Source organism: Zingiber officinale, chromosome 2A (assembly GCF_018446385.1).
Source record: "Zingiber officinale cultivar Zhangliang chromosome 2A, Zo_v1.1, whole genome shotgun sequence".
In the NCBI taxonomy this organism is placed as follows: Eukaryota; Viridiplantae; Streptophyta; class Magnoliopsida; order Zingiberales; family Zingiberaceae; genus Zingiber; species Zingiber officinale.
The window spans coordinates 108318310-108390398 of record NC_055988.1 but is presented as its reverse complement, the minus strand read 5'-3'; the positions used below and the strand labels follow the sequence as shown (position 1 = coordinate 108390398).

Below are 72089 nucleotides of genomic sequence, written 5' to 3'. Positions count from 1 at the left end.
ATCGATCCAGAGGGGTTCTGTTCGCAGGGACTCACCGGATCGATCGGTCGATCGATCCAGATCTTCTGGATCGATCCACTTATCGATCCAGATCTGCTGGATCGATCCACTGATCGATCCAGATCTGCTGGATCAATCGGCTGATCAATTCAGATCTGCTGGATCAATCGGCTGATCAATCCAGATCTTAGTTTTTGTCCAAAACCAAGTCCAAAGCCTCCTAAACCAACATCTAGTCAACCATGACTTGTTGGTACATAAGACCTAGCATCCGGTCACCCTTGACCAGGAAGGACTCTCTCACCAAGTGTCTGGTCAATCCCTTTGACCCACTTGGACTTTTCTCTTCTTGCCAAGTATCCGGTCAATCCCTCTGACCTACTTGGACTTTTCTTCCTCGTGCCAAGTATCCGGTCAATCCCTTTGACCTACTTGGACTCTCACCAGATGTCTGGTCAACCTTGACCCATCTGGATTTCTCTTGCCTGGCTTCACTCACCATGACTTTCCCAATTGCCTAGCTTCACTCACTAGGTCTTTCACCTGGCTTCACTCACCAGGATTTTCCTCTTGCCTAGCTTCACTCACTAGGACTTCCCAATTGCCTAGCTTCACTCACTAGGTCTTTCACCTGGCTTCACTCACCAGGATTTTCCTCCTGCCTAGCTTCACTCACTAGGTCTTTCACCTGGCTTCACTCACCAGGATTTTTCTCCTGCCTAGCTTCACTCACTAGGACTTCCCAATTGCCTAGCTTCACTCACTAGGTCTTTCACCTGGCTTCACTCACCAGGATTTTCCTCCTACCTAGCTTCACTCACTAGGTCTTTCCTTCTGCCTAAACATCTCAGTTAGGACTTCCCAGTCAAGTATCCGGTCATCCTTGACCTACTTGACTCTTCTTCAATCAACCTTGCATTGTCAAACATCAAAACCCAAACCAAGACTCAAGCTTGGTCAACCAGGTCAACCTTGACCTGAGGGATGTTGCACCAACAAGGAGAAGCCCAAAGAGACCGGAACCATTTCTTGCAATCAAAAGGAACATTATCGGAGTCAATGTCCCAAGGGGAAGAAAGCAGTCAAGGCTCAAGGGGGAAGCTCAACTCAAGGGGGAGCTTCCAAGGTAAAAAGGAAGGTAACATTTATTGAGCCTACCCCTTTAAATAATGGTAAAAAGCATGCTAGTTCTAATTTATATCATTTTAATGCTATTTACCATAAAAATAGGAAGCATGATAAAGTTAAGGAAAATCATGTAGCTTATCATGCTAAAACCTCTCAACCTAGGTTTAGAAAGGTAGATAGAAATTTAGGCAAGAACCCTAAGGATTCTAAGTATTTGCCTAAGAAGAAGAAAAATCAAGGTTTTAGTGAAAAACCTAAGGTTGAAGGATTATGGAAGAAAAATCAAGTCTTGAGGTCAAGACTTGACAAATTAGAGAGGACTCTTAGAAAAATCACAAATATGACACAAGGGTCCAAGAGTCAAAACCTAGGTCTAGAAGTATCAAAGTCATCCAATGGTCATAAGGGTTTGGGATACAAACCTAAAACCAAGAAGGATGTAATTTTTACCATAGGATTCCATATAGTTATGGAAGCAACCCTAGGTCTAGTGATCAAGTCAAGAATACTAGGAATGTTGTTCCTAAGAGTATTTTTGCCACAAATGTGACTAAGACTTCTAAGAAGTATAAGAAAGTCACTAAGAATGTCACAAGGGAAGAAATCCCTAGGGTTGACCTAGAAAATGTGACCAAGGCTTCTAAGAAGCCAAACAAGGTCACTAGGAAGGTATCTAGGGAAGTTATCCCTAGTAAGTACCTAGAGCATCCAAGGAGCACCAATAGGTTTTGGGTTCCTAGGAGCATCTTCTCTACCCCATAGATGGGTTAGAGAATGTCAACTCTAAGTGAAAGGGTAGTTAATCTACTCATGAAGAAGTTGACACTCATGGAGTATTTTCAAGGTTATTGATCCTGTCTGAATCACTGAACCAACGGACGCTGGGCACGTGGCGTTCTCCTAGTTGCTGACGCAGATCTCCGACTGGTCGTGTGGATCTCCGGCGAACCTGCAAAGAAGTCGGGCCGGGAAAGGGTTCCCGGCGGTGACCCTCCGACGCTCAAGTCAGGTAGACAGAAAACAAGAAGGTGGCTTCCAGGATCAGAGATTTCATACCTCCGGCGAAGTCTAATGGCCTTTATATAGAGCCACAGGAACTTGATGCACACAAACCGAGGTGTACATGTGTCATATCCTATACCGCAGCATGGGCTTGTCAGAAGAGCATGTCTGACTCCATACCGCTACAGTCTGAGCGTCTCCTTGATGGGACAGCAAAACATTCAATCGCACCATACTGAGTATGGTCTGGTCTTCGAACATGCCTGTTGTCAGCAACAGGGGTTACTGAGATGACGTTCACACTGTCCTCTACTCTTTGACTTCCTCTTCTCGGATCGACCATCAAGCCGCTCGGCTAGAGCATTCGTCTCTCGTCCGGAATAGGTGGTCATCCGTCCGGGAAGGTTGAGGGTTGTCCGTCCGCTCGGCTCGTATCGCCTGAAACCCTGGCTGAGCGGACAACCGCTCGGCCTTCACTCTTGATTCGCAATGCGGCCGAGCGGACTATCCGCTCGGCCATATGATCCGAGCGGACAACTGCTCGGCCATATGATATTTTTCCCTTGGAAATTTGGGTTCACGGCCAACTGGTTACTCTCTCGGGTGAAAATCATTGCCTAGTGCTCGGCCTATCCCGCCCGTTCGTCGAACCCATGGGATTGACCCTCCTTTGACTGTTGACCTCCACGCGTCGTTGACCTTTCCCTCATGAGGGTCCTCCGGCCTTACCACCAGATCACTTGTCTCCCCCTCAAGTCTAGTCGAAGGAGGCGGAGTCCGATTGACTGGACTGCCGGTCTGACTGAGTGACCACCACTATGCTGGGCCCGAGAAGGTTCATCCGTTCGGCTTACCTTCTTCTTCATGCCCGTTTGGCGCTATCATGCTAACGCGTTCAATATCCCCTCGGAATTCACGCCGAATCTTCTCCATTAACGCCAAGCACGCGCACTGCGCGCGGTAATGGGCGTTAATTAAATGAGCCCTGTGTCCTGCTGTCACGTGGCACTCCTGCTGTCGTCATCGTACGGCGCTGGCCTCACCTCCGATGGGACAGCCGACGTTTGAAATAAGCGACTGGATGACAGCCTCATTTTTTATGACCTGAATCGGACGACCGGCGCTATTCGAGGCCAACGTTATAAAGCTCCCGATATCTCCTTTCCGCCGTATTTCTGCTCCATCGCACTTAGATGCCCTGCTGCTTCTTTTTGCTTCGACGACTCTGTTTCTCAGCTCTCCGACGACCGCATAACCCCTTTCGATCATCCTTTTACTCGTAAGCCCTTCTTTTCTTCACTTCCTCATTCCTCTACGCTTTCTGTTAGCTGCCCTTGTCGTTCTGCCACCTTTCTTCCCTGCTTGATTTCCCTTTCTTTTAGTCCCGTATTTCTTTAGCCAACCGCCGGCGCTCCTGGTCTTTGGTACACGACCATGGAGAGCCGGTTTGACGAGGAGGACACCCTGCGCCTCACTCGGACGTATGACCTGCCTGCCGACCACCACATAGATTAGCCACACCAACCGACCGGCCTCATGACCCGTCGCCCGGCACCGTTATCTTTTTCCGAGACCAATTTTTGGCCGGGCTGCGATTTCCTCCACATCGATTCTTCATACAAGTGTGCAACTACTTTCGCATCCCACTCGGCCAGCTAGTTCCGAACTCCATTAGGCTACTGAGCGGGGTGGTAATTCTCTTTAAACTGAACGGCATCCCCTTGGACCCCAAAGTTTTCCACTACTTCTACTATCCTAAGCAAGCCGAGTGGGGTACCTTCGTTTTCCAATCTAGCATAGGTTTTGTTCTCTTCGATAATATGCCGACCTCCAACAAACACTGGAAGGAGCATTTTTTCTATATGCGTTTCCCCGAGCCACCGGCTTTCCGTATCAAATGGCAGACGGCGATGTCGGCACAACCGGAGCTCGACAAGTTTAGGGGTGATCCGACCTATCTTCATGCAGCCGACCGGCTGGTCGGCCAGCGCTACCACATCGACAAGCTGCTCCTTCCGGGAGTGCTGTATATATTCGGCTTGTCCCCCGTCCCAGCCGACTTACCTTGCAGCATGAGTAAGTGCTCTTATCGTCCTCTTTCTTTTGTTCTAACTGATTTATTCTTTGCTTCTGCAGCCGAAGTCATGTGGCGCGCCAAGGCCACCGAGCGGCTGAAATTGAGAGCCGCTGAGATTGAGGCGGCGAAGAATAAGGAAGTCGTCGAACGGGGATTGGTCCTGGTTGGCTCAGCAGCTGGAGGGGGTGAGGGGACTCAGATGGTCCCCGAAGCCGTAACCGCTTCTGTCTCTCTAAACGAGGCTGGAGGCGATATCACGTCCTCTGCTCAAGCCGAGGTAGAGGGCCGCTCGACAGATGAGGTTCCTCTAGCGACTCGGAAACGCAGACGGCAAGAGCAAGCCTCTCAGCCGACCCCATCCGATGAGCAGCGTTCCGAGCGAGGTGGTGAGGCTCCCTTGATTTCCGGAGTGGTTTCCACGGAGAGCACCCCGACGCCGCTCGGCTCCCCTCGGGCTGCCTCCGAGGTGCCGCCTACTAGTCCTCCTCGGACCCTGCGTCGCCTAAGACGATTGGGCGACCGTCCTTCCACAATTGGCGAGCCGTCTGGCACAGCAACTGCACCCCAAGATGATCCGAGCGGCCCGCGGTTGATAAAAACTGTTCTGCGATTTCCATCGGAGGAATATTTATTGGCTGTCGATCGGCCAACGGTTCCCGAGCAGCAGATCACTCTTACGGGTCCACTCGCCAAAGCCTGGGAGGATGCTCGGCTTCATATCGCTCTTATGACTCCCAGTCAACTAGGCGATAGCAATTTGCAACAGGCGACTGGGGTATATCCTTTGTCTTGCTACTTACTTTGATTTAACTTCTGACTCGATCATATCCATTTGTAGAACTGGGTGGAGCAGATTGCTATCAGCAATCGCCTAGCCGAGCTGGAGGACGAGCTGAAAAAGCTCAAAGCTTCAGGGGAAAGCAGAGGCCAATCCACGGCCACTCTGGAGAAGGCCAAGAAGCTACTGGAAGCCGAACGGAGTAAGTCCTCCGACTTGTCGAGTGAAGTAGCTCGGCTCGAGGCCTTGGTCAAGCAACGGGACAAGGAAATAAAGACAGCGACCACCCGGAAGCTCAAGGTCATCGACGATATGGACTTGATGAAGGTGGAAAATCGAGGGCTGGAACAGCGCGTGAAGGACTTGGACGCCTCGCTGGCCACTGAACGGGAGAGCCGCTCGGCTGACCAGGCAAAATCTGAAGGGGCTTTGAAAGATCTTCAGGCTGCCCTTGACGCTTCCAAAGCCACTCTTAAAGAATATCAAGATGGGGAGCCCGGTCGGTCGGCGGAAGTGCGCAAAGCTTTCGTTCGCTCGGACGAATTTGGCGAAAAGTTCAATGATAAGCTATCCTTAACTTTTGAAGAGGCTATCAAGGTGGCTGTTGATTATCTAAAGACTAAGGGCCACCTACCAACCGAGCTGTCTGTCCCCCCTGAAGATCTGGCAATCATGATGGGCTCTATCCCGGACGCCCTCTTTAATTTTGATGAGTGAGGAGTATTTGAACTGTTTTTTGTACGCCCGTCGTTCGGCGTTAATACCCTTGTTATTACTATTTTTGTCTGTCTACCGTTCGACGTAAATGAAATCTGCTTTTATTTGCTTGCTAGACCAGTATTCCTCCTTAGCCTTTGTTTCAGTCATAATAATTTTTTCACGCTAAGTATTCTTTATAATGGAGCCGCTCGGCCGTACAATGGCCTTATTCTTGTCTTTATAGTAGGACCGATTATGGGTCGGCGATTACAACCGGGTTGCGTCATGCGAACAACTATCCGTCCAGCGGCTTTATAAATGCTTGTTCATCGCTTGATTTTTAACATCGGCGCTCGACGGTCTTTCGGCCGGCGGGTTTATAGACGCCGGTTCGTCTCTCGATTTTTAACGTCGGAGCTCGATGGTCTTCCGGCCGGCGGGTTTATAGACGTCGGTTCGTCTCTCGATTTTTAACGTCGGAGCTCGACGGTCTTCCGGCCGGCGGGTTTATAGAAGGCGGTTCGTCTCTCGATTTTTAACGTCGGAGCTCGACGGTCTTCCGGCCGGCGGGTTTATAGACGCCGGTTCGTCTCTCAATTTTTAACGTCGGAGCTCGACGGTCTTCCGGCCGGCAGGTTTATAGACGCCGGTTAGTCTCTCGATTTTTAACGCTGGATCTCGACGGTCTTCTGACAGGCGGGTTTATAGACGCCGGTTCGTATCTCGATTTTTAACGTCGGAGCTCGACGGTCTTCCGCTCGGAGGGTTTATAGACGTCGGCTCGTCTCTCGATTTTTAACGTCGGAGCTCGACGGTCTTCCACTCGGAAGGTTTATAGACGCCGGCTCGTCTCTCGATTTTTAACGTCGGAGCTCGACGGTCTTCCGCTCGGAGGGTTTATAGACGTCGGCTCGTCTCTCAATTTTTAACGTCGGAACTTGGCTGTCTCCCTCTCGTTAGGTTTATAGACGCCGGCTCGTCTCTCGATTTTTAACGTCGGAGCTCAACGGTCTTCCGCTCAGAGGGTTTATAGACGCCAGCTCGTCTCTCAATTTTTAACGTCGGAGCTCGACGGTCTTCCGCTCGGAGGGTTTATAGACGCCAGCTCGTCTCTCGATTTTTAACGTCGGAGCTCGACGGTCTTCCGCTCGGAGGGTTTATAGACGCCGGCTCGTCTCTCGATTTTTAACGTCGGAGCTCGACGGTCTTCCGCTCGGAGGGTTTATAGACGCCGGCTCGTCTCTCGATTTTTAACGTCGGAGCTCGACGGCCTTTAAGGCTAATTTTAACACGGATGATATACGCCCTACCGAGCGGTGAGGGGTCTTCGTCTTCGATGACTTGGCTCGGATAATTTTTACGCCCGGCCGAACGGCACGGGGTCTTCGCCATTGAGTCGGTGGCTCGGATCTTATACATCATGGAGATAGGCTGCTCGACGGATAATGCCAATTGCGTTTTTTAACATTTTGCTTCCTATATTTCAAATATACAGCCAAATGGAAAATATACAGCATACATTATATTGGCGCACCTTTCACCCTGTCCCGGAAAGGCTGGAGATATTTTGCACTTCATGGTTGATCCAAGTCTCAATCCATCTTCATCCGCTCAACGGTGCTCCCCCTTGAATGCCGATTGGATCTTTGTCTCAAGGGAGGCGTCCGCTCGGGGAGCCTTGCCTGTTGCGACTTCAGGAGACGCTCAGAATAGAGCCCGATGAAATGCAACCGTGGCAGGCGGTGCTTCCGCTCGGCCACCTGATGCTAATGTTATTTGTTGCTTCAGCCGCTCGGCTTGCGCATTCTCTCTCTGTTGCTCCACGAACTTAGCTGCTCTTGCCTTGATTAGAGCATCGAGCTCCTTCGTGGAGAGCATCACCATGTGTGGTCGTCCAGTTTCGTCCATTGCTTCCGCTCGGATGCAAGTGCGTTCCCACAGACGGCGCCAAATTGATCCTGTCTGAATCGCTGAACCAACGGACGCTGGGCACGTGGCGTTCTCCTAGTTGCTGACGCAGATCTCCGACTGGTCGTGTGGAGCTCCGGCGAACCTGCAAAGAAGTCGGGCCAGGAAAGGGTTCCCGGCGGCGACCCTCCGACGCTCAAGTCAGGTAGACGGAAAACAAGAAGGTGGCTTCCAGGATCAGAGATTTCATACCTCCGGCGAAGTCTAATGGCCTTTATATAGAGCCACGGGAACTTGGTGCACACAAATCGAGGTGTACATGTGTCATATCCCATACCGCAGCATGGGCTTGTCAGAAGAGCATGTCTGACTCCATACTGCTACAGTCTGAGCGTCTCCTTGATGGGACAGCAAAACATTCGATCGCACCATACTGAGTATGGTCTGGTCTTCGAACATGCCTGTTGTCAACAACAGGGGTTGCTGAGATGACGTTCACACTGTCCTCTACTCTTTGACTTTCTCTTCTCGGATCGACCATCAAGCCGCTCGGCCAGAGCATTCGTCTCTCGTCCGACATAGGTGGTCGTCCGTCCGGGAAGGTTGAGGGTCGTCCGTCCGCTCGGCTCGTATCGCCTGAAACCCTGGCTGAGCGGACAACCGCTCGGCCTTCACTCTTGATTCGCAATGCAGCCGAGCGGACTATCCGCTCGGCCATATGATCCGAGCGGACAACCGCTCGGCCATATGATCTTTTTCCCTTGGAAATTTGGGCTCACGACCAACTGGTTACTCTCTCGGGTGAAAATCATTGCCTAGTGCTCGGCCTGTCCCGCCCGTTCACCGAACCCATGGGATCGACCCCCCCCCTTTGACTGTTGACCTCCACGCGTCGTTGACCTTTCCCTCATGAGGGTCCTCCGGCCTTACCACCGGATCAGTTATTATTAACCTTTGAAAATGAAGAGGATCAAGGATTTACTCTTGAAAAGAGTAAGATGTGTCATACTTTAAGAAATTGGATGAAATTTTTAAAATGACACAAATTTGAGAAAAGCATAAGAACTACCAAGTTGGGATTTTGGTATTTTCGTATGATCACTCTTGTGGAAAAATGAAATGTGCCAAAATTTGAGGAATATGCTTAATTTAAATTGGCACAACTTAGGAAAAACAAAAGAAATGTCAAATTTAGTTTTTGACATTTTCTTGGGAAAATTGGGTAATTTAGGGTTTAAGTTTTAGGATTAGCTATGTGCTTAAGGATACTTAGATAGATAATCTAGGTATATTTTATTTATGCTAAACATTGTCATGCTTTGCTTGCCCATCAAATGTCATGACATCATATTTATTTAATTGTGTTTGCACTCATGCATTATTATGAAAAACACAAAAATACCATGTCATGTCATCCATACATCATATAGCTATAGAAAATTTTATGTTGAAAATTATTTCTTTTTGATGTATGCCATAACATGATTTCATGCATTAATTTTTAATTCCTTGTTTATTAAGGACTAATGACATTAATAAACAAGTAACATCCTTGGTGGATGTCTATTATTCAAAAATGCCTAAATAGATATGCATGATCCTTATATTAGGGCAAAACCAAATTTTACATCTCACAAAGACCCATAAGGTGACTTGTATGTGTTTTAGTGCACATTAGATACAAGTGGGATGTTAGAATGATGAACAAAACTCAAGATGTTGATTTAGTGCATTCCTTTGAGTTTTAAGTTCATCAAAACACATAGGTATCTGTTTTCCCATCATTGGGAAAGCTAATGTACAAGTCATGTGCATTAAGCCCAAGGAACATGGTGGGATATGGGTTTTGAAAATGTTTTTAAAATGATTTTGGAAAACCTTGGTGAAGGCTATCTTTTGATAGTAATCACCATTGAATAGTTAGACATAAACTTGAAGAAAACACTAAAGTTTTTACAAGTTTTCAAGTTTGTGTCAATCTTTGAAAATATGATGTATTTTCATAGAAAACTATTTTTTCATGATAAAGTATACCCTAAATAATGTCTACACAAATTTTTCACGATTTTTAGAATTTTGTAGAATTTTTTAGAGGTTTCTGAAGTTGACTGAAATGAAATTTCAGCAACTATCAGACCTCAATCGATCACCTGATCGATTGAAGGGTCTCAATCGATCGGGCGATCGATTGAGAGCAAACTTCTCGCGAACAGAAGCTTCCTGCATCGATCCACCAATCGATCCAGCCCTCCTGAATCGATCAGTGGATCGATTCAGCATGGTCCAATCGATTGGGACCCAACTCCAATCGATCGAAGCTCCTGATTTTGGCTGGGAAAGCCTAATTTCAACTTTTTGAACCATGGTTAGTCTAGGTAACCATTCCAAAACCCTTAAAAATATATTTGCATACATAAAAAGGGTGTTTTCATGTTGAAAACAAGGATGGATTGGTTGAGGAAGACTAAATTGAAGTTTAGGTTGAGGTTTGATTCAAATTTTAAACTTTTGAACCTCAAAACTTCTAAATTTGGGTTTCCTAACGGTTTAAGGATTCCAAGTCATTGTTGGTGCAATGACAGGAGGTACGACCATGTCTTTAGGGGGAGGTACTCTTTAAAGACATGAAAATTATTTTTCATGAACCTTGGAAGGTGGTTAACCTTCTTTTAAGAACATGCTCAAGGTTGAGCATTGGATTACAATGGAGAGTGGATATCTTCATTGTTTAATTTGTAAATGCTCAAGATTGGGCATTTGTCTACATTGGGGGAGAATGTAGGGTTAATGATAATGAAGGGTATGGGACCTTCATTATCGTGTTGATCACAATGAGTGAAGTTGTGAACAACGATGAGCAACTCTTCAGGAGGAGAGCCTCTAAGGGGAGAGTTTTTCAACAAGTGAATTTGTTGATGTGTGCCCAAAGATGGGGGCATGTTTATGATGTGTGCCAATAGGGGGAGAATGCATGGTTAAGTTAGGCCTTCAGTACCTAAAGGGGGAGTTTGCCCTCTAGAAAAGGAGGAGAATGAAGGGAACCATCATTCAGATATTGGCATGAAGGGAGCTGAGGCTATGGGATTAGCCTAATTTCCTAACTTAACATGTGGTATTGTCAAACATCAAAAAGGGGGAGATTGTTGGTGCAATATCCCTCAGGTCAAGGTTGACCTGGTTGACCAAGCTTGAGTCTTGGTTTGAGTTTCAATGTTTGACAATACAAGACTTTGATGATATGGACAAATGCAGGTGCAATTGTTCATTTGGGGAGATTGTTTGATACAATTTCCGCTTGGTCAAGGTTGACCAGTTGAGATGTGAAGGAAAGTCAAGTAGGTCAAGGTTGACCGGATACTTGACTGAAAAGTCCTGGTGAGTGAAGCCAAGCAGTTGGAAAGACCTAGTGAGTAAAGATAGGCAGTGAGAAAATCCTGGTGAGTGAAGCCAGGTGAAAGACCTAGTGAGTGAAGCTAGGCAAAAGGAAAATCCTAGTGAGTGAAACTAGGTGAAAGACCTGGTGAGTGAAGCCAGGCAGAAGAGAAGTCCTAGTGAGTGAAGCTAGGCAAAAGGAAAGTCCTGGTGAGTGAAGCCAGGCATGGGGAAATCCAGATGGGTCAAAGTTGACCAGACATCTGGTGAAAGTCCAAGTAGGTCAAAGGAATTGATCAGATACTTGGCACGAGGAAGAAAAGTCCAAGTAGGTCAAAGGGATTGACCGGATACTTGGCAAGAAGGTAAAAGTCCAAGTAGGTCAAGGGAGTGACCGGATACTTGGCACGATGAGAAAAAGTCAAAGTGGGTTAAAGGAATTGACCGGACACTTGGTGAGAGAGACCTAGTACGTCAAGGGTGACCGGATGCTAGGCATGATGAACCAACAGGTCATGGATTGACCGGATGTTGGTTTGGGGGCTTGAGACTTGGTTTTGGGCAAAAACCAAGTTTGGATCGATCAGCCGATCGATTGGCTGATGCCCAATCAGCCGATCGATTGGGAAGGTCCTCGCGACAAGCCTCGAGCGGGCAAGTCGCAGAGCGCACAGAACGCCTCTGGATCGATCAGTGGATCGATCCAGAGACCCCAATCGATCAGTGGATCGATTGGGGTGGCGCGTTTTTACGTGATAAAGGCTGGATCGATTGGCCGATCGATCCAGGCATTTCCCGCAGAGCACAGAGGCGCTCTGGATCAATCCATTGATCGATCCAAAGCCTCCCCGATCGATTGGGAGCATTCCAATCGATCAGGATCCGACCGTTGGCATCGTATTTAGCTGCAGGCGCTCGATTCCTTCGGCAGATTTTCACCGATTCATTTCCGATCTTCACCAACGACTCCACAGTTCTCTCTCAAGTTTAGATCGCCAGTTCTTGAAGATTCTTGGTGGTTCTTCCAAGTCAAGAGGCGGATCAAAAGCAAGAAGAGAAGTTAGGGTTAGGGGTTTATTGTAAGCTTTTGCTTGTATTTCATATCCTTTCTTTTCTTCTTGTATTGAGAGTTTGTAAAGGCTTCTCCGCCTTCGGTAGTTACCGTAGAGGAGTGTTTCTCATAGTGGAGGGTGCGTGAGTGTGTGGATCCTTGGATTAGTCACCTCTTGTGAGGTGGATACCAAGTAAAATTCATTGGTTAGCGTTGTATTTTGTTTCTTTGTATTTTCCGTTGCACATCTTTGAAGAAACAAGCAACGAAGAACACGGAGCACGCGCCGAGCTATTCCCCCCCCCCCCCCCCCCTCTAGCTACATTTTGGTCTCAACAATATTAACACCATACAATTTACCACCCTGAATGTGCATGAAAGATGAATTTATATTTCTTACTGTGCTTATTCCTGGTCCAACCAATCCCAAAGAGAAGATAGATGTTTTCTTGCAACCTTTAATTGCAGAATTAAATGATTTATGGAATGTAGGGTCAGTGAGTTATGATGTTGCAAGTAAAAGTAATTTTAGATTGCATGTTGTATTATTATAGACAATCAGTGATTTCCCAGCATATTCAATGTTGTCAGGATGGAGCACGGCGAGTAAATTAGCTTGTCCACACTGCATGACAGATTCTGATGCATTTTCATTACCTTGTAGTCGGAAAGTATCCTGGTTTGATAATCACCGGAAGTTTTTACCTATTGATCACCCTTTCAGGCGGAATCAGAAATATTTCCTAAAAAATGTTGTAGTCTGAAAACCTCCTCCAGCATTCCATATATCAGGTGAAGAAATCATTGAACAAATAGACAATTATGGATTTCTACCAGTATCTCAATCTGGTTCTAATGAGATAAATAGATACATTGTTAGGATGTGCCAGTGTGGTTGGAAAAAAAGGAGTATTTTTTGGGAGCTCCCCTATTGGAAGTATCTACTTATTCGACATAATTTAGATGTTATGCATGTGGAGAAAATTTTTTTCGATAATATCTTTAACACTGTGATGAATGTGCCTGGAAAAACTAAGGACACTACAAAATCTCGTGAAGAATTAAAACAATTAGTAAACAGACCAGAGTTGCATCAAAATAAAACAACTAATAGATTTCCAAAGTCTTGTTATACATTCGACAAAGATGGGAAGCAGGCTTTATGTAGTTGGTTGAAGGAAGTAAAATTCCCAGATGAGTATGTCGCAAATATGGCTCGTTGTGTGGATATGAATAGGTTAAAGATGTTTGGGATGAAGAGTCATGATTGTCATGTATTCATGCAAAGACTTATTCCAGTAGCTTTCCATGATTTACTTCCGTATAATGTTTGGCAAGCTCTCACAGAATTAAGTCTATTTTTTAGAGATTTGACAGCGAGGTGTATTACGATGGACGATATGCTTCGGTTAGAAATAGACATTCCTCTCATATTATGTAAGTTAGAGCGCATATTTCCACCCAATTTTTTTGAATCAATGGAACATCTGTCGGTACATTTGCCATATGAGGCACAAATAGCTGGTCCTGTGCAATATAGATGGATGTATCCATTCGAACGGTTTTTGAGAAAATTAAAGAATAATGTTCGTAACAAAGCAAGAGTTGAGGGCTCAATATGTAATACTTATCTGGTTGAAGAAGCATCTTCTTTCTGCCCTTATTATTTTGCTGATAATGTCAAAACCAGACATCGCAAGATTCCTAGAAATTATGATGATGCTCAAGAAATAGACAATTCGATGCTTTCTATTTTTAAGTTTCCTGGCAAACCAATGGGTGCATCTATTTCTAGATTCTTAACTCCAGAAGAATATCATGCTGCAAGAACATACATACTCTTGAATTGTGAAGAGGTCAAACCATACATAGAGTAAGTTGACTTCTCTAATTAAAAAAGAATTCCCCGTTCAATTTGTTGCTTGATATCTCATTTACCTTAAAATTACCTTTTTTTCCAGCTTATATGAACAACAACTATATTTACAAAATCCATCAATGGATGCAGATGGTGTAGCTGAAAAGTTAGAGGTTGAATTTGCATTATGGTTTGAAATATATGTAAGTTGGAGATTTTATTAAGTATTTAAGTTCGTGTGTGTTAAGTAGTGTTCTAATGTCTACTAATTGTGTAGGTTAAAGACCGTAGAATATCAAATGTGACAGATGATAGGATCATGAATCTTGCATCAGGACCTCTTCGTAAAATAAAGGTCTACTCTGGTTTCTATGTTAATGGCCTCAAATTCCACGTGGCACTACGAGATTCACGAAGATTAACCTATAATTCTGGTGTTTGTGTCAAAGGATCTATGGACAATAATAACACTCAGTATGATTATTATGGTAGACTTGAGGAAATCATAGAAGTTGAATATCCTGCATTACTTATTAAGAGGTGTGTGCTATTTAAATGTTCATGGTATGATCCTACCCCAAGAATAGGTATCAGAATACATCCAAAGTATAATTTAGTCGAGGTTAATGCAAACAAAAGGTTCAAACTTTTTGAACCTTTTATTTTTGGGGTACAAGCAGCACAGGTTTTCTATCTTGAATACCCTACAAAGAGAAGAAGCCCAGTGAATGGTTGTCTATTTGTCGAATGAAGCCTCGCTCGATTTTAGAAATGTCGAATACCACTCAGGCTACTGATGCATTTCAGAATGACGAAGTTGAGAGACATTCAATTGATACACAACTTGAATCTACATCTCAATTACTTGTTGATATTGATAATGTCACTTATGAGGAGATAGATGATAGAGAGATGTCCAACAGTGAAGATGAATTGGTACTAACAGAGTCTAGCGATGAAGACTTGGAAACTATTAATGTTGATTAAATAGTTGCTAATGTAATGTCTGAATTGTACTTTTCTATATAATTTTGTATTGTGTTGCTAATGTTAATGTTATGCATGTGTGTATATATATTTTTGTATTGTGATGTTAATGTTAATGTTAATGTTATTACTAGTACATGCATGTTATGTTTTTGTGCAGATATATTATTATGGCTGAGTAGCAGACAGTAGCACCCCGTGGCTACAAGGTTATTATAGTTGTCGGAGATATGTATGTATTTTTGTTATGATTAATACAAGTTATTAGAGTTGTTGAAGACTTGTTATTATTCATATCTATTTTTTTTCCTTGCAGATTTGTTCCTGATGGCCACCGGGTAGCCTCTTATATCACTAGTAAGTTTAAAGAGCAAGTATGTGCTTCTGGTACTACATGGAGGCATGTAGATCAGGAGATGAAGACATTTTATTACAATGAATGCGTAGTAAGTAAAATTAATATATTTGGTATTCAATAATATATTTATCCTTTCGTATACTAAAATCTATACTTATAATTGCAGAAAAGGTATACATGGGAAGATGGTCAAGAAGAACAGTTTAAAGCTACATGGAATAGTTATTGTGTTAAACTGTATAAAGACCTCAAGTATTATATCAGGAAAAAGGGCACTAGGCCAGCGTATATTTCGGAGACGATATGTGTTGGTGCAACCTTAGGTCAAGGTTGACCTGGTTGACCTGACTCGAGTTGACCTGACTCGAGTTGTATTTTGATGTTTGACGAGAATAGAAAAGTTCTATTCTGATGTTTGACGAGAATAGAAGAGTTGTATCTTGATGTTTGACAAGAATATTGGAAAACTTGGGAGGTTGTGGGTGCATCCCTTGGTCAAGGTTGACCTGGTTGACTCGACTTGAGTTGATCTATTTCAAGAAGTCCAAGCAGGGAGCTTGGCACGGGAAAAGTCCAAGTATGGAGACTTGGCATGGAAAAGTCCAAGCAGGGAGCTTGGCATGGGAAAAGTCCAAGTAGGGACTTGGCACGGAGAAGTCCAAGTATGGAAGCTTGGCATGTGGAAGTCGGAGAGGGCTTGGTAGCTCATTCTCCGGACTGTGGTCAGAGAGGGCTCGGTAGCTCGTTCTCTGGACCTGATGGAGTCGGAGAGGGCTCGGTAGCTCGTTCTCCGGACTATGGTCAGAGAGGGCTCGGTAGCTCGTTCTCTGGACCGGATGTGGAAGTCGGAGAGGGCTCGGTAGCTCGTTCTCCGGACTAGGTCAGAGAGGGCTTGGTAGCTCGTTCTCTGGACCGAACGAAGTCGGAGAGGGCTCGGTAGCTCGTTCTCCGGACTAAGTCAGAGAGGGCTCGGTAGCTCGTTCTCTAGACCAGGAAGGCAGATAGAAAATCCTGGTAAGTGAAGTCAGGTAAAAGTCCTAGTGAGTGAAGCTAGGCAGTTTGGAAGTCCTGGTAAGTGAAGCCAGGCAGATTGGAAATCCTGGTGAGTGAAGCCAGGTGAAAACCCTAGTCAGTGAAGCCGGGCAAGGAAAAATCCAGATGGATCAAGGATGATCGGACATCTGGTGTTGAGAAGGTCAAGTAGGTCAAGGGAGTGACCGGATACTTGGCACGAAGAGAAAAGTCCAAGTGGGTCAAAGGGATTGACCGGACACTTGGTGGGGAGTCTTAGCAGGTCAAGGGAGTGACCGGATGCTAAGCATGATGTACCAACAGGTCAAGGTTGACCGGATGTTGGTGTGGGAGACTTGGGACTTGGTATTGGGAAAAACCAAGCTCTGGATCGATCTGGGGACCGATCCAGTGATACGGCTGATCGGTCTGGTGACCGATCAGTAACCAAACAGAATGCTTCTGTGGATTATCTGATCGGTCTGAAGACCGATCAGGAAGCAAACAGAAGAGAAGAAGGAGAAAGGCTGATCGGTCCAGGGACCGATCAGACTCCTCCTGGACCGATCAGGACATAGCCTGATCGGTCCAGGCTTAGCCTGATCGGTCCCAAGACCGATCAGGGACAGTGTGGACCGATCAGGTTGGAGCCTGATCGGTCCAGGCCTAGCCGTTGTGAGTGACAACGGCTAGATCTCGGTCTTCTGTGTCTTCTTCTGTCTTCACAGGTTTGCAGGTTCTGCTATATAAAGAGTCGAGCGACTCTACAGGACCTTCTTCTTGCTTCTGCAAGTTCTTCCAGGTTCCTTCTGCGAGCTTTGTTGAGCTCATACTTCTTGAAGCTTCGCGTGAGCTTCCCTGCTGCTGGCATCCGTGAAGCTGCTGCTTCATCAACGGACTCCAGACGAGAAGGCAAGCTTGTTTGTTTTACATTCATATTGTCTTGTGCTTCTTTGTATTTTTTGTACTTCTATCTTGCTGTTGCAAGAGTTATTGTGGTGAGGTTTCTCCACCCAGAAGGAGTTCATATTAGTCGGTTATCCGGGGTCTCATCCACCGACGGATTGATAGGCTTCGTCCACCTTACGGACACGCCGAGGAGTAGGAGTATCATCTCCGAACCTCGTTACATCATCGTGTTTGAGGTTTGATCTTCTCCACTTTCGTTTCTACATTGTATTTCCGCTACGCTAACCTAAATTGTAGGAAGAAACGATAATTTGAGGTCGGCTATTCACACCCCCCCTCTCTAGCCGCATCCGAAGGTCCTAACAAGTGGTATCAGAGCCAAGTTGCTCTTCTTCGGATTAACACCCGGGGGAGCACAAGCTAGAGAATGGATCTACTTGGAGAAGACATCACGATTCCACCCTTCTACGATCGCGACGACTTCGCGTATTGGAAGGTAAGAATGAAGTATTTTCTTATGACTAACCTATTGAATTGGAATTGTGTACGAGTAGGTTTTACTCCTCCGGTGGATAAAAAGGGAGAACCTCTCGAGAAGAAGAAGTGGACGAAGGAACAAATCCACCAATCCACAATCAACGACGAGGTAACGAAAATCCTTGAATTTTCATTACCTAATGATATCTTGTGTAAGATAGGTGGATACAACGATGCCAAGGAGTTATGGAACAACTTGGCTAAGTTCCATGAGGAGAGCTCCAATTCAAGTCATGAAGAAGAGTCAAGTGAGCCAAGTAGCTCACATCATGGAGATATGGAATTAGAAGTTGAGGGCTACTCAACATCTAAGGAAGAAGAGGAGGAGAGTTCTTCATCAAGATTGGTGCAAGAAGAAGCCTCTACCTCCGGAAGGGATGAAGAAGAGAGCGTATATCCATCCTCAACCCTAGGTAACTCAAACAACTTAATTTCAAATAAATTACATATAATGTGCTTTGAGTGTAGGGAACATGGGCATTACAAGAGTAAATGTCCAAAGAGGATTAGGAAGACTCCACCGGCGCCAAAGGTCAAGAAAGCCGGAGTCCCGATACACAAGGGCAAGGAGCACGTGGTGTGTTTCCAATGCAAGCAAAGGGGACACTATAGGAGCCAATGTCCGAGGGGGAGGCAACCTCACAAGGACAAGAGACCAAGCACATCTATAGGGGGGGCTAAGGCAAACCCTAAGGTACCCTTTAAGGCACATTATTGCAATTCTAATAAGAAACATGCTAGTAGCTTTATTGCAATTGCCAATGATGATAAGCATGATAACCATAGAAATCGATACATGTGCTTAGGTGCCAAACATGTTAGTCTAGGTAAGGATAATACTAGAAATGCCAACCCTAGAATTAACTCATCTAAGGTTAAGGAAAACCTAGATAGGAATCCCAAAACAACTAGACATATGCCTAGGAATACCTCAAAGAAAAATGACAAATTAAAACTTGAGGTATTAGAGAAGGAAAATCAAGTATTGAGGTCAAGACTTGACACCTTAGAAAAGACTCTTAAGAATTTGGAGAAGTCAACTCTAGGGTCTAAGGGTCAAAAATCAAAGCCCAAGGACATGAGAGGTTTGGGTCACAAACCTAATTCTCAAGTGGTCAAGCCCGCTTATCATAATGTTCCATTCGATTATGGAACAAGACCTAGGGCTAAGAAGACCATCACCAAGGTCACAAGGGGAGTCACCCCTAGAGTTGATCTTGATGAGTCCCAAATGACCAAGGCTTTAAAGCCTAGGAGGGTCATTAGGAGGGTTGCTAGGGAAGTCATCCCTAGTGAATATTTAGTGAACCCAATGAGCTCAAATAGGTTTTGGGTCCCTAGGAGCGTGATTCCATCACGCTAGATGGGTTAGGGTGTGCCAACCTTAATTGAATAGGTAGTTAACCTAATCATGGAAAAAGGTGGCACTTTAGGAATGTTCAAGGTGTAATCAAGCCTTGAAAATGAGATTAAAAAATTATTCCTAAGGTGATTAGCATATGCCAACCATATTTGAGGAATTCTCTAGAGTCAATCTAATTGGCACATAGTGATCTAAAAATCTTTGGTATATGATTTTAGGTCTATTACACTTAGGAATATAGAACCTATCGTAAAATGATCAAAACTATCAAAAATGGCAACTAAGGCTAGAATTAGGTATTTTCTATACCTTTATATATTATTTGCCATGTATTGTTTGCCATATGTCATGTCATGACATCATATTTAATTTATTATCATTTGAAATGTCATGATAATGCTTAGGTTAGTTAAATGTCATTCCTTATTTAAGTTTCATACTTTATGACATGACATCATGACATTGGCACATGTTTTTACTTATGATATTATTTTATGCCATGTCATCATCTTTTGCATTTATAATCAATTAATTTGATTTAAGGACAAAAACATAATTTGATATGGAAATCAAATTGTTGTTTAGAAAATGCATGAGAACTTAGCTTAAGATGACCTAAACCCATATCTCACATCAAAATTGACTTGGATGTGTTTGATACACCTTAGATGTGTGTGAGATATTAGGATTATGAGTTAGGATCAAGGTGCATAGTTCTTGTACCTAGATGAGCCTAATTCGAAATTGAGGATCATAGGGAAAGCTTGCGTACAAGTCATGTACACTTAGCCCTAAGATTGTGGTCCTAAATTAAATGGTTTAAAATCATTTCAAAATTGATTTGAAAAACCTTGATGAAGTTTTTCTAGTGATAGCATTCATCATTGAGCAAGTTGATACAAAGTTTTTGAAACTTTGAGCTATTTCAAGACTTTTCGAACTTTGTATCAAGATTTGAAAATGGAAGTTATTTTCATAGAAAACTATTTTTCCATGATAATATATGTTATGAGGAATGTATCCTCAAAATTTTATAATTTTTGGAATTTTCTATAATTTTGTAGGAGTTTCTGAATTTCGGGAGGAAGAAATTCAGAAATCAGATGTGTGACCGATCAGGAGGTTCCCTGATCGGTCCAGGGGATGCTGGATCGGTCACTGGACCGATCCAGGGAGCTCCTGATCGGTCTGGTGACCGATCGGGCGTGCCAAAATGCTGATTTTTCTGAAATTTCAGCTGAAAGTTAAAACACAGTTTGTGTTTTGGATTTCTAAAGGTTTGAAACTCTCCAAGACATTGTTGGTGCAATGGTCAAGGGGGAGTTGACCTTTAGGGGGAGTTTTACCTATTAGTCAAGGGAGAGTTGACTTTTAGGGGGAGTTTTTATTCTAAAGACTTGAGTGATATGGGATTATCACTAAGTTGATTGTTGACTTTAGTATCAAGGGGGAAATTAAGGGTTTCAATGAAAGGTATGGGACTTTCATTAGGAATAAACTCTTGACCTTGATTCACTCTTTTTGATGTGTGTCAAAAAGGGGGAGAATGGGAGAATGTCCAAAGAATGTTCAAGGAAGAACATTAGAGTTTGGGGAGAATGTTCAAGGAAGAATATTGGGAAACCTAAGTTAGGTTATCGGGTTAACCTAACTTGTTTATGATTTTGTCAAACATCAAAAAGGGGGAGATTGTTGGTGCAACCTTAGGTCAAGGTTGACCTGGTTGACCTGACTCGAGTTGACCTGACTCGAGTTGTATTTTGATGTTTGACGAGAATAGAAAAGTTCTATTCTAATGTTTAACGAGAATAGAAGAGTTGTATCTTGATGTTTGACAAGAATATTGGAAAACTTGGGAGGTTGTGGGTGCAACCCTTGGTCAAGGTTGACCTGGTTGACTCGACTTGAGTTGATCTATTTCAAGAAGTCCAAGCAGGGAGCTTGGCACGGGAAGTCCAAGTATGGAGACTTGGCACGGAAAAGTCCAAGCAGGGAGCTTAGCATGGGAAAAGTCCAAGCAGGGACTTGGCACGGAGAAGTCCAAGTATGGAAGCTTGGCATGTGGAAGTCGGAGAGGGCTTGATAGCTCGTTCTCCGGACTGTGGTCAGAGAGAGCTCGGTAGCTCGTTCTCTGGACCTGATGGAGTCGGAGAGGGCTCGGTAGCTCGTTCTCCGGACTATGGTCAGAGAGGGCTCGGTAGCTCGTTCTCTGGGCCGGATGTGGAAGTCGGAGAGGGCTCGGTAGCTCGTTCTCCGGACTAGGTCAGAGAGGGCTTGGTAGCTCGTTCTCTGGACCGAACGAAGTCGGAGAGGGCTCGATAGCTCGTTCTCCGGACTAAGTCAGAGAGGGCTCGGTAGCTCGTTCTCTAGACCAGGAAGGCAGATAGAAAATCCTGGTGAGTGAAGCCAGGTAAAAGTCCTAGTGAGTGAAGCTAGGCAGTTTGGAAGTCCTGGTAAGTGAAGCCAGGCATATTGGAAATCCTGGTGAGTGAAGCCAGGTGAAAACCCTAGTCAGTGAAGCCAGGTGAAAACCCTAGTCAGTGAAGCCGGGCAAGGAAAAATCCAGATGGATCAAGGATGATCGGACATCTGGTGTTGAGAAGGTCAAGTAGGTCAAGGGAGTGACCGGATACTTGGCACGAAGAGAAAAGTCCAAGTGGGTCAAAGGGATTGACCGGACACTTGGTGGGGAGTCTTAGCAGGTCAAGGGAGTGACCGGATGCTAAGCATGATGTACCAACAGGTCAAGGTTGACCGGATGTTGGTGTGGGAGACTTGGGACTTGGTATTGGGAAAAACCAAGCTCTGGATTGATCTGGGGACCGATCCAGTGATACGGCTGATCGGTCTGGTGACCGATCAGTAACCAAACAGAATGCTTCTGTGGATTATCTGATCGGTCTAAAGACCGATCAGGAAGCAAACAGAAGAGAAGAAGGAGAAAGGCTGATCGGTCCAGGGACCGATCAGACTCTTCCTGGACCGATCAGGACATATCCTGATCGGTCCAGGCTTAGCCTGATCGGTCCCAAGACCGATCAGGGACAGTGTGGACCGATCAGGTTGGAACCTGATCGGTCCAGGCCTAGCCGTTGTGAGTGACAACGGCTAGATCTCGGTCTTCTGTGTCTTCTTCTATCTTCACAGGTTTGCAGGTTCAGCTATATAAAGAGTCGAGCGACTCTACAGGACCTTCTTCTTGCTTCTGCAAGTTCTTCCAGGTTCCTTCTGCGAGCTTTGCTGAGCTCATACTTCTTGAAGCTTCGCCTGCTGGCATCCGTGAAGCTGCTGCTTCATCAACGGACTCCAGACGAGAAGGCAAGCTTGTTTGTTTTACATTCATATTGTCTTGTGCTTCTTTGTATTTTTTGTACTTCTATCTTGCTGTTGCAAGAGTTATTGTGGCGAGGTTTCTCCACCCAGAAGGAGTTCATATTAGCCGGTTATCCGGGGTCTCATCCACCGACGGATTGATAGGCTTCGTCCACCTTACGGACACGCCGAGGAGTAGGAGTATCATCTCCGAACCTCGTTACATCATCGTGTTTGAGGTTTGATCTTCTCCACTTTCGTTTCTACATTGTATTTCCGCTGCGCTAACCTAAATTGTAGGAAGAAACGATAATTTGAGGTCGGCTATTCACACCCCCCCTCTCTAGCCGCATCCGAAGGTCCTAACAATGGAGTGCATGGACAACCACCTGGGCTGCAGAAAGATGGCGAGAAAATGCTGAAAAGGCTCGATCTAATAGGAATACAGAGCCAGGTGGCCTGAGCACCGAAATCGCTCGGCATACGTCAGGATCGAAATCTATTGTTGAGCATGCTATGGATTTGGTAATTTAATTTAAAGCTATAATTTTTAACAATTTTTTATTTTATTATCACATTAGTATGTATAATTATGTCTCAAAATATTTGTGTATGTAGGAGCATGATCTTGCTCGGCAGCCCACATGCATGGAGGTATTTCTGAAGACCCATAAGAAGAAAGATGGGTCATTTGTCGATTCTCGATCTCAGGCCCTACACGTAAGATTATTAACTTTATTTCATTTGTTCATGCATTTCTATTTTGATTAATTTTAATAATTATTATCAAATTAAATATTGATATATTATAATTTTGAACACAAGATCAAATGACAGAAAGAGTGGCTCAGACCTCTCAGTAGTCACAGAGGGGGGGAGTCACAGTCTCTATCGCAATGCCAGCATAATCCCTTTGCCATCCTTTCCTTGATCTCTTCTTTTGTCAATCTACGGGGAGTTGAATAACGTGATGGGTTTTCATGAATTACCTTGTTATTTCTTCTTCCTTCCTCATTGATCTTCTCTTCTTGTAGTCATACAAAGGATAAGGCAGCCTTCATGGTGTGGGGTTGATTCATTTTTACTTCTCGTCGCATATCAAGGCGAAGTCCTTCAATAAAAGTGCCCAGTAGTTGCTTTTCTGACCAATCACGAGTTCGATTAGAGAGTCGCTCGAATCGTCCTTGGTACTCTAGTACGGTTGAATCGAATTTTGGCCAATTCTCCATCAACATTCTCATAACCGGAGGGACCAAATCGATTGATGAGTTCTTCTTTGATTTCCTCCCATTTTAGAGGCCTATGGCATGCTTCAAGCCAGTCATACGATTGGATGACATCGCCTTCGAGGTTTATAGATGCTAGTTCTACCTTTGCATTGTCCGATGTGCTGTGGAAACGAAAATATTTTTCAGCCATTGAAATTCATCCAATCGGATCGTTGTTCTCCCAACGAGGAAATTCCACCTTCATACGTGGATAGTTGTGCTCTTGATCTTCATTTGAGTTTGCTCCTTGGTCATATTGTTGTTGTCGAAACTGCTGATTTATTCCCCTTTTGATTAGTATGCTTGAACTGGAATCTGCTACTAAACGATCCTTCAATTCTTGCACTATTGTGACCAACGATACCATAATTTTTTCGAATTTATCCATCCTTGTCTCGTGCTTAGCTTCAAATTCCAGAGCCCATTTGACGTCAGGATGAGATCTTCCGATTGTCATGTCAAAGTGAATTTTCTTCTCTTAAAATCGAGTTAAAATCATGCCCTTGTTGAAGTTGCTGCGAGATGTTATAGGGCAAAGATGAAGTGAACGTGCTTTGATACCAAGTTGATAGGAACCCGGAGGTCTATCACGTGGAATAATCGAAAGAGAAAAATGAAAAAGGGATAGGGTCATCGTTTCGAGGGGATCGGCCTCCAATAATCAAATGAAATTGATTAATTAAAAGGAAAAGTACTTATCTTCCAAAATTATATAACGTCTCTTTAAATAGAGACCTAAACTACATTTTCAAAAAAAAAAAGGTTTAAAAGAAAAATAAATTAAAATATTTTAAAGGAAATAAAATGTGTTATTAAAACTTATCTAAAAAAAAAAAAAGAAAAACGTCTAAAATTTAAAGAAAATAAAATAAAATGATTTATTTTAATACATCCATTAAAGGATCTTCTCATGTATCTTCTGATTTTGGGTGAAAGGTATGATTTTGTTGGATTGGCTGAGGAGGATCGAGAACTGAGATTGGAGGACTGTGGTTTCTTCTTTTGATTCCTCATCCGTTTAATCTACCTCCTGAATCCTCATAGAAAGTGAGGACAAACGGCAGTTTGGAACTGGTAGTATATTAGGGGATTTTGATCTCGACTTGGCTTTTGGAATTCTTAGCATCTGAGGGTTGTGCGAGACCAGAGTTTGGATTTATGGAAGCTGACTAGAAATGAAGAGGAGGATTAATTCCCTTCGTCCCCAAGAAAGGACTGGTCGACCGGACTGATGAAGTTTGTAAGCGTTCTAGTTATTTTGATGGCGACTTCGACTCACGGACTGAACGGTTCTTCCCATCGACGATGAACTTGAAAGAGGAACTGCCTGAAGCTCCATTCCCAGAAAATTTGTCTCCACCGGCGGTGGCGCAGTCGAAGCCGCACCGGCACCGCGGGCACTCCTCGAAGTTGGCGACGGGGAAGGTGGCGGAGAGAGGGCCGACGTAGAAGTTGAGGGCGGCGTCGCTCCGGGCGACGCTGCCGATGCTGAACCAGGCGAAGAGGACCTTGACGCTGGCCCCCTTCAGGTCGGTCAGCGCCCCGGCGTCCACCTTCCCGGTGATCTTGCTGTCGTACTTGAGCAGGTACCCGCCGTCCACCTTGAATTCGCAATTGCTGGCCAGGAACACCGTGAAGCTACCGTCGCCCTTCAGCTCGTAGCTCCGCACGCCCTCCGGCAGGATTCCCTTGGGGAAATCGAACTTCTCCAGCATCTCGCAGGCGGAGGGTCGCTCGCCGGCGGAGGAGAGGATTACGGCGGAGGAGAGTAGGAGGAGGAGGCAAGGTCGGATTTTGAAGGCAGGCATTGCCGAAAGATCGGATTTTGAGATGTTTTCGTGAAGATTGTCTCGCGAGGAGTCGATCGAGTGATGATTTTGATCGGGAGAAAGATTTGGATTTTGATGATGCGTCAGACATCGGATGGAGGAGTTTGGGAAGGCAAGAAATAGGGCCAAGAAAGATGGCTGGCCGACGCAGGTTAAATATTCAGCATCCCATAAAGAAACCAAAAAAAATTATAAATTAAAAACCAAAATTGGACTGAAAACAATATTTAGCATCCTCTAAAATTTTCCCAATTTGAAGGTGTTCATGGACTCATCATGATACTAAGGAGACCATTTGAAGTTTAGACTATGGTGCTATGATAGAATATTCCTATTGATAATGAGTTTTTAGATGGGTCATCATGTGTACTTTTCGAATTATCTTGATAGACAATAGAAAACTTTTGTATGCTCAAACCGATCACTTCTAAGAATATTTAATGAGGTTAATTAGAATTATTATTTTTTATTTTTATTTTAGAAGACAATTTGAAGCCTCTTGAGGCACTCTGCAATGGTAAGTGTGAGGATTTGAATGTCACATTGGACATTTTTTTAATGTCCATGGAGTTAACCCACTCATGATGTTAGGTATCATGCTAGGAGTCACATGCTCTTTTTGTAGTTATCTGGTGGCTGGATTTGAAGGAAAATAATATTAAAAATAAACAGTGAGTTTACAAATTATTAAGTCCATAAGGATTCAGAGAAGGAAATTAATTTTAAATAGTAGAATTTTGTCATATTATTATCATCAATCACACCATTTGTTTTTAAACCAAATGCATACCTTACAAGCAATAATGCCAGCTTGCATTTTCATTTATCTACTCTATGCCAACCACAATTTAGCAAAAATAGTTTACTTCTAAGGGTGGCAAAAGATGATATGACAATTTTATGAGTTCCATTTTTAATAAAACTTATTAAACATGATTAACTTCAACTATAGCATAAATGCTCTATGTTTTAGCTTCATAACGTAATAATATGATAGGTTAAGACTTGTTTAAACATGAATTTAGTGATAAATCGACATCTAGAATTTTAATATTTATTTGATAATATATTTAATGGAGTCTAATTAGGATAAGATTGACCAAATGACTAGCAAAGATGAGAAATATACTGAGTGATTAATAAATATAAGTAGGTCAAGATGACTTGATTCTTGATAAGAGAAAAACTCTAGAGGGGGATAACCCTAGATAAAGAGAAAAATCTTGGGGCGGAGGTAATCCTAGGTCCTGGTAAGTGAAGTCAAGTCGAAAAAATCCTAAAGTGAGGAAACCCTAAGTCTTGTTGAGTAAAGCAAGATGTTGAAAACTCTAATGAGAGGTAACCTTAGGTAATGAGAAATCTTGGAGTGAACTTCAAGTAAGGATGATCAAATAGTTTTTGGTCGATTGTGCGTGGTCGATCGAACCAACGGATCTTGGTAAAACTAAGTTTAGTTTCTATAGTATTTTGCATTACTATTATTGTTGTTGGCTAATTTAGAATTACAGGAAAAGTTTTAGTGGAGCAGGTGATCAGACACTTAGCAGAGAAAGTCCAAACAGGTCTAGATGACTAAATGTTTGGCAAGTAGGTTGAGGTAAGCAACTAGAGTGAATCGACGGGGAGGTCGTGTCCTGAGAAGAGACAAATCCTAGGTCGCTGATCCAATTGAAGACATCGGGAGATTTCCAAGTTGAAATCAAGACAAGTCTTACTACCTTTTCACTCATGCAACATTATACTACAGTGTTAACTTTGTATTGCAAGATATTTTTAATACTATTAAATTAACTATGTTTTGTACGACCGAATAAGAGGTTCAGTCGACCAAACCTAGCTAATGTGGCAAGGTTCAGATCGCGCAGAGCAAACTTAGAAGTCAGGTTGATCAGTCGACTAAACCTAGGTATCGATCGACCAAACCTAATTGATAATCATAGCGACAGATTCGATCTTGGCAAAGTTGGAAAATTCAGGGTTCAATTGACCGAACATTAAATGACGCGAAGATCGGATCTCAACAAACAAAGAAGGATGCGTGATTAGTCAACCGATAGGTAAATCGATTGATCAAAAGGATCAGTCGACAGAAGACTTTTTTGGTCAACCAAACACAGCTTATATAAGTCCACCTGGAGCTCGGAGCCAAGAGAACTTCTGTACAACCTTCTGATCTTCATTCCCTCTGATTTGTGTTGCTATAACTCTACGCCTCAACTCTGTATGCAAGTTACAACGCCGAAGATCTCCGACGATCTTCAACTTAAATTTTATTTATCGACACATTTACTTTTAGCTTGTATAACTCTTGTAAACATCATTTTATGAAGTACCTGTTTTCTGAAGATTTTTTTTTAAAAAAAAATTAGTAGATTACCCAATAGTGCAATGAAGAATCACAAATCTTGGAATAAGAGTCAATACCGATTCTAAACTAAATAACCAATTGTGTCTCCATGTGTATTGTTTTTAATTCCGCTATAATACTTTAATTTTATCTTAATAAGAAAAAAAAATTAATCAAACCATATTCACCCATCACTTTTCCAATCTTTCAGAATTAACTTCCGCTTCTTTTTTTGAATTTGCATGCAATATTAATACGCGTGTAGATTTATGTTTTGAGTTGTAATTAAATAAGTCATGCAATGCAAACATAAATATAATTTTTTAGAACACATGATCTTACAACAATATCAGTCAATCTATGCTTTCTTCCCTAATGATCTGTGGAAACGACCACAAACTTAGCATGGCGCGCCGTATCCTCAGGCCAACAATTTTCTAAGATTAACGGTATGTAAAATGGCTGATGCAGACTGAGAAAGAAGAGGAAGAAATCAACATGGTTGTAGCTCTTATTATAGATTCTCTGCATTAATAAATTCCCATCACCAAAAGAAGGGAAATTTTAGGCATCAAAACCCATTGCACACATGAGAGACCACCAACACACATGATGCAGAGGAACAGCTTAAAACTTACATAATGACTCAGCATTGGAAAAGCTAAAAGCTAATTCCAAAAAGGATTTTTAAAAAACACATGTAATCATCAGCAATAAGCACAGCGCAGCCATAATTACAAGGTCGCTTCTGTTGAGTTTGGTGTTGAGTTTTGTATTTTAATTCAAACTATTTTTTTTTTTATTTAGTTGTTATTTTGATAATGTATGTGTGTATACATTTAGTCCCACATTGTTAAGCAAAGAAGATTAGAAGGTCTTATATATGAAGTCCTTCCATCTTTGCTTAGCAAAGTAAAGGGGGACCTACACGCATGCGCGGGCCGAGCTCAAATTAGATGGCTTCGGGGGGTTTGAGTCGGAAATCCATAAATCGAGCACGACGCACGCGATCATTGCATGCCGATGTTTCAACCAGAGATACACGATTTCCGATTTCTCAACCTCTTTACTCTTTTTATTTATAAATTTATTGCATGTTTGCTATTTTGATATAAATAGATTACTGTAGTAATCAGTTTTACAACAGCTTCAACAGAAAGCATAATTCAGCTATTACTTAACCGTCCCATCCATGTTCAAAATGCAATCGAATGCTTTAATAAAAGTGTAAATTACCATTTCAAGACTTTTACTTCTTAGGATGCAATCTAAAATAAGATTAACCTGGCCAATAATGAGCCCGAAGGATGTAACCAATATCAACATACAGGATGCTGAGTTCCTTGCTGCATCTTGGAAATATAATACCGCTGCAATTCAATATCAAGAAAGGGTGAGAGGTCTGGTGTACAGTTGGATATGATTCAGTAAAAGTGGATTTGCTGATGGCACTGAAATGGTCATAAATAAAGCAGAAGACCCTATTGACAAAGACTGAGTGCATCAGTCAGTAACATGGCCTCTTCTCGTGACTGCATTGCTTGCCAGACCTTGAAATCTTCACCAAAATAGCCTTGTTCCTTCCAATACTTTAAACATACCATGCTAAATGACCCTTGCTCATTGCCAGAAGGGTCAGTGTAATGCCATATTTTATCCTTCATTCCGAATAGGAGACTTACTGGTATCTGGTTAGTTGAGTTAGAGTTCGGAACTTCTCCACCTTTGGTTTCAACTACTTGACCGCTGCTTGTTGAATTAACATGTTGTGTAATATCTTTTGACGTTTGATTTTCTACAACAAATCCAGTAAATTGAGATTGATGAACAAAAGCATTTCAAGTTTCTCTGGAAAAAAAATGTCAAGTTTTAAAGCAAAAGTTCCATCAATTACACAACCAAATCAATTTATTCATTGTACAAGAGAAATTGAAAGTTCAAAAGGAAAAAAAATGCTTAAAGTGTATTTCCTACAAAAAAATGAAGAGTGGCCAACTTAAGAGTGCAAGTAGTACTTATACTTTTCTCCCTTCTTCTCTGACTTTGCCGAGTAGTCCCCTCTTGTGAGAAGATATGGAATTGATGTGCGTAGATTGTATATGTTTTTAGACATTATTTGATGTACATTCGCATGCACTTGTTTACAATTTATGTTCTCACATCCTTTTCTATCATTTATCAGTATGATTACTCTATTTTATTTGGAGATCTGTTCTTTCTTTGTTTTTCACGACAGAAAGTGATTTGGAGACATTTTGGAGCGAAAACACGCTTTGAAAGGCAAATTTAGCAAGGCACACGACCATGTCGTGCCCAGAGGCACAACCGTGTCTCACCAAGGTCTTTCGAAGCTCCCAAGTGATCTCATGCAGGCAGGCACAACCATGTCTCCTCGAACGAACAATACATGGCAGGGTCGTGCCTCCTACTACTGCATCTTACAAGGTAGCTATGCCTTTTAGACACAGCCATGCCTCATATGGCCGATGGGGTAGGCTGTGCCAATGTGGCACGACCTTGCTTTGTGTTTTTGCCAAAGGGGACTTCTCCCCTTTTCTAAGGGGAGGAGGGTTCTTCCCTCACGGAAGACCCAAGAGGGATAGATCTGACACTGTCATTGCCAAGAATTGACAATCCGAAGCCAGAAATATCCACCCCATCTACCTCCAGAGCAAGGATCTCAACGACAACGGACTTCCACATTGGGCTAAGTTTCCTTTTCCATTTTGTAGATCGAGTTGATACTTGCCTATTTTTCATGTCTATGATGTTCTTTCCTTTGTTCATGGAGTAGATCTCCATACTCTAAGATGTAGGGAATAATTGTAGCGCATTTCTTGATGTAAACACTATGTATTTGAATATCTCTTGTTCTATGACATGTCTGTGCCTTGTCTGTGTTTGATTGAATGTGTATGTAGGAATCTATTACTTGTATGTATCGTTTAATTGAACCATTGTATAGATTGATCGCCACGTAGGGGAGATGCCCGAGATAGTATGACCGGGGGTCCTCATGTGACAGTTGGTTCCCTTAACAACCAAACATCTCGAGCATCGCCTTGAAATGGTGGGTAATTCTCTACAAGGGGATTATCTAATCATGTTTAATGGGTTTCTCCCAATCCTGTGTTAGAAAGTGATCAGTGTAATATGGAGAGTATGACTGATGTGAGGGTTGGTTCCCTTAACAATCAGGCTCTTCATGTTACCTCTTCTACTTAATGACACTAGATGCCAATGGGAGAAACACTCTAGCACATCTGCACCGGTATCTAGTTAGGATCCCTACAAAGCACAGACATCGAGGGTAAGAGATAAACAATTCATAGTGCATCAACTAGTGTTACAATGAAACCGAAACCCTAGTTGAGCATTCCCTTCACCCCTAGAACTCTTGGACCTCTCCTCCCCCTTTTCTTTCTCTATCCTTCCTTGGAATAGAAACCAAAACCTACTTAGCCACACTAGTGCTTAACCATGGTCCCTGTGGATTCGATAACTCTTTATTACTGGCGAAGCAACTATGCACTTGTGGGAATCAACTCTATGCTTTTTTCCTTTTGCTACTGATGTCATGCCTTTCTAATTGGGCTTTTACAATAGAGAAGCTTCACCTATTCGATTGATTGACAGAGGTGAACAGAAGGGAGGAATAATGAGTTTAAAAGAAGACAGTTCATTATAGAAGAAAGTGTTTTAACAAGTGAATGGGACGAAGATTTTAATAAAGAGTTTGGCATAGTGTGCTCGTTTGGGACCTAAGGAGCACTTAATGAAACAAAGGCAAGGAACCTTCACATGATGCTTGCTTCCCTACCCTACCAACATCAGATGTAAGAACATATAGGCAACCAAAATTTGATCACCACCAAAGGAAAATCGCCAACTAAATAGCAATTCTCTAGACTAGTTCCATGAACATTTACATAAAGGTCTGAACTGATGTTTAGTACCTGTAAATAATTAACATGGTTCACTATTAATTTACTTTTTCTCTCCAAATTGGACTATTAATTCTAGTTCACTTCGAGTTATTGCAATTAATCCCAGGAATTTAAGAAACAATGATTTTCTAAGAATGAAAAGGATTTTCAGTATATAATAAGTACCATATCGAAATAAATTAAGATGTATAATTTATCATAATGGAAACTAATAAAAGATTGTGAAAATCAAACTATTCTTCTCCCAAATCAGGGCAATAGAAGAAGATTTTGGGAAACTAAGATGCTGAGCACAGGCGACCAGACTACACAATATTAACTGTCTTCAACAAGAACCACAAATATTTTTAAAAGCAGTTGGTCCTTGAAAGACAAAAATTTCCCCAAACACTTCCACTACTATCCAATTTATTTATATTTTGTGAATCAAAGAACAAGAGGAAGATAAAATATAGAACTTATGTCTATGGATTCTTTTGGTCAGTATACCATGCTTAAGCTATTACTAAGCATGATAATACTGGAAAGTTAGCTCAGCGATGATAACCCATCATTCTAGAAAAAACAAGATTCAGAAAAATGATGTAGAAATCATAAACACAAGGTCAATAGAAATAGGAAAATAAAAATGTCGAGCATGATGAAAACAAATAAACAAAATGGGATCCGGTTTTAGTGGCAAAAAAGATTAGATCCTCTAGGAAGATACCCTTAAATAGATGAAAGTCTTGGCAAAAAAAAAAGGCAGCAGATTCCTATTTAAAAAGTTTCATCCCTTAGTTCCAAAAACTTGAAGTTGCTAAATTTTTTGGCAGCATCAAACTACAAACAAAATTTTATAATAAATACAAGTTGGCAAACCTGCAAGAGTCATTTCATCATTGTTTTGGTGGATTGCAACTCCTTGTCCTGAACAGTTCAACAAATATAAACCTGATTGAACAATGCCACTTCTTCCAATTCACCGTGTGATGAAAATTTAATTGATAGCATGAGGTAACAGACCTAGAAATCTTGCTGTGACGTTTAGATGAACTGCAGATCCATTATATGCACAAAAAAATTGAATCGGAGTCAAACATGTTTCTGTAATATGATTGTAGTTATTCTAATTATTGAGATATTTGAACTGTCAAAATTCCATTCATGCTAGTTACAAGTGTTACAACATCAATTGAGCATACCGGAACCCAATTTATAATAAAAATTTGATTATTAAGTTATAGAAATACATAAGACATTTTGTTAACAAAACAAGCTTGTGAAATTAACACCTAATCAAATTTAATATGGCAATAAAAAAACTGAGATCACACATGTTAGAGGAACACAAAATGAGATCCACAGGTGAAGATAACTAGTGTTCTTAGGGAAACAACATCAATCTCCTTGAAAAGAGATGAAGGAGAAAAATGGAGAAATGCTAAAAGGAATCATTTGATATAATAGAATTTCATTGACGATTCTTTAACATAAAGATATATAGATACTTCTATAGTGATTTGAATTCTAAACTCATTGGTCAATGATGGCCAAAACTAATCAAAATAATTACTAAAATTAGTATTATTAGTTTTATTCTTAACTGCAGGCACAAGCACATAGCAAATAAATTTTCAACTAATTTCCTTGAGTACTAAGCCCTTTTGTCCTACGAGCTCATATGTTTTTCCACTTCCTTGATTCACAGTACAAATGTGATATTGCTTGACTGTGAGGGTGAGGGTGGTGTTAGAAAATCGCACCATTTGTAGATCAAATATATGAATGGATTCATTCCTGACCATTCAACAACGTTTGCTCGTGGGTGAGGAGTTCTTCCTCTTATAGATTAATCTCGTCAGCGACCAGTGATTCAAAAATAGCGTCCACTTCATAAAATAAGAGATACCTTAGTTAGCGATAATATAATGACCAAGTTATTAAGACTTATCAAAAGAGCGGGACAACTTCGTCCTACTGGGGCTCAAGCCAAACAAGTAAAGTGGGTCTTCGCGTAGCCATTTGTGGATTCTAAAGCATTGGCCGCTTAGTTTCGTGGATTATGAAATAAAGGTTGGGTCCTGTTTATAATTCCTAAGGTCGGGAAGAGAACGAAGGGAGGGCTACCATTCGGTCGACCAAGTGGCGGGATCGGCCATTTTAATGAAGAAGAAGTGATATTTTTAGTTCTTTTTCAAAGAAGACATGTCCCCAAAGAAAATCGACTTTGGGCGAGATTGAAAAAGGAAAACCCCATACTCCGATTTGTTGGGGTAAGAAAATAAATAAAGATTGCATGGTGTCGGAGGGATATCAAATAGATGAAACAACATGAACATTCCGTACATATAGCGGAATGCATTCAGGGTAAATTATTGTAAAGGATATTAACGTATCGACTCATTTCCGACAAGAACGAAGGCACGAGAAAACGTAGGCCTGCTACTAACTAGTCCCTAAAGAAGGTGATGTGGTTAAAAGGAAAATGGTGAGGACGAGCGTCTGGAGCAGGAATGGTAATGCGATAACTTTAAGGGAATCATACCAAAGGCAGATGGAAGCTCTATTAAAGTTATCAAAATATGAGCAAGTGAGAGTGTACCAGGGAGCAAAGAGTTCTTGAGCCATATAAAAATATATAAAAAACAAAGAACAATTAGAGGAGCTTATTGGATTACACCAAGAAAAAAGGAGTTTGCAGAAGAAGGATCACCGGAAAGGAGATTGGAGAAGATGAAAGGCAAAGTGATGGGATTCTATGTCATTTAGGGTTTTTTTTTATCAAGTGTAATTTAAATTATAGTCGTTCAATCAAAATAGTAGACACATAGAGGATCGTGGATTTGTAAGGAGAGATATGTCGTTGATCTATACGGGGAGGCGTGTGTTAGAGGTCGTTTCAAAGAATGAAGAATGAACCCATATAACATTCACCCATAAATGGATATTTATGATAGATGTGACAACCGAATCATTACACTGGTAAAGCACCTTTCCGGCATCCTCGGTACTCTCTTCTAAATTCTAAATAGCCAACCCCTGACAAGCAGTTTTTGAAAAAATATTACCAAGTGCCCAAGGGGCAAATGAAAACATGAGTTTTCGAACGACCCTATTAAGGGGGGCAAGCGGATGAGATTCATACTTGAGTTCAGTCAGTCAGCCACATATCCTTCAACTAGACTTGAAATGAAGGCTAGTGATATAGGATGTAGCGAACGGACCCAGGGAATGACGTGGAATCAAAGTCAAGGTGAGGTGACAGTTAAAGTTAAGAGAAGATGACATCCTCTACCCGACTTTGTTATTTGCCCAGTGCTAAGGCCAACAGTGCCAGGCTGATCGGATTATAAGTTGTTCGGACTAAGGTCAGCTGGCCCTTAGGCCAGTCGAACATAAGAGAGTTAGGGCTTTATTCTTGAACTAGAAGTTTAGCATGTCGGTCATTCAATAGCAGATCGAATTTAAGGGAGGTCTGATCAACCATGAGTCTGGTCAGCATAAGGGTCGACCTCCCCGATTCTTATAAATCTATATACAAACCAGACTAGACTTCAAAATCTTAGGATTCACTTTACCTAATCTGGACGATTGACCTAAAGTCTCGATCGAACCTCTCATAATACAATTACATCTCTCTGTGTCGCCAATTACATCGATGATCGGATAAAAGGCCGACCGAGACTAGGACACTTATCTTTATATTATTTCCCAAACAGATTTCCATCACACCTAGTCTATCATATTATTTCCTGAAGGGATTTCCAACACTCCCAGTTTGTCATATTACTTCTCAAAAGGATTTCCAACGCACCCAATGTAGTATTTGCCAAGCAAGATTGTTAGCGCCATTCATCACATAACCAAACAACTTAATGCGAGGACAAGTATAAAAATGACTAACCTTATAGGCCTGCCGATGCATACTTAGCAGACAAGTTGGTCGGAGAATCTTAATAACCTGTCAGAATAACAGTCATATGTTAAAGAATATTTTTCTGGAACCTTATCAAGAATTATCCTATTTCTTATTAGCCGACTACTTGTGATAGCATATTCCTTCAGTCATCTCATCAATGGCATAAACTATAAATGACAAAGAGGTACATATATGGATAAGGAAAGATTTCTCGGACAATTATAACACATTGTCGAGGTTATACACATTACCTAACAAACTCTGATATTTTTCGCCATCTCATGATTACGGAGGTCATGTGAGGTGGTATATAAAGGGGGTCCTCTCAATTGATAATGTATGTTCTATCAACATCTCAGGCTTACTCTCGCACGCACGTTCTTTACTATTCTTCATTTGCCCTTTGATTAAAAAGTCTTCTCCCAGTCAACAACCAAGCCACCATAGCCATCGCGCCATCTCTTCAGTTTTTAGATAAGATTATATTTGACGCTATTTATAGGAACTTTAGTCTAAATCTAAAACGTGAAGATGGAAGAAGTTGAACAATGCACTACCGCCACTCTATCTCAAGAGGATTTTGAGTTACTGTTACAGTCTGAGCTCAAAAAATGATGCAACAACAACAAGCGTAAGCCGCTGACATATTGCCTCATGACCTAGCTAATGGCGTATTGTTAGAGGACGAGACAAAATTATAACAGAAGGAATTGTTCTCATTAATCAATCAGGGGTCCAAAGTTCGAGACTCAGCTACGACATATTATTAAGATTTTTTTTCATTAATCAATTAAAATTTAGAGTTCTTTTTAGTTCCACATCTTAGAATTGACAACTCTGCGAGAAAAGAAATTTCTATAAATATCTTGGGCCGTTGATGTTAGAAAACATACTTTTCGTGACTTTTTGGCTAAGATCAAGTATGATATTAAATTAATTTTTTTATAAAGGGGAGTCCCTTATAGTAATTTACTGCTGGGATTCTCGAGTGTCACCCTAGCATTGCACTATTACATGGGTTCGACACACCCTTATCTAATTTATCTTTTGGTAAGATTAAATGTATTATTTGTTCTTATCAGTTTAATATTTGATATAAAGAATTAAATTAATTTTTTATGAAGCAGAGTTTGTTACTCATACGTGTTCATGTATTATACTACACACGTAACTAGGGGCGGAGCCATGTATAGCTTTAGTGGGACGGTTACTCCACCTCAATTTTTTATAAGTACCTCTAGAAGTATTTAAAATTATAAAAATATTAGAGTTTTCCCCCTACTAAAAAAGTAAATGTAGAGGCAATACTCAAAAATTAAAATTATATTTTGTAGTCCAATTTTTCTTCTCTCATATCTTTTCCTATAGTGTATATAAAAAGACTGGTTAGATCGAACATATATTCTTTACTTATTTGTCTAACTAAAATCTAACATACCTAATTTTCCTAAAAAATTGTTGGATTTTTAAACTTTGTTAAATTTTATAGTGGGTTAGATTTATAGAAAAATATCACTTTTAAAAAATTTATGAAATAGTCTCTATTCCATATTTTTAAATATCACTTTTAAAAAATTTATGAAATAGTCTCTATTCCATATTTTTACTAAGATATTCAAGTAAAATAATAACTAAAAGCACAAAGAACTATTTTTTAATTTTAAAATTAAAATATTTATTTATATTTTAAAATAATATCATTAGAAAAACTATATTTTAATTATTTTTATTTCAAATGAAAATTCATTTACATGGAGATATATAGATTTTTAAATAAATAATAATAATTGATGGAAATAATATAAAAAGGAGTATTAAAAATGGCTAGATTTTAAAAAATATTAAAGAGACCTTCCCTATTAAAAATTATGACACCTCCCACTTTCTAAAATCTCTCAGTGTTCTTTAGTAATCACATATAATATAAAGTCTCAATTTAAATTCATTTTTTATTCATATGTGCTATATGAATTTTTATATTAAACTTTTATTAAAATCATACATCCGCCATTGTTTTAGGTAAAAAATAAATAAGTAAACAACAAAGTAAAATATGAAATTCACTTGAACTTCTATGTGCAATTTGATTGAAATAGGATGAAAAGTTCACTTTGTCTTAGTATTGTTGATAATGAGCATTTTTATATATTATTTCGACTCTTATATTTAATATAATCATCTCGTATATTTAAATCTTATTTTATATCATATTTTACGAGTTGATATATATTTAGAGTTTTGATGTAATCCTTTCTATATTTTATGATATTTTATCTAAAAATGTGTATTTTATTTATAGGGAAGTAATTTGGAAAGATCTGAGTCATCCATAGAAATCATCATCATCCAAAAATAGAGTCCATTTTGGATCCAAGAGGAAAGAAGCCCAAATCAATCTTAAGCCTAATTTCACCCTCTAATGGATCCACATCTTATAATGGATTTGGATCTTCTTCCACCAACTCAAAATCCGGATCCATTCAAGCTTTATCTCATCCTCAAATCTGGTCCATTGATTCGAATTGAAGAGCATCCAAGGGTTGAGGAAAAATCCCTAATTTTGGACCCCTATTCCTTTCTTCTTCTCACGCTGCCTTCACGCGGAGGGAGGCCTACGCGCGGAGAGAAAACGCGACACCGCCTTCTACTTCTTCCTCCTTCACCAACGGCCGGCAACCACCTCCGTTCAACCACCACCGCCGGCCGGTCGCCATCTCCTTCCCTCTCCGATTCACACCGCAGCCAAGGAGCTTCTTCTTCTCGGCTTCTCATGCTCCAAACACTACTTCGCCGCAAGCCGACAACCCCTTCCTCTTTGGGTTAGAGGAGGAAGGTTCGATCTCTTCCACCATCATCAGCGATTTCTTCCACATCTTCACAGATCGCAGCTAGGGCACGCGACTTCACTTCCGGCGCCCATACTCTTCGTTCCGGCAAGCATACAGCCACCTCTCCTCTTCGGGTTAAGAAGAGGAGAGTATACCACCTATTCCGGACAGCACCTTCGCCGACGGGCAGCAGCTTCCTTCCAACGTTAGTTTGATTTTCATGTGTTGGTTGTGTTGATTTGGTTATGCATTGGTTTATTTATGTGGATTGTTATTGTTGAATGTGAAGTGCTTGTATTGATTTGAACTCCCTATGCTTAGATTGCATACACTTGGGCTAATTTGATTTTTGCACGCAACATGTTCGATTAAATGTCCCAACACCTTTTGTTATTTCAATTGTCACATTTAAGTTCGTTAAACTTCTTGCAATGTTTATTCTTGTCATGTTTCTGCTTATTTGAATGTTAGTTAGATTTGTATCTTTTATTTTCATGCAATTAGGTTACGTTAGATTAGATTTCTTTAATGCTCTAAGTTGCATTCCATGCTTAGTTTCATTATTTGCTTACTCTATGTTGTCTCTAATTTCCTTGCAATCATAGTTTAAGTTAGACTAGGTTTTCTTACTTGCATTGTCTTTCATTTACTAGATTAGGTTTCATTTAATGCTTTGCTATTTCATTCCTTAGTTTAATTCCATTAATGGTGAAATCGTAGCGTAGAGTGACAATGCGTTGTGAGATCACTATTAATGGGTGGATAGGATGTCCTTTATTCCTTAGGACTAGATTTCGTACTTACATTACTCTTCATTCCATAGACTCAAAATTCAAAACCCAAACCCCCAATTTCATATCAAAAATCCAAAAGTCATAACCAATCCTGAAGTTATCATCCTATCGTTTCATTCTTTGGGAGACGATCCGAGTCATTTCTATACTACTTTAGTGTAGAGGGGTTCGGTAATTTTAATTGTAATTTAATAAGCTCCCGTAGCACGACACTCGAGCTCATATCAATTGCCCATATGTTGTATTTCTCTATACTTCGATCTTTTTTTTTTTTTTAAAAAAACTGTTTTAGTGAATTTATATCAGTGGCAAAATAACAAATGCCCCATTAGGCTATATGAGATTAATCGAGGAAGAGGGTCACCAAAGAAGAAAAAAAATACAATTTATTTAAATATAGATGAGGATATAATAGGGATCGAGCCAAATCTCCTTGGAGGATTCATATAGCCGATCGTACTTAATGAGATAAAGACTTGGTTGTTGATGCTGATGTATAGTAGGGGCAAATGCTACTAAAATTGAACTAATTTAAGTTGTATATGACACTACATACAGCTCAATGGGCTCATGAGATCCATCTAGCAGACTCAAATATCTGTTGCACTGTATGTTCTTTACTAAATACTTAGGTATGATCATTGATGGCATGATGAGATTCATATTGCTAACCCAAATATCTGTCTTACATAAGTAGTTGATGTTTGCTACTTTCATACCTAGGTACAATCATCTAATCTTGACAACTTTACATTTTGTTTGTTTCCTGGAACTATTGGAACATTTTTGGTTGATTCTTTAGCTTATTATCTGTTTGTTTGTAGAATCTTGTACAAATTCTCTATTATATTACATTTTTGAATTAGTTGTTGTCAGGTTTGCATTGTTTATTAATGTCTTTATCGTATTTGAATGGCCATGATAGTCCCATTTGTTCACTCATCGAGTCAGATTTTGGTGCCACTGAAAGACAAGGTGTGAGACATTACTATGGAGCTAGAAACCTTCAGAGAATGACATATCAGGTTTCAGATATGAGTCCATCATTCAACCATGATTATAAATCTTAATATCGTTAAACTTATTAAAGAAATTGAATGCAATTCTGCTTAGGAAAGTTTCAAGGACTGGGAATCAATTGGAGTCAAAATAATACCTATTCTGTCCCAACCTGATGAAAGATGGAGTGGCGAAAGAGGATATGTACAGGTTACTCTTCTAACCAATTAATTTTTCTTTGTAAACTATACTTTCCGTCAAATATGTTTTTACGACATTGCAGACAGCTTTTTCAAGAGCTAAAGATATACTAAATCCTTCATCAACTGTTGTTGTGCTTTGTGGGCGCAAACAAATGGCTGAGGTATGTTTTTCAAAGAATTATTATAGCCATTTGCAAGTTATCTTACAAAATTTTTCGAGTCCATGTTATTTTAATCTACGTATTCTATAGTTTTGGAATTTACTTGATTGATTTCTAGCTGTGCCCGTACCGTGAATTATATGGTTTCTCTTCATAATATTGTCACCAATCAGTTGAAAGCTACTTGGTTTCCTCAATCATTTCAATTGTCATAGAGAGTCAGTCCTAGAATATATATATATATATATATATATATATATATATATATATATACACACACACACACACACACACTGAGGATAGTCCTACATAGAGTTCAACGATGGAAGGTGGCCGGTTGCTTGGAGGGAAAGAAGAAGAGAAAGAAATTTCCTATTTTAGAATCTCTTGGTGGCTCGAGAGTCTTGGAGGAAAAGAAGTGGTTCGGGTGGAATTCATCTTGGAAGATCGTCGCTCACACGACGTCCAAGAAAAGGAGAGGAATACAACAGAAGATCAAGAGGTCTTTTGTCTACAAAGAAAGGTACAACTAATCTATTATCCCGTTGTGTACTAGTTTGTTTTCTTTGTGTGGATCCTGAAATACCAACATAAGAGGCTATCATTTTTTAGGTTTTTGATTTCGTGTTTCGATCTTGTGCTTCTATTGAGATCTCTTTAGTTAAACGTAAGGTTACTGTAAGAAGTTAAATATCCAATTTCTTTGAAAGGCTTTATCTAAGAAGTGGTGAATGATCTCATAACCAAGAATGCCTAGTATCTCGTCATGTTTAACCAGAAGTCAATCTTTGAAATAGATATTTAATTAACTTCTGTAATATGATTTAACTTCTGAAGAACATAAAGGTTAAACTTGTAAAAATGTTAAATATCGTTTTCAATCTAAGTTTAACTTCTGAAGAGCGACTTGGATTAATAATGTTAAGCATCGTTTACAATCCAAGTTTAAATTCAGTAGAGCACAAGGGTAGCTAGGTTAAGTTCTGTACTTGTACAAATTTTTATACAGAGGAAACAGAACGGTGTTCCGAATAGCAACCAACACCACATTCTTCCTCCTGGCCAGCGGCCAACTAAGAGCAGCATCCGGATCCCCTCGCCACCGAAACTTCCTATCATTGGAAACCTCCACCAACTCTGCCACCTTGCCCACAGCTCCATGTCACCTCGCCCACAGCTCCATGTAGACACTCACTCTGCAGTGGGCAGTGGCCGACAGCCGAAAGTAAAAGAAGGGGAAAAAAGGAGAAAATGTTGTATTTAAAAAAGAAAAAAATGACATAGAAGTCCACAAAAGCAGTCCCTAACAATCCATAGGAAATGGACCGTAACATAACAATTATATATATATATATATATGCTGTGGGCAAAACCCTACAGATCTTATCCGCGCTGGTACATTTTTTATTTTTTTATTAAACTCCCGATTATGTCAATAAAGTTTTGCCTTTAGGATTTAAGAGTTGTGTTATAGTATTAAACACACAAAAAAAAATTCAAACCAAAATTTTTTTTAGTGTGTACAAGATGAGCAGCATAAGATATATAGGGCAACAATGATATATATATATATATATAGTTTTTTCCTAATTGTTGATCCCTTATTTAATTTGTGGTACTTTAACTAATATATTATTTAACGCCCCACCACCACCTACCACTATTTACAACACTCGAAGAGGACTAGAAGCTTGTCATCATTATTCAGTGAGTCAAAACTTTTAGATTTCCTGAGCTTGACTATTTTTTCAGACAAACTTAATAAGTCGAATCTCAACTTTGTTTCTTCGTTCATGGATCCCAAAAATCCTCGTCAATGTCAAAACCCCCCATTCAGAAGTAGAGACCTCAATATCCAAGGGTTTTTGGTTTCAAAATGTCGCATCTCAAATGTCCTTGTCTCACCCCTTCGCCCTTCATAGCAACAAATTCATTACTGAGAGTGTCAGATTGACCACCCCACACCGTTTGAGCATCCTCATCAACCGCCTCTAGGAGCATTAGCCTTTTTTGTTGAGCACGGATCTTCTAGACCTCAAAATGCGGTCCAAAGGATGGACCACTCCATTCATGGTGGGATACTCTGAACCTAATCCCACCTATGAGGTACCCCTAGTCGAGGAGAGGACCAAGGGTATGGGTCTAGAGGATCCTGTCCGTTTTTTTTTTTTTGGCAATTTGAAGGGGACTATGCTTCCCCATTCCACCTGTTTATTTGGATCTTCTGTCTTTCTACTAGGTTTCTTTAAATCAGTTAGCTCTGAATTCCTTTTGTATTTTGACCGATACTATAATGGTTTTTGAATATATGAATGTTGTAGTCGAATTATGTACTTCGTCTTTTTATCGAGCACATCTTGGAGTCTCCTCAAGTGGAGATATCTGTCCAAATTTAATACAAGTCAAAAGGTCGCTGAAGTGATCAAGCGAATCTTCTCTGATGCTTAAGTGGCCGTATAAATGAAGGAAATGAATTGAAATGTAGAGGATGAAGATGGTTGATGACCATTTTTTTGGTCCTTCATATTTGATATATCTCCATGGTCGCTTTCTGTTCTTTTCTTTCACTATCAGTCCATACCAACTACCAACGTGATTTTCTTGCCATCATCTCATTAATGTAGCAGCCCAAAAAGTCTATCCCACTGGGTCCTCCTCGTCTAGACCCTTCACCTCCCTACATTCCGCTCATGTCCTAAATTATAACACCTCCTGATGCATTATAAGCCCCAACTATACTATCGAGCGCCCAGTCACTTGTATACACCCCGATCCTTGGGTTCAAGGTCAAATACTAAGTGCCTAGGCATATCAGTCCAGGAAGAAAGAGTCACTCGAGTCCTTAGGAGGTCCAATCCTACTACTATTTTTATGATAGTCGAGACCTATGACTAGAATTTAGGAGGTCTGAACTCACTACTATTCTTCTGGTAATCGAGATCTAAGATTGAGACCCACAAATCTATCCTTATGGTAACTAACTCGAGTACTCTTAGTATTCCACTAATTCTTATGATAGTTAAAAATAATAAAAGACGAAGAATTAAATGGATCCACTTTCGGATAATGACATAAGATACCCAATCCATCTCGCGATTGAAACAACATGTATTTTACATTGATTAAAATCAAAAACTAAAAAACATAAAAATGACTTAAAGAAGTTCTAAGAAGCTTAGTAGAATAGCAGAGTTGTAAATTTTGGCCAGTATAAGCTCATGTAACAATTTTAATCAAAATATAAATAAAAATTCATCTCATTGTGTAAAAAAAGAAATATTCCCCTCTAGCATCCCCGCCAATCAATTCATGACCGGAGGTAAATCAAGAAACTATAGATAACGAATGCATGGGAAGGTCTTTTTAATCTCAGCATTTTGCCGAGGATCGACCCGGCTCTATTGTGCAAACTCCCATGCATTAACCACTGATCCCTGTCCTGGGTATACTGTGTTCTAAAAATTCATCTCAGACCATACATATGATGGAGATATTTAATACATGTAATAAGGAGATACCGTGTTCAAAATCTAGCTATGATGATAATATCATTTTCTCCATATTCTCTTGTCACAATTCTCTTCGGAAACATCCCATAAAATTATAAGGACTAACCCTTTCCAATCAACCAGGGAAACTAAAACGCCAACGTGGTGACCATCCAATCATATCATTTGGCAAAAAGAGAGAAAATATGAATAGGGATTTTATAATCAAAACTATTGGAAAAGTATTATAACTAAAACTTTTTTCAGTGGTTAGTTAGTCAATCCTCTCCAAAAAACAGAATTCAAGCAGAGTATTACATTGTTTGATAAGCCATAAATTTTAGCAATAGAAAATTTATTCAGTTTGATAAGCCATAACCTTTAGCAAATTTATTCGATCTCGAAAAATTTCTATAACCTTTTGCAAATTTGTTGGAGCCCGCAAAACCAGTGCCATTTTTTAAGATGGAGGTGGCAAGCATAATTTTTTATAATAGCTTTTATAATTTCTTCCACAAACACACGTTTGTATGATGGTAATTCAAGATATTTTCTAAAATCACTATTTGCACAAACAAAATAACAATAGATTAATAAATTTTAATAAAAAAATAATTGACGTATTAATAAATTTATTTATCTATTTTTTATCTGCAAGGCAGAATCTATGGTTTTACGATATATCCATCGACAAGCTGCATGAATTCAAATAAAATGTTACCATAGATTTTGGATTGCAGATAAAAAATACGTAAATAAATTTATTAATATGTCAATTATTTTTTTATAAAACTTATTAATTAATTTTTTTTGTTTGTTCAAATAGGGATTAGAAAAATAAACTTACCAATGCAAATAAATGTAGTTTAAAATTAACTTTAACTATAATTATATATATATATATATAGGGGCCCTAGGCATAGATCTGGTCTATACCTTGAGTTGGCCTAAATTTTGTATGAACTGCTATTTATAGCAACATCAAACAATGCAATACTTTGGGATTATTTTGGAGAGCTTGGGGTATTCACTTCTTATATTTTAGCGGTATAATAATACTTTTCCAAGAGTTTTGGTTATAAAATTCCTTTTCATATTTTCTCTCTTTTTGCCAAATGATATGATTAGATGGTCACCACGTTGGCGCTTTAGTTTCCCTGGTTGATAAGAGAGGGTTAGTCCTTATGATTTTATGGGATGTTTCCGAAGAGATGACCAGAGAATATAGAGAAAATAGTGTTCTAAATGACGTTTGAGGTAGCTGCCTAAGCAGACATTATCCTCGCCGCTTTTGTTGGAAACTTTAAGGTGATCCAACAATATAGGTTAATTTAAAAAAACTCACCTCGTTTCACTTTAAATCGCCGCTACGAGGTTGGAGTCATTGTCGGGTTCACCCAATGGGTCCAGGCTCGTTGTCGGGCATGTGTGACTAGTTTGGACTCATCGCCGGGCGTAACGGTGGGTGTGCAGGCGATGAATGATGATCAATGGCGGCAATGGGCTGTTGCGGCGATGGGCTGTTGCGGCGATGGCAGCTGTAGCTGCGGCGATTTGAGGTGAACGGAGGTGAGTTTTTTTAAATTAACCTATAATGTTGGATCACCTTAAAGTTTCCAACAAAAGCGCTAAGGATAATATCTGCCTAGGCAGCTACCTCAAACGTCATTTAGAACACTATTTTCTCCATATTCTCTGGTCACTGTTCTTTTCGAAAACATCCTATAAAATCATAAGGACTAACCCTCTCTAATCAATCAGGGAAACTAAAGCGCCAATATGGTGACCATCCAATCATATCGTTTGGCAAAAAGTGAGAAAATATGAAAAGAGATTTTATAACAAAAACTATTGGAAAAGTATTATAACGAAAACTCCTTTCAGTAGCGGCAACCCTCTCCAAAAATAGAATCCAAGCAGAGTATTGCATTGTTTGATAAGCCGTAAATTTCAGCTATAGAAAATTTGTTCAGTCTGAATAATCTCTATAACCGTTTGCAAATTTGTTGGAGCCCGCTGAACCAGTGACATTTCCTTGTGATGGTGGCGGCAAGCATAATTTTTTATAGTAGTTTTTATAATTTTTTCACAAACTCACGTTTGTATGATGGTAATTCAAGATATTCTCTAATATCCCTATTTAAACAAACAAAACAAAAAATAGATTAATAAATTTTAATAAAAAAATAATTGACATATTAATAAATTTATTTATCTATTTTTTATCTACAATGTAGAATCTATGGTTTTACCATATATCCATCGACAAGCTGCATGAATTCATATAAAATGTTACCATAGATTTTGCATTGCAGATAAAAAATACGAAAATAAATTTATTGATATGTCAATTATTTTTTTATAAAATTTATTAATCTATTTTTTATTTTGTTTGTGCAAATTGGGATATTAGAGAATATCTTGAATTACCATCATACAAACGTGTGTTTGTGGAAGAAACTATAAAAACTACTATAAAAAATTATGCTTGCCGCCATCATCTCAAAAATGGCACTGGTTCAGCGCGCTCTAACAAATTTACGAAGGGTTATAGAGATTTTCAGACTGAACAAATTTTCTATAACTGAAGTTTATGACTTATCAAACATTGCAATAATCTGCTTGAATTCTATTTTTGGAGAGGATTGACTAACTGGCATTGAAAGGAGTTTTAGTTATAATACTTTTCTAATAGTTTTGGTTATAAAATCCATTTTCATATTTTCTCTCTTTTTGCCGATTGATATGATTGGATAGCCACCACGTTGGCGCTTTAGTTTCCCTAGTTGATTAGAGAGGGTTAGTCCTTATGATTTTATGGGATGTTTCCGAAGAGAACTGTGACCAGAGAGTATGGGGAAAATAGTGTTCTAAATGACGTCTGAGGTAGCTGCCTTGGCAGACATTATCCTCCCCGTTTTTGTTGGAAACTTTAAGGTGATCCAATAATATAGGTTAATTTAAAAAAACTCACCACCTTTCACTTTAAATCGCCGCAGTCCATCGCTGTTACGAGGTTGGAGTCATTGTCGGGATCACCCAACGGGTCCAGGCTTGTTGTCGGGCATGTGACTAGTTTGGACTCATCGCCGGGCGCAACGGTGGGCGAGCAGGCGATGAATGATGATCAATGGTGGCGATGGGCTGTTGCGGCGATGGCAGCTGTAGCTGCGGCGATTTGAGGTGAACGGAGGTGAGTTTTTTTAAATTAACCTTTATTGTTGGATCACCTTAAAGTTTCCTACGAAAGCAGAGAGGATAATGTCTGCCTAGGCAGCTACCTCAAACGTTATTCAGAACACTATTTTCTCCATATTCTCTGGTTACAATTCTCTTCGGAAATATCTCTTAAAATCATAAGGACTAACCCTCTTTAATGAACCAGGGAAACTAAAGCGCCAACGTGGTGACCATCGAATCATATCATTTGGCAAAAACAGAGAAAATATGGAAAGGGATTTTATAACAAAAACGATTGAAAAAATATTATAACGAAAACTCCTTTCAGTGGCAGTTAGTCAACCCTCTCGAAAAACAGAATCCATGCAGAGTATTGCATTATTTGATAAGGTTTAAAATTCAGCTATAGAAAATTTGTTCAGTTTGAAGAATCTCTCTAACCGTTTGCAAATTTGTTGGTGTCCGCTGAACCAGTGCCATTTTCTTCAGATGGTGGCGGTAAGCATAATGTTTTATAGTAGTTTTTATAGTTTTTTTCACAAACTCACGTTTGTATGATGGTAATTCATGATATTCTCTAATATCTCTATTTAATCAAACAAAACAAAAAATAGATTAATATATTTTAATAAAAAAATAATTGACATATTAATAAATTAATTTATCTATTTTTTATCTGCAATGCAGAATCTATGGTTGTACCATATATCCATCGACAAGCTGCATAAATTCAAATAAAATGTTACCATAGATTTTCCATTGCAGATAAAAAATACGAAAATAAATTTATTGATATGTCAATTATTTTTTTTATAAAATTTATTAATCTATTTTTTATTTTGTTTCTGCAAATAGGGATATTAGAAAATATATTGAATTACCATTATACAAACGTGTGTTTGTGGAAGAAACTATAAAAGCTACTATAAAAATTATGCTTGTCGCCACTATCTCAAGAAATGACATTGGTTTAGCAGGCTTCAACAAATTTGCAAAAGGAAGATTCTTCAGATTGAATAAATTTTCTATAGCTAAAATTTATGGCTTATCAAACAATGCAATACTATGCTTGAATTCTGTTTTTGGAGAGGGTTGACTAACTGCCACTGAAACTTTCAGTCTGAAAGGAGTTTTCGTTATAATACTTTTCCAATAGTTTTGGTTATAAAATCCCTTTTCATATTTTCTCTCTTTTTGCCAAATGATCTGACTTGATAGTCATCATGTTAGCGCTTTAGTATCACTGGTTGATTGGAAAGTGTTAGTCCTTATGATTTTATGGGACGTTTCTGAAGAGAACTGTGATTAGAGAATATGGATAAAATAGTATTCTAAATGACGTTTGAGGTAGCAGTTAGGCAGACATTATCCTCCCCGCTTTTGTTGGAAACTTTAAGGTGATCTAACAATATAGGTTAATTTAAAAAAACTCACCTCCGTTCACCTCAAATCGCCGCAGCTACAGCTGCCATCTCTGCTATGAGGTTGGAGTCATTGTCGTGTTCACCCAACGGGTCCAGGCTCGTTGCCGGGCATGTGTGACTAGTTTGGACTCATCGCCGGGCTTAACGGTGGGTGAGCAGGCGATGAATGATGATCAATGGCGGTGACGGGTTGTAGCGGCCAGGGCAGCTGTAGCTGCAGCGATTTGAGGTGAACGGAGGTGAGTTTTTTTAAATTAACCTATATTGTTGGATCACCTTAAAGTTTTCAACAAAAGCGGGGAGGATAAAGTCTGCCTAGGCAGCTACCTCAAACGTCATTTAGAACACAATTTTCTTCAAACTCTCTTGTCACAGTTCTCTTCGAAAACATCCCATAAAATTATAAGGATTAATCCTCTCTAATCAACCAGGGAAACTAAATCGCCAACGTCGTGACCATCGAATCATATCATTTGGCAAAAGCAGAGAAAATATGGAAAGGGATTTTATAAGCAAAACTATTGGAAAAGTATTATAACGAAAACTCTTTTCAGTGGCAGTTAGTCAACCCTCTCCAAAAAACAGAATCCAAGCAGAGTATTGCATTATTTGATATGCCATAAACTTCAGCTATAGAAAATTTGTTCAGTCTGAAAAATCTCTATAACCGTTTGTAAATTTATTAGAACCCGCTGAACCAGTGTCATTTCCTTGAGATGGTTGCGGCAAACATAATTTTTTATAGTAGTTTTTTTAACTTTTTTTTCACAAACTCACATTTGTATGATGGTAATTCAAGATATTCTCTTATATCTCTATTTAATCAAACAAAACATAAAATAGATTAATAAATTTTAATAAAAAAATAATTGACATATTAATAAATTTATTTATCTATTTTTTATCTGCAATACAGAATCTATGGTTGTACCATATATCCATCGACAAGCTGAATGAATTTAAATAAAATGTTACCATAGGTTTTCCATTACAGATAAAAAATACGAAAATAAATTTATTGATATGTCAATTATTTTTTTATAAAATTTAATAATCTATTTTTTGTTTTGTTTGTTTAAATAAGGATATTAGAGAATATCTTGAATTACCATCGTACAAACGTGTGTATGTGGAAGAAATTATAAAAACTGCTATAAAAAATTATGCTTGTCGCCACTATCTTTAGAAAATGGCACTGGTTCAACGGGCTCTAACAAATTTGCAAAAGGTTATAGAGATTCTTCAGATTGAACAAATTTTCTATAGCTAAAGTTTATGGCTTATCAAACAATGCAATACTCTGCTTGGATTCTATTTTTTGGATAGTGTTGACTAACTGCCACTTGAAGGAGTTTTCGTTATAATAATTTTCCAATAGTTTTGGTTATAAAATCTCTTTCCATATTTTCTCTATTTTTGCCAAATGATATGATTGGATGGTCACAACGTTGGCGATTTAGTTTCCCTGGTTGATTAGAGAGGGTTAATCCTTATGATTTTATGGGATGTTTTCGAAGAGAACTATGACCAGAGTGTTTGGAGAAAATAGTGTTCTAAATGACATTTGAGATAGCTGCCTAGGTAGACTTTATCCTCCCCGCTTTTGTTGGAAACTTTAAGATGATCCAACAATATAGGTTAATTTAAAAAAACTCACCTCCTTTCACCTTAAATCGCCGTAGCTACAGCTGCCATCGCCGCTACGAGGTTGGAGTCATTGTCGGGTTCACCCAATGGGTCCAGGCTCGTTGCCGGGCATGTGTGACTAGTTTGGACTCATCGCCGGGCTTAACGGTGGGCGAGCAGACGATGAATGATGATCACTAGTGGCGATGGGCTATAGCGGCGATGGCAGCTGTAGCTGCGGTAGTTTGAGGTGAACGGAGGTGAGTTTTTTTAAATTAACCTATATTATTGGATCACATTAAAGTTTTCAATAAAAGCGGGGAGGATAATGTCTGCCTAGGCAGCTACCTCAAACGTCATTTAGAACACTATTTTCTCCATATTCTCTGGTCACAGTTGTCTTCGGAAACATCCAATAAAATCATAAGGACTAACTCTCTCTAATCAACCAGGGAAACTAAAGCGCCAACGTGGTGACCATCCAATCATATCATTTGGGAAAAAGAGAGAAAATATGAAAAGGGATTTTATAACCAAAACTATTGGAAAAGTATTATAACGAAAACTCTTTTCAGTGGCTGTTATTCATCTCTCTCCAAAAACAGAATCCAAGCAGAGTATTGCATTGTTTGATAAGGCATAAACTTCAGCTATAGAAAATTTGTTCAGTCTGAAGAATCTCTATAACCTTTTGTAAATTTGTTAGAGCCTGCTGAACTAGTGCCATTTCTTGAGATGGTGGCGACAAACATAATTTTTTATAGTAGATTTTATAGTTTCTTCCACAAACTCACGTTTGTATGATGGTAATTCAAGATATTTTCTAATATCCCTATTTGCACAAACAAAATAAAAAATAGATTAAAAAATTTTAATAAAAAAATAATTGACATATTAATAAATTTATTTATCTTTTTTTTATCTGCAATGCAGAATCTATGGTTGTACCATATATCCATCGACAAGCTCCATCGACAAGCTGCATGAATTCAAATAAAATGTTACCGTAGGTTTTCCATTGCAGATAAAAAATACGAAAATAAATTTATTGATATGTCAATTATTTTTTTATAAAATTTATTAATCTATTTTTTATTTTGTTTATGCAAATAGGGATATTAGAAAATATCTTGAATTACCATCATACAAACGTGTGTTTGTGGAAGAAACTATAAAATCTATTATAAAAAATTATGCTTGCCGCCACCATCTCAAGAAATGGCACTTGTTTTACGGGCTCCAACGAATTTGCAAAAGGTTATAGAGATTTTTCAGATTGAACAAATTTTTGATAGCTGAAGTTTATGGCTCATCAAACAATGCAATACTCTGCTTGGATTCTATTTTTGGATAGAGTTGACTAACTGCCACTGAAAAGAGTTTTCGTTATAATACTTTTCCAATAGTTTTGGTTAAAAATTTCCTTTTCATATTTTCTCTCTTTTTGCCAAATGATATGATTGGATGGTCACCACGTTGGCGCTTTAGTTTCTCTGGTTGGTTAGAGAGGGTTAGCCCTTTTTATTTTATGGGACGAAGATAACTGTGACTAGAGAATATGGAGAAAATAGTGTTCTAAATGACGTTTAAGGTAGCTGCCTAGGCAGACATTATCCTCCCCGCTTTTGTTGGAAACTTTAAGGTGATCCAACAATATAGGTTAATTTTAAAAAACTCACCTCTGTTTACCTTAAATCGCCGCAGGAACAGCTGCCATCGCCGCCATTGATCATCATTCATTGGCTGCTCGCCCACCATTAAGCCCGGAGATGAGTCCAAACTAGTTACACATGCCCGGCAACGAGCCTGGACTCATTGGGTGAACCCGACAATGACTCCAACCTCGTAGCGGCGATGCCAGCTGTAGCTACGGCGATTTTAGGTGAAAGGAGGTGAGTTTTTTTAAATTAACCTATATTGTTGGATCATCTTAAAGTTTTCAACAAAAGCTGGGAGGATAAAGTTTGCCTAGGCAGCTACCTCAAACGTCATTTACAACACTATTTTCTCCATATTCTCTGATCACAATTCTTTTCGGAAACATCTCAAAAAATCATAAGGACTAACCCTTTCTAATCAACCAGGGAAACTAAAGCGCCAACGTGGTGACTATCCAATCATATCATTTAGTAAAAAGAGAGAAAATATGAAACGAGATTTTATAACCAAAACTATTAGAAAAGTATTATAACGAGAACTTCTTTCAGTGGCAGTTAGTCAACCCTCTCCAAAAACAGAATCCAAGCAGAGTATTGCATTGTTTGATAAGCCATAAACTTTAGCTATAAAAAATTTGTTCAATCTAAATAATTTTTATAACCTTTTGCAAATTTGTTGGAGTCCGCAAAACCAGTGTCATTGCTTGAGATGATGGCAGCAAACATAATTTTTTATAATAGATTTTATAGTTTCTTCCACAAATACACGTTTGTATGATGGTAATTCAAGATATTTTCTTATATCTCTATTTGCATAAACAAAATAAAAAATAGATTTATAAATTTTATAAAAAAATAATTGACATATCAATAAATTTATTTTCGTATTTTTTATCTGCAGTGGAAAACCTATGGTAACATTTTATTTGAATTCATGGAGCTTGTCGATGGATATATGGTTCAACCATAGATTCTGCATTGCAGATAAAAAATAGATAAATAAATTTATTAATATGTCAATTATTTTTTTATTAAAATTTATTATTCTATTTTTTATTTTGTTTGTGCAAATAGGGAAATTATAAAATATCTTGAATTACCATCATACAAACGTGAGTTTGTGAAAGAAACTATAAAAGCTACTAGAAAAAATTATGCTTGCCACCACCATCTCAAGAAATGGCACTAGTTCAGCGGGCTCTAACAAATTTGCAAAAGGTTATAGAGATTCTTCAGACTGAACAAATTTTCTATAGCTGAAGTTTATGCCTTATCAAACAATGCAATACTCTGCTTGGATTCTGTTTTTTTGGAGAGGGTTGACTAACTGCCACTGAAAGGAGTTTTCGTTATAATAATTTTCCAATAGTTTTGGTTAGAAAATCCCTTTCCATATTTTCTCTGTTTTTGCCAAATGATATGATTCGATGGTCACCACGTTGGTACTTTAATTTCCCTGGCTGATTAGAGAAGGTTAGCCCTTATGATTTTAAGGGATGTTTCCGAAGACAACTGTGACCAGAGAATATGGAGAAAATAGTGTTCTAAATGACGTTTGAGGTAGCTGCCTAGGCAGACATTATCCTCTCCGCTTTTGTTGAAAACTTTACGGTGATCCAACAATATAGGTTAATTTAAAAAAATCACCTCCGTTCACCTCAAATTGCCGCAGCTACAGCTGCCATCGCCGCTACAGCCCATCGCCTCCATTGATCATCATTCATCACCTGCTCGCCCATTGTTAAGCCCGACGATGAGTCCAAACTAGTCACACATGCCCGGCAATGAGCCTGGACCCGTTGGGTGAACACGACAATGACTCCAACCTCGTAGCGGCGATGGCAGTTGTTGCTGCGGCGATTTGAGGTGAACAGAGGTGAGTTTTTTTAAATTAACCTATATTGTTGGATCACCTTAAAGTTTCCAATAAAAGCGGGAAGGATAATGTCTGCCTAGACTGCTTCCTCAAACGTCATTTAAAATACTATTTTCTCCATATTCTCTTGTCACAGTTCTCTTCGGAAACATCCCATAAAATCATAAGGACTAACCCTTTCCAGTCAACCAGGGAAACTAAAGCCCCAACGTGGTGACCTTCCATTCATATGATTTGGCAAAAAGAGAGAAAATATGAATAGAGATTTTATAACCATAACTATTGGAAAAGTATTATAACGAAAACTCCTTTCAGTGGTTAGTTAGTCAACCTTCTCCAAAAACAGAATCCAAGCAGAGTATTGCATTGTTTGATAAGCCATAAATTTTAGTAATATGAAATTTGGCAGAGTATTGCATTGTTTGATAAGGCATTGTTCAGTCTGTAAAATCTCTATAACCTTTTGCAAATTTGTTGGAGCCCGTAAAACCAGTGCCATTTGTTGAGATGATGGCGGCAAGCATAATTTTTTATAGTAGCTTTTATAGTTTTTTCCACAAACATACGTTTGTATGATGGTAATTCAAGATATTTTCTAATATCCCTATTTGCATAAACAAAATAAAAAATAGATTAATAAATTTTAATAACAAAATAATTGACATATTAATAAATTTATTTATCTATTTTTTATCTGCAATGCAGAATCTATGGTTTTACCATATATCCATCGACAAGCTGCATGAATTCAAATAAAATGTTACCATAGATTTTGCATTGCAGATAAAAAATACGTAAATAAATTTATTAATATGTCAATTATTTTTTTTATAAAATTTATTAATTAATTTTGTTTGTTTGTTCAAATAGGGATATTAGAGAATATCTTTAATTACCTTCATACAAATATGTGTTTGTGGAAGAAACTATAAAAGCTACTATAAAAAATTATGCTTAGCGCCACCATCTCAAGGAAATGACACTGGTTCAGTGGGCTCTAACAAATTTTCAAAAGGTTATAGAGATTCTTTAGACTGAACAAATTTTTTATAGCTAAAGTTTATGGCTTATCAAACAATGCAATACTCTACTTGGATTCTGTTTTTTGGAGAGGGTTGACTAATTGCCACTGAAAGGAGTTTTCGTTTTAATACTTTTCCAAAAGTTTTGGTTATAAAATCCCTTTTCATATTTTCTCTCTTTTTGCCAAATGATATGATTCGATGGTCACCACGTTGGCGCTTTACTTTCCCTGGTTGATTAGAGAGGGTTAGTCCTTATGATTTTATGGGATGTTTCCGAAAAGAACTGTGACCAGAGAATATGGAGAAAATAATGTTCTAAATGACGTTTGAGGTAGCTGCCTAGGCAGACATTATCCTCCCCGCTTTTGTTGGAAACTTTTAGGCGATCCAACAATATAGGTTAATTTAAAAAAACTCACCACCTTTAACTTTAAATCGCCGCAGCCCATCTCCGCTACGAGGTTGGAGTCATTGTCGGGTTCACCCAACGGGTCCAGGCTCGTTGCCGGGCATGTGTGACGTTTGGACTCTTCGCCCGGCGTAACGGTGGGCGTGCAGGCGATGAATGATGATCAATGGCGGTGATAGGCTGTTGCGGCGATGGCAGCTGTAGCTGCAGCGATTTGAGGTGAACGGAGGTGACTTTTTTTATATTAACCTATATTGGTGGATCACCTTAAAGTTTCCAACAAAAGCGCTTAGGATAATATCTGCTTAGGCAGCTACCTCAAACGTCATTTAGAACACTATTTTCTCCATATTCTTTGGTCACAGTTCTCTTCGAAAACATCCTATAAAATCATAAGGACTAACCCTCTCTAATCAATCAGGGAAACTAAAGCGCCAATGTGGTGACCATCCATTCATATCATTTGGCAAAAAGTGAGAAAATATGAAAAGAGATTTTATAACTAAAACTATTGGAAAAGTATTATAACGAAAACTCCTTTCAGTGGCGGCAACCCTCTCCAAAAACAGAATCCAAGCAGAGTATTGCATTGTTTAATAAGCCATAAAATTTCAGCTATAGAAAATTTGTTCAGTCTGAAGAATCTCTATAACCGTTTGCAAATTTGTTGGAGCCCGCTGAACCAGTGACATTTCCTTGAGATGGTGGCTGCAAGCATAATTTTTTCTAATAATTTTTTCACAAACTTACGTTTGTATGATGATAATTCAAGATATTCTCTAATATCTCTATTTAAACAAACAAAACAAAAAATAGATTAATACATTTTAATTATAAAATAATTGACATATTAATAAATTTATTTATCTATTTTTTATCTGCAATGTAGAATCTATGGTTGTACCATATATCCATCAACAAGTTGTATGAATTCAAATAAAATATTACCATAGATTTTGCATTGCAGATAAAAAATACGAAAATAAATTTTTGATATGTCGTTTATTTTTTTATAAAATTTATTAATCTATTTTTTATTTTGTTTGTGCAAATAGGAATATTATAGATTATCTTGAATTACCATCATACAAACATGTGTTTGTGGAAGAAACTATAAAAGTTACTATAAAAAATTATGCTTGCTGCCACCATCTCAAAAATGACACTGGTTCAGCGGTCTCCAACAAATTTGCTAAAGCTTATAGAGATTTTTCAGACTGAACAAATTTTCTATAGCTGAAGTTTATGGCTTATCAAACATTGCAATACTCTGCTTGAATTCTGTTTTTGGAGAGAATTGACTAACTGGCACTGAAAGGAGTTTTAGTTATAATACTTTTCCAATAGTTTTGGTTATAAAATTCATTTTCATATTTTCTCTCTTTTTGCCAATTGATATGATTGGATGACCACCACGTTGGCGTTTTAGTTTCCCTAGTTGATTAGAGTGGGTTAGTCCTTATGATTTTATGGGATGTTTCCGAAGAGAACTGTGACCAGAGTAGGGAGAAAATTGTGTTCTAAATGACGTCTGAGGTAGCTGCCTTGGCAGACATTATCCTCTCCGCTTTTGTTGGAAACTTTAAGGTGATCCAATAATATAGGTTAATTTAAAAATACTCACCACCTTTTACTTTAAATTGCCGCAGCCCATCGCCGCTACGAGGTTGGAGTCATTGTCGGGTTCACCCAATGGGTCCAGGCTTGTTGCCGGCATGTGTGACTAGTTTGGACTCATCACCGGACGTAACGGTGGGCGAGCAGGCAATGAATGATGATCAATGGCGGCGATGGGCTGTTGCGGCGATTTGAGGTGAACGGAGGTGAGTTTTTTTAAATTAACTTATATTGTTGGATTACCTTAAAGTTTCCAACAAAAGCGGGGAAGATAATGTCTGCCTAGGCAGCTACCTCAAACGTTATTTAGAACACTATTTTCTCCATATTCTCTGGTTACAATTCTCTTCGGAAACATCTCTTAAAATCAAAAGGACTAACCCTCTCTAATGGACCAGGGAAACTAAAGCGCCAACGTGGTGACCATCCAATCATATCATTTGGCAAAAACAGAAAAAATATGAAAAGGGATTTTATAACCAAAACTATTGTTTTTGTTTATGACTTATTAAACAATGCAATACTCTGCTTGGATCCTGTTTTTGGAGAGGGTTGACTAACTGCACTGAAAGGAGTTTTCGTTATAATACTTTTCCAATAATTTTGGTTATAAAATCTCTTTTCTTATTTTCTCTCTTTTTGCCAAATGATATGATTGGATCGTCACCACGTTAGTGCTTTAGTTTCCTTGGTTGTTTAGAAAGGGTTAGTCCTTATAATTTTATGGCATGTTTCTGAAGAGAACTGTGACTAGAGAATATGGAGAAAATAGTATTCTAAATGACGTTTGAGGTCGCAGTCTAGGCAGACATTATCCTTCCCGCTTTTGTTGGAAACTTTAAGATGATCTAACAATATAGGTTAATTTAAAAAAACTCACCTCCGTTCACCTCAAATCACGGCAGCTACAGCTTCCATCGCCGCTACGAGGTTGGAGTCATTGTCGTGTTCACCCAACGGGTCCAGGTTCGTTACCGGGCATGTGTGACTAGTTTGGACTCATCGTCGGGCTTAACGGTGGGTGAGCAGGCGATGAATTATGATCAATGGCGGCGATGGGCTGTAACGGCGATGACAGCTGTAGCTGCGGCGATTTGAGGTGAACGGAGGTGAGTTTTTTTAAATTAACCTATATTGTTAGATCACCTTAAAGTTTCCAACAAAAACGGGGAGGATAATGTCTGCCTAGGCAGCTACCTCAAACGTTATTTAGAACACTATTTTCTCCATATTCTCTGGTTACATTTCTCTTCGGAAACATCTCTTAAAATCATAAGGACTAACCCTCTCTAATCAACCAGGGAAATTAAAGTACCAACGTGGTGACCATCGAATCATATCATTTGGCAAAAACAGAGAATATATGTAAAGGGATTTTCTAAGCAAAACTATTGGAAAAGTATTATAACGAAACTCCTTTCAGTGGCAGTTAGTCAACCCTCTCCAAAAAAACAGAATCCAAGCAAAGTATTGCATTGTTTGATAAACCATAAACTTCAGCTATAGAAAATTTGTTCAGTCTGAAAAATCTCTATAACTGTTTGTAAATTTGTTGGAGCCCGCTGAACTAGTGCCATTTGAGATGGTGGCGGCAAGCATAATTTTTTATATTTTTTTCACACACTCACGTTTGTATGATGGTAATTCAAGATATTCTCTAATATCCCTATTTAATCAAACAAAACATAAAATAGGTTAATAAATTTTAATAAAAAAATAATTGACTTATTAATATATTTATTTATCTATTTTTTGTCTGCAATGCAGAATCTATGGTTGTACCATATATCCATCGACAAGCTGAATGAATTCAAATAAAATGTTAGCATAGATTTTCCATTACAGATAAAAAATTGAAAATAAATTTATTGATATGTTAATTATTTTTTTATAAAGTTTATTAATCTATTTTTTGTTTTATTTGTTTAAATAAGGATATTAGAGAATATCTTGAATTACCGTCATACAAGTGTGTGTTTGTGGAAGAAACTATAAAAACTAATATAAAAAATTATGCTTGCCGCCACCATCTCAAGGAAATGGCACTGGTTCAGCGGGCTCTAACAAATTTTCAAAAGGTTATAGAGATTCTTCAGACTGAACAAATTTTCTATAGCTAAAGTTTATGGCTTATTAAACAATGCAATACTCTGCTTGGATTCTGTTTTTTGGAGAGTGTTGACTAACTATCACTGAAAGGAGTTTTCGTTATAATAATTTTCCAATAGTTTTGGTTATAAAATCTCTTTCCATATTTTCTCTCTTTTTATTAAATGATATGATTGGATGGTCACCATGTTGGCGATTTAGTTTTCCCTGGTTGATTAGAGAGGGTTAATCCTTATGATTTTATGGGATGTTTTCGAAGAGAACTGTGACTAGAGAGTTTGGAGAAAATAGTGTTCTAAATGACGTTTGAGGTAGCTGCCTAGGCAGACTTTATCCTCCCCGCTTTTGTTGGAAACTTTAAGGTGATCCAACAATATAGGTTAATTTAAAAAAACTCACCTCTTTTCACCTTAAATCGCCGTAGCTACAGCTGCCATCGCCACTACGAGGTTGGAGTCATTGTCGGGTTCACCCAATGGGTCCAGGCTCGTTGCCGGGCATGTGTGACTACTTTGGACTCTAATATCCCTTTTTAAATAAACAAAACAAAAAATAGATTAATAAATTTTAATAAAAAAATAATTGACATATTAATAAATTTATTTATCTATTTTTTATCTACAATGCAGAATATATGGTTTTACCATATTTCCATCGACAAGCTACATGAATTCAAATAAAATGTTACCATAGATTTTGCATTGCAGATAAAAAATACGTAAATAAATTTATTTAGAAGATTTTATTTGCATTGCAAATAAATTTTATTTACATTGCAAATAAAATGTTATCGTAGATTTTTCATATTTGAGATTGAGAAGATTGGACGATGGATCATTGTTGTTTGTATAATAGTTCTATAATATCTATATTTTAAAATAGTTCAGTACCAAATTCAATAGTGTAAGAGAGCTTGAAGAAATTTTAGTTTACAATTTGCACCTGTTGGCACTTGACCTTGGATAATGCAAATCCTTTCATTTTTCATGTTAATCCTAGATTCCCAATTCTCTAATAGCCTAAGTAGAAAAAAAGTACCGATACGGAAGGTGGGTCTTTGTGATAGTTACAGTAAGAAGGAATTATTTGGGATGTGTGAGTGTTACTGGAAAAACTCATTAAGGATTCCCGTTTCTTCTTTTTCCTTGCACTATTCACAATTCCATATTACAAATAGATTCTTGACTATTGTAGTATTTACATTATACTTCCTTTACTATTTATATATGGGTGGGTGTCTAATACTCCCTTTCACGTTGGTTCAAATATAATGTGACAACTTAGCTTGTTATAAATATAGTCAATCTTGGGACCTCTTAAAGGCCAAGTGAGTAAATTTGTTAATTGTTTATTGAAGCTAATTCATGTAGGGAAAATCTCAATGGATTTCTCTTTCTCAATGATGAAGTGAGAATCAAGCTTGTTCTCTCATGAAACACTAGATTAGAAGGTTTGTGCATAGCAATTTGGTTATTATGAAAAATTTCATCAAAGCCACAGGTCCACGGCATAACTCAGTCAATAATGATCTAAATAAGTTCATATGTTGCTACCACCATTGCTCTATATTCTGCCTCATCATTTGATTGAGCTACTATATCTTGCTTCTCGTTTTAAATTGGAAATTAAGTTGCTAGGTAGGAGAACACAATAGGCTGGAGTAGATCAGCTATCTGTAGATGAGGTTCTCATTCTACATCAATGTATCCTACAACATGTAGGTGACTTTGATTGTGGAATAAGAGCCCTTTTCCAGGACTATTAAGAAGTTGCTCTTTAATGATCAGAACATGGAGCCTCTACAAGGTGACTGAATCCTCAAGTTTTTGACTTTTGTAACTATAAGATAATTTAGTTTTCCCATTTATGTTTTAAATTTTCCATGATAAATTAGTGACTCCCCCTATCTAATCACCATTTTGAAGTTTGGATTCATAGGAGTATTTGCTGGTCTGGTACCTAATCTGCTAGTCTCCTCAAGCATGCTTTCCATGAGAGTTGTAGATATCTCCCCTATACGTGTCACCTCTATACCAACAAAATACTTGAGATCGCCTAAGTTCTTATTTTGAAAATGCTGGCGGAGATAATCTTTCAGTTATGCAATCCCAACTGCATCATCCTTGCTAATGATAATGTGGTCCACAAACAAGAAGAAGAATGCATCTACTTGACTGAGAGGTAAGGTGAAAAATCTAGTCATCTGTTGCACTTATCATTATGAAATTAAGGAGAAGAGCTGAATTAAAATTGCCAAACCAAGCTCTATTTCTTCAGCTTGTAGATCAATTTCTTTAGTTTGCACACAAAGTTGATTTCTCTTAAGCAACACATCTTAAGGTTGCTTCATATGTACTTCCTTAGTAATATCGTTAGAAAGAAAAATACTCTTAGTATCTAGTTGGTGAAGAGGCCAGTGAAAAATAATTGCTAATGTGAAGAATAGTCAGATAGTAGTAATTTTGACCATTGGAGAAAAAGTCTATCAGTCCAGCCTCCATAGTTGAGTTGATAGGTGTAATTAGTTCCTAAATGTCGTTAGAGTGGTGGGCATTCATTTCCTTGAATATTGCTTGCCGCCAGTTGGGGGTTGAAAGAGCCTCTTAAACATTGCATGAAATTAACTGTGAATCTAGGAAGACAAAGGTAGAATATTTGGGTTATAACAAATCATATGATAGGAATCGAGAAAGTGGACGTGAAGTAGAGTACTGTTAAATACTTTTACATAAAGCGATCTACCACATGAAGTAGAGTACTTTTAAATACTTTTACAGAAAGCGATGGGTAGATCGCAGTTGGTGGGCAGATTTGGGACGACAAGTGATTGGCAATTGAGGCTTTATAGGTGATTTCATGTTTTTATGGGATAATACTTGGAAATAGCATGAACTTAAGCAGTTCCTTGGATTCTAGCTGAAATTTTAATTTGTTTGGATTGTATGCACCAGCTGTTACTGATTACAATCATGATACATGGAAATAGGCATGTTCGCCAATGTCGCGCCACATGTCTAACCCTATCATTAACACGGGCTAAACCGATAATCAGACACGTCAAACATGTTTCCCGTCATCTCAATGGCAGAATGCTCCCAAGGCACCTCATGTCACCTGTTTGATTCCATGCCATTCAAGTTACATTAGAAATAGATGAAACTTTAACCATAATTGAATCGAAACAAAAGTAGATGTATACGATTGAAACTAGTTAAAATATTAGGTGGATCTTAAAACATGCTCAAACCTCATGCTACTTTATTTGCTTAATCATACTGTCCCTTCAGCTCGCATCCTTAGTTGCTTCAGGATCTATACTTTCTTTCGGAACCTTTTCTGCTAGTAATTGGGAATTATGGAAATTAAATTTCCTTAAGCTACTCGAGAATTGTCTCAAACTAATCATCAAATTCACACTTGTTTTCTTATATTTTTTTGTAGGAATTATGTTGAGGCTCTGTTTGATGAACTTGTAGAAAGTACAAGAAAGCTGATAAAAGCAACTTCTAGAGAGATTGAGAAATGGAGATAAAATGGCAAATATGTTGCTCTTCTCCATGTAAAGGCGTACAGAACTATCCAACCTTTAATTTCTTACGTCGTTAAGAAAAATTAATCGAATATTTAAAGATTGTTAAGTCAGACTACTAGTGGCACGTTTTTTGTGTTTTTTTTCCCTTTGATTTGGTTGTGGTGCAACTTTAAATCATTTCTTTTTCTCCACGTTGTATTATTGAAATGGTTGAACTGAATTTGATGTTGATGCTTCCTCAACCTCAACTGAGATGGAAAAAGAATTTTGATAACAAGGCTTTTCACAGTTTATGCAGATGCCTTGCTCAAGTTCTTGATATTCTGACAAGATTTCTTACCGTTTTCCACGGGCGAGATGGTCAACATTTGATTGTATCTTATGGTCTACATCTAGAGGTGTCAATTGGCTAGATATAGGCACGACCATGGCTCGATTGTGGGGTCGGGATTATTTAACAAGATTATGCAAGTGTAAAAAAGTTATTGGTGTTCTAGAATAAACAAAAAATATCTAAATACATATGACACTATAATTTTTTATTTTTTTATTTTAAATTGATAGAAGGTATGGTATGAATCAAGAGTTTTTGGACATGATGAGATTCAAGAGAGTGAAAGAAACGTATCAGATACGGTTGGGACTAAATTTGATTTATTTGGGTTCATCAATCAGTTTTGAATAAAATTCATTGAGGACTGAAATTGATATATGGTATATTGAAAAATAAATATTTAAATTTAATAAAATATTTTTTTTTACCATAATTTTACATTTTGGTTACTCTTAAAACTTTAGCCCATATAAAATTATGAGAGTATAAGGAAGTTATTGGTGATGTTCTAATAGATCAGAAATGTCTAAGTTTAAGTATGGTGTCCTATTAAAAGTAAAAAAGATTGAACTTTTTAAATAATTTCTCTAAATTGATAAAGTCGAATCCAAAGTAGTTGGACAGGGTGAGATTAAAAAAAAAATCTATTAGATGAGGTTTAGACTAAATTTGACTTATCTAAATTTATTAATAAGTTCATTGATAATTTAAATGTTAAATCTTAAAATTTTAAATAAGGAGAGTGCAAGAAGCTATTGGTGTTGTCTATGTTCGATATTATATTCAATAGAGAAATCTTGAAACCTTTTTTTGTCTAATTTCTCTAGACCAATAGGGTCGTGAGTTACCAATTTTGGGATACGGTGAGACTCAGTAGAGTGGAAGGGATTTATTAAATTTGATTTGGTCAATCTAATGCGTTTAGGTTCATCAAATGAGTTTTGATGAAAATTCATTAAAGACTTAATGCTTTCGAAATCTTAAAACTTTAGCACAGACAAGATCGAGAGAATACAAGGAATTGAATATTGATGTTATTCTACTGTAAATAAAAAAGGTTTATCTCTATGATATCATGTAAAAGAAATAAAACTGAATTTTTTTTGAATAATTTCTTCATACCGACAGCCTTATAAGTCAAAAGTTTTTAGGCATGTGAAACTCATTCCGCCTTTGGTGCTCCAAAGGTGGTGCTGCTTTAACCCCAACAACGCCAAGGTATTTTTTTTTTTTTTTTGCATTTTTCTTTTTAGTTTGTTTTATTCTTTCTCTTCTAATTAATTATTAAAAAATAGAAGGAAAAATTATTTTATTTACTTTTATTAGCATTCTTTTGTAATTTTATAAATGTTTTAATATATTTTAAGGTTTCAAAATTAAAAATAAAAATATGGATAAATTTAGAGAACCATTATGAGTGCAATGATCTAAATTTAGAATAAAATTGAGATTAGGACCATAACTTTTTGTTAAAACTATATACATATGGAGTGTTATGCTGTACACCTCTTGTGGACGCTATAGGTGGGCACCTGAGTACATGCGGGGTGCTAAAAAATGAGCACTCGGTACACTTTTGAGTACCCCACTACACAAGCGCCCACGCAAATATATATGCACATGCGTGATAGTATGCACACCCCCTATGGGCGGTAGGCATGGGCGACTCTCATAGGTCGAGACACCTGAATCACTTCCAAGCATCTTGGTCAATTTGATTGTGAGGGGTGCCCACGGTAGTCGTCCATGGGGTGTATAGGTAAATTTTAGATTTTTAAAAAATTTAATGATTTATATGAAAGTTATTTTTAAAAATTTTTTATTGAGTTTTAAAATTTAAAATACAGATAAATTTTGAGGGCCATTATGTATTTAATGATGTAATTCTTTTTTTAAACAATTAAACTCTTCAGATCATTAATGTCTTTTATATGATTGATGAAATAATTAAGTTTTTAGTTTTTGCCTCGGGCAGTTTGGTTCGATTTAAATTAGAAAAGTTATTATTTATTTTAATTTAGAGTTGAAATAGACAGAAAGAATAATAGTCTTAAAAAAATATGTCCTTTCATAAAAACCCAAGTAGGGTGCATTTTTTGCGCCAATGATGTGATGTAGTGGTAAAAAATTAGGAGAACAATTAGAGTTCAAATCCTAAAAGAATATTCTAGAGGTCTTTCTCTATCTGGATTATAGAGGGGGGATGTCAGGAGTATCTATTATTTTGTATATAACGCCTTCAATTTCTTTGTATATAGTTTGAGATAAAAAAATTAATAAATAATCAAAAAATGTTGTCGAATGGACATGATTCTTAAAAAATACATGTCTCTTTAATAATAAAAAAATGAAGTGATTTTTTTTAAACCACTTTGTTCATCGATCGGCGCCGGCCGGTCGCCGGAGGGTTAGATATTTAGTAGCTGCATCCAATTGCCCAGCTGCATGGCGGCGTCTTGCCACGTCCATGCCTCTGCCACTTGGACGCTGCTCAGCAGCTCCCTGGCCTTCCTCGCGATGTCGCCGGCGGCGTCCCTGTTCCTCTTCGCTCGGACGGCGGCGCCGTTCTTGGGATGGCATTTCAAGAGCCGGATGTAGGCGTCCAAGTCATGCACACAAACCGGGTCCTGCACCTTGAAGAAGTCCAGGGCCAGCTCCACCCCGACGTGGGCGTAGCTGCTCAGGCCGCCGCCCATCGGATTCCTGAAATTCTCATTGAAAATGACCCCCGGCAACTTCGTCACCGGGTCGTTCACGTTCGCCACGCGCAGCACCTTGACGCCGAGCTCCTCGCACCGTCGCTTGAACCCGGCGTTGCCGACGCGCGGCCCGCCGTAGGAGTAGACCATGACGGGCGCCCCCTGGTTGAGGCCGAGCTCGGCGATGTCGTAGCCGAGGAGCAGCGCGAGGGCGCTCCCCATGCTGTGGCCGGCCAGCGTGATGCTCACCTCCTCGCCCTTGTACTTGTGGAGGAGGCGGGACACCTCGGCCAGGAGCTGCTCCCGGCAGCTGCCGCTGCCGAACTTGGTGGAGCTGTCGCCGGAGGTGTAGAGGTTGAGGAAGCCCGAGGCGACCTTGACGTCCGGGCGGGGGTCGTGCGGATCGAACCGCGCCACCTCCAGGGAGCTCATCAGGTTAGCGATCCACTCGGTGCTAGTGACGGTGCCGCGGAAGGAGACGACGATGTCGCGGCGGCCGACGTCGGAAGAAGAGACGGCGACGTAGCCGATCCAGCGGCCGCAGCAGGTGCTGCCGCTCTGGGTCGGGATGGGGAGGCTGATGTCCGGGGTGGCATACACGTACTTGGTGACCTCGTAGCCGGCGTCCGGCATTCCCACCCCCCGGAGCATGTTCTTCTTGCCGTACTTACAGTTGAGGTAACGGTCGGAGGAAGGATCGAGGTCGAAGGCCTTGTAACAGGCGGCAACCAGCTCGCCGTACCGGACGATCTCATCTCTGAGAACCGGATGCAGTGGCGCCACCAGAGCCTCCCAATTATCCTCCTCCATCTCCTTCCTCATGTTCGCCTTAGCCGGAACCGGCGCCGGCGCGTGCTGCACAGAGATCCTGGGCACTGCCGCGACCGACGCGGCTAGCTCCGCCGTCATGATCGACTGGGCCGTGGCGGCGGCGGCCGAGACTCGCCCCCGCCGGCACTCAGTGATTGCGGCACAGGAATTGGATGCCGGAAGGCGCGACGCCATGGGTCGAACGGTCGGTCGGTCCGTGGGTCGGTTGAGGAGAGCAGTCGGAGATCGCGTCGTATTTATAGGTGAACGCGGTTTCGGCGTTCGTCAAACTCGTTTACGGAAATAAGCGTTGACTTTCGCGTCACATCCATACTTTGTTTCTTTTTTTTTTTCGTTGTAGTTTTTAATTAACTTGTCTCGCCTAATTGGTCGGTAGAATATATTATATATCTATCTGAGGGCGTGGGACTGTCCAAAAGGACCACTAACATGATTGAAATAAATGCCGTATATCTTTTCCGTCCTTCCTTCCTTCCGTCTGAGTGTGATGACATCTCGACTGGGAGAATTTTTTTGCTATATCCGACTCGGCGACGACGACGTCTGATGATGTGGAGGTAGCGTTAAGGTCAACGCGGGGCACGTTAAAGCAACTTAAGTCAAATAGTGGACCGGTGGGGTTTTACCACTACTGCGGCATACTGGAAATGATTTAAAATTAACGGGGGGTTTGGATTTCGTTTGAAACGTGGAGCGCGTACGTTTGACAATGTTCCGAGGTGTTAGATATATCAGGCCTTCTCCGTCCATGAGATGTGCCAACGCAACAGCTGGGACAGGGACAAGTTTGAAAACCTGATATATGTGGGGAAATTAATTAATGTCCGGATTAAAGCTTCTGATGACCGGAGGGAATGTACGACCGTTGGATGGACGGAAGTGTGAACATGAACGATGGGAGTGTGAGAGAGACGTGAGGATTTCGATAGGGATGACAATTGATCTATTTTATATCCTTCATTTTTATCTTATTATTATTATATATTCATGCTCATCACGTATACATGTATTCTATTACGCTAACTACTGTTGTATTTTTTTTTAAAAAAAAAATGAATTATTTTGATTTATCAAATTCTTAAGAACAAAAAAATAAAAAAAAATTAGTAGAAGAAATAATATAATAAAATATTAAAATAATTTATCCCAACCTATTATCCTGTAAAAATAATTTAATTGGATATTTAATCCGTCCAAAAAATCGCTCCATATCCTTCTTCTTCATCTAAGTTCAAAGGAAACTGTCATGTTCGAAATCGTTCCATCGAGCAATATATTTAACATAAGAATAGATCCTGTCAAAAGCGATGAATGTGGATGGTTGGGAACGTGGCTTAGATGCTTACTAAATGAGGACTCCTTGGGATTTTGCGTATCACAAAGAGTGTTAATGTCAGACTAGGGAAGAGGTTTCCAATATTGACCCTCCAACGTTTGAATCAGTGATCGATTTTTTTAAGAGGAATAGTGAAACAAACAGTGACAACGAGTGCGTAAAATTTTGTACCGTCATGTACATGTGCCTGTAGATGGAGAATCCTTTTTATAGTGTCATTGTTGTGCCCATGCACGAATTTCAAAGCATTTTCAAAAAATGATAAGTCATAAAAAGACTCTGAAACCTTTCCTAAAATAAGCATACAATCTCTACGATTTGACATGTTAGAAGTTTCAAAAGCACATTTTGCTTACAGAATATTTTTTGTTCTTCATAACACAAAATGTTAAAAAGGGATGCGAGATCGTTGGCCCACTGGACCCACATAGGCTCTCCTGGCCCAGCGGTCGAGTCCTTGATATAGTCCGACCGGCAACCACTTGTGGGAATCACCAGCTCGACCTTGTTGAGCATCATAGTTGGTGATTCGATTTTCACTTGGCCACCTCATTTGGCTCAAGCGCACAATGTGCCAGATCCGTCTATAAGTTCAATCGCTAGAACAATCGATCGAGCTAGTTAATACTTGGTTTCAGGCCTTGTCCCTGTGCCAAAGATCAAGACATGAAACCTACTTGGCAAGAATATCGGGTTGGGTGACTTCTCGATCCGTCTTAAACGTCACCTATGTGTAAGGAGATAGGAGATCGGAGTCCAAGGCCCGGTCGGCATAGGGTCTGATTAGCTATAGAGTCCGGTCAGATGAGCTCCTAGTCTTGTTGGTGGCTTAGAAGGTTGACTCGTCAACCGACCTCTTAGATTTTGACATGGATTCAGGGGGTCCATCCTAACCATCGTATCAGGAACCCTTTAAATCGAGTCGAGCTGAGTTCTATAACACTTTCGACAAATCCAAACACCTCGAGTGGAACTGCTACAACCTTAACTAAAGCTGGTTGTAGGTAGTAGATTTTGGAATGATTGAGTCTCTGTTTATACTTAAGAGCGGAGCCATGTATTGTGGGGGCCCGATGAGTTGAAAAAGAGGAGAAAGGAAAAATACATAGATTATCAGCAAAAAAATTTTCGATCAGCCATTTTGACTCCACCATTGTTTATACTCGTATTATTATACTTATGTTTATAGAAATATAACTAACACGATTATCTAATATTGCACGAGATTTAGTACAACATTAACAAACAAATCACGTGTAAAACACAAAATATTGATTGTAATGCTCTCTATGTCTTTGTTCTTACTACGCAACGTAACTAGCAAATATTCTAGCAGTTTAGGCATAATTTTGGACTTCTGGTAACACGATTAATTAATAACTATACATTGGAATATTCTACCATATTTTGGTAAATAAATATAGAATGTTTTGCCAATTAAAACATATTTTGTTTCACTAGAATATTCTACCATAATTTGCAGTTTCTTGTTTCTAATTGATTCGGTCTGAGATCTAGAGATGGAATGACTCAATAAAGTAACAACGATTGAGTACTTTCAACCAGCTAGATACTCTTTGGGGTTGACTCTCTTCCAGTCGAGAAGTTAGCCCTACCAGATAGGTCGGGAGATCAGCTCTACTCAATAGGTTGGGAGATCGATATTCTTCATGTGATCGGCTTCCAACTGCCAAGGCAAAAGAATCTTCAGACAAAGGTATGGAAAGATTTAAGGAAAATGTTAGAAGAGGACAAGACGAGTCTTGGCAAAGTACTTTTGATGCTAAGACAGATCTTAAAGAAGAAGATGAAAATATGAACGGAAAAATAAATAATAAAAAGAGTAAAAAATAATTAAATGGTTTGCCTTGGTGTTGCAATCGGTTAATAGAAAGTGAAACGATAACTCTTATTTTAAAAGTTACATCTCTTCTTTTCTTTACCGAAAGATAGTCGTTTGGTGATCAACGCTTCAACAACCACATTCATGGATGATCAACACTACAGCAAGTGCTGAGTTGAATCGGAGTTCCAATTTGGACAGACCAAATTTAAATATGACTCGAACGTAAATTATAATCGGAGTTCCACATTATTCTACCATTGCTATATGCATTCAATCCTACGATTAAAATCAAATAGAATTGAATTAATTGAAATCAAATAAATTAAGATATTTTGAATCAACTGAACGACTAAAATTTTTAATAAAAATTGAATAAATTAAACTAATAAAATATTGATTAATTCGATGAAAATCAAATTAACCGATTTTTTTTAATAATGATGAATTTAATCAAAATTGAAATAGAATTTTGTTAACAATTATCGAATCATGAGAGATTTACCGGTTCACTTTGGTTTATTCGATTTAACTGAGTAAGGAATTTAAAAATCGAAACGAGATGAATTGAATTAAGCGGATAAATTATTTTTTTTGAAAAAAAAATTGAAATACCGAAATAACCGAATCAAAATTTCAAGTTTGATGAGTTTATTCGATTTAATTGAATTTTTACACACCACTAAATGGGATCTCAATGCTACTAGAGAACTTAAAAAAAGGAATTGAAATGTGAATATAAACTAATGAAATTTAGTAAACAGAGCCATATAAACTAAGGAAAGTGGAAGTGATTTCTTTTCATTACCTTTCTTTTTGTTTATTTCCCCCTAAGATAGTAAACACAGCCTTGTTGAGGACCTTTCTTTTTGTTTATTTTCCCTTAAGATAGTAAACACAGCCTTGGTGTTGTGGTAATAATTCTAGATTAAATGGTTTTTATCCTTGAAATCCATTGTTGCATTTAAATAAAGATAGTAATTCTAAGCTACACCCGTTTACATAGTATGAGAGAGTCAGATGAGAGTATGCATATGTGAAACAAAAATATCTTTCAACAGAGAAAATAATGATCCATTGTAAAAAACATTCACTAGCTAGGAAAAAATAATATAAACTGAAATACATGTTAGTGCATCTGCAAATGCCTAGATTGTAAGTATAGCAAATCCCTTGCAATCATTCGGCCACACAAATGCTTAAAACTTTCACCGAACCTAGATGAAGTATTAATTTTAAAAATCAGAAAATAAATACTATGAAGAGAGTACATTACAAGTTTAATTGCAATTAGCAAATTATGGCACGACGTGTGTCAATAGCACTATAATATGTTATAATATGTTAGATTGAGTCGTACGTACGTGAGAATGAGTGGATCATATGGTTTTGAAAAATAAATCTTTTTTGTTTTTAAAACAAAGTGTGCAGTGAAAAAACATAGAAATTAAACAGAGCAAATAAGAAGATAGAAATAGACATCGTCAGTTTTATTTGGTTCAAAACCTTCAGCGACTCCTACTCCAAGATCTAGGTCCTGCGGACCTATCAATAGGTAATCCACTAAATACCTCTTCCGGTACCTTCGGAAGAAAGAATCAAGTATAAAAAAATTCAGAACAGGTACAACACACTGCACTTGTCCTTTTGCAATAATTAAGTACACAAATGAAAGTTACCAAACACTCTTTCGGAGATGGTCGGCTTGAGCTCGGTGTTTAGGCGGCTTCTTAATGATAGACAAGCATAGCAGCATCATAGCAGTCATAACAAAGTCGTAGTATGAAGCCAGAGTAGTCAGAACCTCAATCGGACGCGTAGAAACTTGTATGTAAGTTGTGTCTTGAATACTGCTCAAACAGGGCATATGTAGGTTGTGGAAGGTGTCTTCAACCTCTTCCAAGGTGCCTCCGCAAGTAAAGTTTATCCCCCAATCATCGATGATGATAAAATATGCAAACTTCAAGTTTTATCCTCTGGAAGACGCCTTCAAAGCTCTTCAAGGCGCCTTCCAGCAAGCTCAAGGCGCCTCCAACTGCTGTTTTGACACAGTAATCTTCCGAAAGCCATAACTTTTGACTCCAAACTCATAATTAAGCTCTATCAGTTGCCACCCGTGTAGAATTCAAAGGCCTATGTTTGTCTCTACAACATAGAGTTAGACAAATATATACATGAATAGTTTATAAAGATTTATGAGATAGATCCTGTCCTCCCAAGACTAGAATCTAGTCAGTGTCTCAATTTAGGTTTTTGAAATGAACCTAAATTGGACTGATGCCTATTGTCCCCTCAACTGGAACGCGTCCTCATTGAGTCATTTCCCTCCAGTGACTTACCTTCACTTGCCAACTTGTAGTCAGTTAACAACCTCTTGACCCGCCAGTCTTCATGCCAGTTGTCAGGTCCGTAGACCCAACTTGATTTCTACCGGTTGTTAAGTCCGCGGATCCAACCGAACTTTCTGCTAGATAT

The 72089-nt window shown here is 39.0% G+C and overlaps 3 protein-coding genes and 1 pseudogene across 3 annotated transcripts; 2 read left to right on the top strand and 2 right to left on the bottom strand.

The window, feature by feature from the left end:
• Nucleotides 1-24427: 24427 nt before the first annotated feature.
• LOC122039868 lies at nt 24428-25575 on the bottom strand. Its single transcript, XM_042599291.1, has one exon. The coding sequence runs from the start codon at nt 25424-25426 to the stop codon at nt 24872-24874; it is 555 nt and encodes a 184-aa protein (XP_042455225.1). The 5' UTR covers nt 25427-25575; the 3' UTR covers nt 24428-24871.
• A 10956-nt stretch (nt 25576-36531) lies between these two features.
• Nucleotides 36532-36676, top strand: LOC122044512 (annotated as a pseudogene).
• Nucleotides 36677-38471: 1795 nt separating this feature from the next.
• LOC122041892 (fruit protein pKIWI502-like) lies at nt 38472-62845 on the top strand. The gene is made up of 6 exons (XM_042601754.1): nt 38472-38675; nt 40190-40289; nt 40378-40473; nt 40547-40627; nt 60965-61220; nt 62481-62845. Exons 2-5 carry the CDS (start codon nt 40278-40280, stop codon nt 61109-61111), a joined length of 336 nt encoding a protein of 111 aa, XP_042457688.1. The 5' UTR covers nt 38472-38675; nt 40190-40277; the 3' UTR covers nt 61112-61220; nt 62481-62845.
• Nucleotides 62846-65121: 2276 nt separating this feature from the next.
• Nucleotides 65122-66636, bottom strand: LOC122039867 (phospholipase A1 EG1, chloroplastic/mitochondrial-like). The gene has a single exon (XM_042599289.1). It carries the CDS (start codon nt 66607-66609, stop codon nt 65314-65316), a length of 1296 nt encoding a protein of 431 aa, XP_042455223.1. The 5' UTR covers nt 66610-66636; the 3' UTR covers nt 65122-65313.
• Between the last annotated feature and the right edge of the window lie 5453 nt (nt 66637-72089).

Coding starts and splice junctions, on each gene's coding strand:
- LOC122039868 (XM_042599291.1), bottom strand. CDS start 25,426: ATGCCTGCCTTCAAAATCCGACCTTGCCTCCTCCTCCTACTCTCCTCC.
- LOC122039867 (XM_042599289.1), bottom strand. CDS start 66,609: ATGGCGTCGCGCCTTCCGGCATCCAATTCCTGTGCCGCAATCACTGAG.
- LOC122041892 (XM_042601754.1), top strand. Junction 40,474..40,546: donor GCGAAAGAGGATATGTACAG/GTTACTCTTCTA, acceptor ACGACATTGCAG/ACAGCTTTTTCAAGAGCTAA. Junction 40,628..60,964: donor GGCGCAAACAAATGGCTGAG/GTATGTTTTTCA, acceptor ACCATTTTGAAG/TTTGGATTCATAGGAGTATT.